At 39.6% G+C, this 72,089-nt stretch overlaps 3 protein-coding genes, 1 long non-coding RNA gene and 1 other non-coding gene across 7 annotated transcripts; 3 read left to right on the top strand and 2 right to left on the bottom strand.

The window, feature by feature from the left end:
• Positions 1 to 1,820: 1,820 nt before the first annotated feature.
• LOC110775943 (pentatricopeptide repeat-containing protein At3g49240, mitochondrial) lies at positions 1,821 to 10,779 on the bottom strand. 3 transcript variants are annotated; one of them, XM_056828178.1, is made up of 3 exons: positions 8,682 to 10,779; positions 4,664 to 6,854; positions 1,821 to 4,556 (listed from the first exon to the last, which is right to left on the bottom strand). In XM_056828178.1, exon 1 carries the CDS (start codon positions 10,658 to 10,660, stop codon positions 8,783 to 8,785), a length of 1,878 nt encoding a protein of 625 aa, XP_056684156.1. In that variant the 5' UTR covers positions 10,661 to 10,779; the 3' UTR covers positions 1,821 to 4,556; positions 4,664 to 6,854; positions 8,682 to 8,782. The 3 variants fall into 3 exon arrangements, with proteins under 3 accessions (XP_056684156.1, XP_056684157.1, XP_056684155.1); XM_056828179.1 differs by having other exon boundaries at positions 1,821 to 2,809; positions 3,871 to 6,854; XM_056828177.1 differs by having other exon boundaries at positions 1,821 to 6,854.
• Positions 10,780 to 25,800: 15,021 nt separating this feature from the next.
• LOC130462353 (small nucleolar RNA R71) lies at positions 25,801 to 25,907 on the bottom strand. Its single transcript, XR_008922448.1, has one exon. It is a non-coding gene; the product is annotated as a small nucleolar RNA R71 (small nucleolar RNA).
• A 19,981-nt stretch (positions 25,908 to 45,888) lies between these two features.
• Positions 45,889 to 48,018, top strand: LOC110798457 (uncharacterized). Its single transcript, XM_022003632.2, has one exon. It carries the CDS (start codon positions 45,889 to 45,891, stop codon positions 48,016 to 48,018), a length of 2,130 nt encoding a protein of 709 aa, XP_021859324.2.
• A 9,456-nt stretch (positions 48,019 to 57,474) lies between these two features.
• Positions 57,475 to 60,825, top strand: LOC110798459 (pentatricopeptide repeat-containing protein At1g15510, chloroplastic). The gene is made up of 2 exons (XM_022003634.2): positions 57,475 to 60,507; positions 60,603 to 60,825. The coding sequence occupies exon 1, from the start codon at positions 57,547 to 57,549 to the stop codon at positions 60,196 to 60,198; it is 2,652 nt and encodes an 883-aa protein (XP_021859326.2). The 5' UTR covers positions 57,475 to 57,546; the 3' UTR covers positions 60,199 to 60,507; positions 60,603 to 60,825.
• A 2,724-nt stretch (positions 60,826 to 63,549) lies between these two features.
• LOC130460601 (uncharacterized) lies at positions 63,550 to 69,717 on the top strand. The gene is made up of 3 exons (XR_008920457.1): positions 63,550 to 63,789; positions 63,914 to 64,085; positions 69,471 to 69,717. It is a non-coding gene; the product is annotated as an uncharacterized lncRNA (long non-coding RNA).
• Positions 69,718 to 72,089: the final 2,372 nt, after the last annotated feature.

Here is a 72,089-nt window from a genome sequence, read left to right on the forward strand (position 1 = left end):
GTTTTCTCCTAATTTCTTCTATTGTCAATCACTAAATCAGAAAGCCACCAAACTTCATCAAAAAGAGTTTACAAGCTTATTAAATTCTTCAACATTTATAATATAGAACAACAAATCCGGAAGAGATTTATGAGTATCGGGTCAATTTGGCTGAAAATTATCTGTTTACGTAATATAATACCATGATGATTTTATTCAGCTAATTTCAATAATGTTGACCAGAAATCAGTAAATACCCATCAAATTTACCCAAAAAATAGAGAGAGAAAGAGAGTATTTACTAGAGAGGGACTGGGGAAGAAGATTGTAGAGCAGCAGCAATACTAAAACGAAGAAGTGACCCATCTTCATCATCCCTTCGATTATGAACATATAGAAAACCAAAATAGAATGTTACAAAACTGTGTCTTTCATTGGAAATACAAGAACCGATATAGAATGTTACAAAATTGTGTCTTTCATTGGAAATACAGAACGAAGCTATACTCACTGAAACATAATTCGTTCGAGATAGACTATCAACAAGTTGTTGAGCAATGTACCCAGAGTAGATGATAAAATAAAGAACGAATTTTTCATTAAAAGCCTCTGAGGTTTGTCTTAATGCATCAAATACCCCTAAACTTTCCAGAATGCACCAAATATCCTTGAGGTTTGGAAAAATACACCAAAATACCCTTTTTGACTAGCTGCATTAACTTTTTGGTGTAATTTTCCCAAAATAATTTTCTTTAACTTCCCCTTAACTTTTTTCCCCACATAATTTTCTTTTTCCCCTTTTTCTTTCTCTTTTATTTTCTCTCTCCCCCTTTCCATCCAGCCAACCATGGGGCAAAAGCAAGGCATGCAGGGGCAGAGGTGAGCACGACGAGGAAGGAAGAAGGGGGTCGCGGCTCAGGCTTGAGCGGCGCGGTGTCACTCCGGCAAGGCAAAAGGGGTACGTCGGTTGGGTGGTGTTGCGTGGCTGCGGCCAACGCGGAGGAGGAGGCAGGGAGGGGGAGAGAAGGTGAGCATGACGAGGAAGGAAAATAGGGGTCGCGGCGGCTGGGGTGGTGCTGCGTGGCTGCAGCCAGCGCGGAGGGGGAGGTAGGGAGGGTGAGAGAAGGTGAGCACGACCAGGAAGGAAGAAGGGGGCCGCGGCTCAGGCTGGGGTGGTGTTGCGTGGCTGCGGCCAACACGAAGGAGAAGGAGGCACGGAGCGCGAGAGAAAGAAAGGAAGACGAGGTTGTGGTATTGCGGGTCGTCTGCAACATCAGGATGACCGGAGAATAAGGCGGTGGTGGCGCAGGTGGTTAGTGGCGGTGAAGGTTTGAAACAAGAACAATGGAGGTCAATTGTTTTTTTTGGGGTTATTTGATTTTTTGGAGGTTAATTTATGTTTTTGAGGTTTTTTGATTTTTTTGGGGGTTAATTGATTTTTTTTGGGGGTTTAATTACTTTCATTAAGGGTTAAGGTTAGGATTAATAGGTAAAATGGTTGATTAAGGGCAAAAGTGTAAACATACGCTAATGGAGGCTTAACGTCCGTTAACCTTGTGGATATTTTGTGTTATTTTCTAAAACCTCACAGGTATTTAGTGCTAGTGCATTCTGGAAAATTTAAGGGTATTTGGTGCATTAAGACAAATCTCAAGACAAATCTTAGGGGCATTTTATGAAAAATCCGAATAACAAAAGTAACTCTAAATCAATGTGATTATTCTGTTTCAAATGGATTGAATTTTCAGAAAATGTTAATCTATTTAAACTAGTGCTACTAAGACACATCTAAAAGTTCTTCAAACTCCTAACTCAAAGAATTCGTGATACCCGCACAGAAATGAACCAGATCTATTAATTAACTCAAAAATTCTCAAAATTCCACCAAGATACACCCAAGTTCTTAAATACTATGAATAATTTATAAATTCAGGAACGAAAAAGATAACAAGCAGAAGAAACAGTACCACACGAATAGGAGCGCGTGAAGACGACGCGCCTCCACCTATACACAACGTCTCCATTTACACAAAGCCACCCCCCTAGACATCTTAACTCAGTTGATTCTTCATCGGAGGATGAATTCGACTTTCTCCAAGTAGGAATCGACGGATGGGATGAAGATGAAGATGAAGAAAACAACCGCACTATCCACCGCGAAGATGACGATAAAAAGGAGCACGACGATGATGACGATGTGAGGAGTGTTGAGATCGTGATTCTTGACTTCTTCGGATCAATACGGTGAGAGTGAAAGAACTTGAAAATGGAGTTGATCAATGAAACTTGATAATGGGAAAGAAAAAGAGAGTAATAGAGCCTAATTAATTTTCTCTCTCCTAACTACTTATGAAAAAGAAAAAGAAAAATTAATTTTTGAATTTCGAATTCAAAACTGGTTCAAAATTTCAAACCGAAATTTGAAAATTTGAGAAGGGACCCACAATTACTTCGCCCAATCACTGCTTGTCACGTTACTGTGGATGTGGGGCTACACATAAATAAACGAAGTTTATGTGTAGCCTTTTTCGCCAAAAAATTGTTAGATCATAATCATCATATCATGAAAAGAAAGCAGTAAAAAATAATAGCAAGTTACATAACATTAATGGAAAAAGGAGAAAGGGGACAAATGGGCATAAATAGTCTTTCTAAAAATAAAAAATAACCTGTTATTTATATAACCTTTGCTTCCTTGAGCATCTCTTATCTTTCATGGTCCTGACTCATGAGAGATACAACATACACCTCCACAAGCAGCTATATACTGGTCATCAAAACTCGCATTTTCCCTTCTCTGGTTCTGCCTATGCTTCTCCTTCTGCCCTGCCTATATACAACATTCAGCTTGTCTCTGCAATAGCTGACTTCTGTGTTCTAAGCACTCAAGGTTTTAAGACTTTTAATAATACAACATAAAACGCATGTCCAAGTTGATACAAAAGACACAGTGATGCTAACCAGGTTTGTAGCCCAAAATTGATGTTAAAATCTTGTTTTAGATCTTAATCTTGTACCCAAAAGGGCAAAAGTTATGTCCCGAGAAACATGATACTGAAAACAATAAAGACCTAAAACATCGCAATGCAATCAAATTAATTTAGAAACAAATTTAGGTTTTTCTTGTTTTGCAGTCAAGATAATTTGAAAATAGACATCCTCTAAACATTTAAGTGATATTTCATATATCTTGACAGAAAAGCTTTAAATAAAAGAGAAAATCAAACAGCAGGTACTCAAACAGTATTAAAAGCCACACAAAATGAACAAGACCTAACAACCAATAGACAAAAACCTGAGGCAGAGAGAGGAGTAAGGGTGGTGAGTATATAAGTAACCTGAAATAACTACTACTTCGTGTCAACTAATAAGAAACAGAGGATATATAAATTTAACAAAAAATCACGTAAGATGAAAACTGCTACACGGCAAAGAACTTTTTATTGCCCGAGAACAGCAAGCAATTTTTTCAATTAAGTAGAGAAACACTGCAATTCAGCAAGACAAAGTGCTTGTATGGAAATTTCCATATAAAGCAAGCAAATCATTCCAACCAAGCAACTAGAATCATCAGGATATACATACCATGGCAGACGATTATTAAAGAAATAACATAAATTGGATGTCTGGTATAGTGGTATCTGATATCTCATAAGGTTAGAGCTCAGCTCAAAATAACCCCTAGAAATATCAATTTTTACTTTTCTTTACAGAAACAGGAACACCAATCAAATTTCCTATACCATAAATCCACATGGCATTAGCTCATTAAAAAAACCTTAAATTTCAACCCACCAGAGTGACATACTAATGATACAATACAGTATACAATTTAACTGTACCGACTAATTAAAGGAGCAATTATCTGCAAATTTCCAACACCAAACATACCTGATTTACAGGATAAAATAGTTAGATCTTTCCCTTCATCCAACCTTCACCTATTGCTCCTGAAGCCACCTCGTGCTATAAAGTAACTCGAAATTTTCCATCATTAATACCTCCGTGAAGATTTCCTACAAACAAAAATCTCCACTTCTGAAAGCCCTCAAAGCCTCAACGGTTTCTCGCAAGTCAGCAAGAAACTCCAGCTGCCTCTCCTCCTCAGCAGTCAGCTCCCTCCCAAACAGAAGCACCCCACTCCCCTGCATTACTTCCTTTCTTTCTTTTGTTTTATTGCAACATCAAAATAAGGACAACTGATTTTACAAATATTCGGATATTGCTCATGAACTGTCACATTACATACTTCTGTTGTTTGATATACTTGCAACATAGCCCGTTGACACAGGATTTAAGGAAGAGATTAGAGAAGGTATACAAATAATTTTTATTAAGTTGTCTGTTTAACTTAACTAATCTTTTCCTTAAACAACGTGTCAATGGGAAATGTTGGAAGGTTTTGAAACGGAAGTGCTAAACAACGAATATGAATTTATAACTTACTTGTTTCTACCACATTCCAGACAACGGTTTAACTTCTTCATCGAATCCCCAATCAACAATTCCGACTCGATGATATTGATTCATCAGCATAAAAATTACTAAGGTACTCCACGGTTACCTTTTGTAACCTTCTTCAGTGAAACACATGTACAGCAAACCATAGCTTCAGTAATGAAAAATAGAATCCCCTATTTCAGAACACATCTACTCTACTGATGACTGAACACAGTAAACCTACCCCATCAAGAGAAAAACATCTTCTCCCTTTCTCCCTGTTAGGTACTAGGGTAAAGGGTAAAACAATACTCAAAATGCTCCTGAAAAATGCCAGTTCTTTAGTCACCAGCTACCATCTTCTTCTAAAGACTGCAGCATAATATGTCTACAAGACTACAAGAAAATTTCATTCTGAGCAAACAATAAAAAGCAACAATATCTGTAAGGTGCATGAATCAGGCCATCAACAAATCAAAATTTCATATGTTAAGGCATCATTTACAAGTAACAATTACAAAACAACACAATATGCAGCAATTACTTATTCCAGTCTCAAGTCACAAATAAGAACATTTTCTCAAGGCTCATTTTCTTTTATAAACTACCTATTTTCGGACATTAGAACTTACAAGGCACCCAAATGGCCATAATATAGACCCAGGGAAGATGAAAACAAATAACATGTTAAGGTCAGGATTGCACCATAAGGTGTTGTAAGAACAGGACTGACTAGTGAGTGCGTAACACAAGCTACTGGATGCAGTAAACTGTTTTCCCTTGAAGACATACCTAGATCCTGAACCGTATCCCATAAATATTCAATGTCGATCACGTATGTTACTCAAATTTGATTACTATTTTCAGACATGAGTATGCATCCAAGGGTCAGAACCAAGCAGTTCACAAAGATTTTGCATATAATTAATTCACGAGTAAAGTGGCAATCCACCAAAACGATGTCCAAGTGTCAAGTATACGGTATACCACGCAAGTAATTGAGGTGAATTGAAGAGCCAGAATAGCATATCAAACCAACATGTATATACAACAACAACAACGACAACAACAAAGCCTTAGTCCCAAAATGATTTGGGGTCGGCTAACAAAAAATTTGTCAGTTTCCATTTGTTACAAGACCGTGAAGCACCGAATAACCAATAACCATAGCTTTACCTGACAGAATCATTTAGCTAATGGAAGCCAGGTAATAGTTGCTCACAACCAAATCAACCACACTACTGATGTACCCAGAATATGCTACGAATCTCTGAAGGCCTCAAGCAGAACACCGGAGTCCTCAGCGAGTCAGCGTTGATGTAATTGATAGCAACATAGGTTCTTTAAAAAAAATAACTCTAGCAAGGTTATTTTGCCCCATTGATTGAATCAGAGATAAGAATCAGAGAGACCAAAATTAACTGAAACTAAGTTACATGACTGTAGAATGGAAAGTTGCACATATGTGAAAGGCAAATAACACAAACATTGTGGATGTTTAGTAAGCACAAAAAACCAACTATCTTTTCCCATCCCTCCTCTAAACAGAGGAAAGGTGGGGACTTGCATGCTTTCCCACTGATAAAACATAGTTGGTTATAGAGCCCAGAGTTATACCTAAAACAATGATATGTTTGGATGTGGATATGAACACTAATTTTCTAGGCTTCAAATGAACTTGCCACCAGATTAGCTTAGTTGGTTTTAGACTTGGGGCCTTGGGGTGGCAGAGAGGGAGGGCGGGTGTCGGTACCAAAGACCTGGGACTGAATCCTGTTTACATCACTGTCTTACCAAATAACATGCTCTTACCAACAATACTAATTCTAAACCCAGGAGAAACCTGATAGCCAAACCTCAAAAAAATCAACTAATCAAACATCTAGATGTTCAAACTTCTATTCCCAAACTGTTACCTGTGTATGTATAAAAAGGAGCAAAAAAGGATTTAATTATCTCTACTTAGTCAGCAAAGATTGTCAGACAGATAAAACTCCCTTTTTTGGGACTTTCCAATGTAGTATCCACTTACTAAAAGTAGTTTATAGAACCTACCTTATTTTTTTCTAAATAAAGTGATTGAGTTAGAAAAGGATTTAACAGAAACCATATATTTCAAAATACAGCGGGGCACTTTTAGTATTACATACAAAATAATCAAGCCAGATTATTTTTTCTCTATGTTCGTGAAAAGTTCAAGTGGATATTATTACTAGGACAGGGAGCAAAAATCATATGAGATCCTGTGATGAACAACATTACTGGTGCAATTAGTCCGAGGTTATTTGACAGAAACTGAGGTTGCAACTTGCAAGCAACAAGTCAGCTTTATATTCACTCAATGAGAAATAGAGAATCAGCCTAATGCCAAGCTCGAGAAGCACCAATTTTCCAAACCATGAGAAAATGTTGTTTAAGCTTGTTCGATGGATGCTCTGCACATAATACAGGCAGAAAGTTGATTAGTGAAAAGCTAAAATCTATATCAATTTGGTTATGTACACATTCATGTCCAGAATCACTTAAGTAGGGATTAAGGATTTGAACAGCAGAATGTAAAGAGAATTTAGTTATGTTTCCTCTAGGCAGTTGGAAGTTAGTTTTGCTGCTAACGTAAATTGGTACGATCTGTATTTAAGGAAAGTTCATGCTTGGATTGGTACATTAAGCTACATTATTGTACGGAGCACCTTCAAAATAAAAAAATCTGCCTTCTCAACTCTCTATTTTCTATACACCCAAAAATTTATAAACCACTTCACAAATTGTATAATTTCCTAAGGAGGGAAATCTAGCAACTAGCAACTATTCGGAACGGAGGGAGTATGTCTGTATCCCTTAACCAAGAGCTACTTAGCAGGTTGTACTATACATTATGGTCAAACAAGCTTTGTTATAGTACCTTGTACACACAAAGGTATATCGTGAAATAGTCGATAATGAATGGTTGGAGGATCAAAACAGGTAGTTGAGATAAAAGAGGGGTTGGGAGAATAGAAGAACATAGATATGAAATGAAACTACTACTTTTAAACCTAATATATTATATACTCCACTTCATATACTCTATAAGTTAGGCCAGAGTGGCAATTACAAAGAACACAGGTGATACTCAATTAGCCATTTTTCTCTCCATCCTTCAGCCAAGCACAGAAAGCGCTGAAATTCATTAATCATTTGAGAAGGCAATACACAATTAAACCCAACTCTTTAGCCGCGGATGGCAAATACATGGGACATGGCATGAAACAAAAATATATTATGGAGTAAATACTAATCAGTGACACCTTAGTACCTTACCCCGTGCTTTTAAAGTACGAAATCAAAATTCAGCATACGTGAAACTCAGCAATTATCAGCTCCATGTAACACAAAGCAGAAGAAATGTCCTTATAACGCAATTTTGTGTGCTTTTGATAACCTCATTTAATTCACAGCTTCAACAGCTATTTCAATACGATATAATCATATAAGCTATGGCTATCAAAAAGTCGTCCTAAGGAACTGTGGTTTATTTATCCAACAAGTATGTTAGGCTTCTTAGTTCCCAGCAAAAATATAGTTCTTTATTGCAACCTGAATAAAACACCTGCAAGGATCTTAATACTGATGCTTTAGTGCTTATTCATCTAGCTTCCAGCGGACTACTGCTTTATCTGAAGTCTAAATCCCCAGAAACTTGTCTCTTCTCTAAAGGCTCAAGGATGGGAAAGAGTTGAATCAATTAAACAATCTTAATACTGATGCTTTAGTGCTTATTCATCTAGCTTCCAGCGGACTACTGCTTTATCTGAAGTCTAAATCCCCAAAAACTTGTCTCTTCTCTAAAGGCTCAAGGATGGGAAAGAGTTGAATCAATTATACGAAGAATTCTTGCGGATTTGTACACATGAAAAATATTCATCTTAATTCCAAAATCTAATATTAATTATTTTGTTTCCAAAGTAATTAAACATGACATAGGAAAGAAAGAAAAGAAGAAAAAGGAATCGAGGGTAGATAGCAACTGAAACAGGATGTACGAGCAAAAGTAACATTAAATAAGACATCAACAGTGCCCACATTACAGCTGTCTGAGTAACACTATCAGGAACACATAGTCAGTCAGTTAGCTAATGTTATATACTAGCCAAATGACATGAAAAAACTATCAAATCAGAATTTAATGAAATTAGCTAATAGTATAGATTATAGAGTTCTGGCAGATTACAAGAGAAAACTATAACTATATGGCAGTGACGGAGAAGGGAGCCAAGAAAGACCTGTTTGCAGTTGAGGAGTACATGAAGATCAAGCTGTAACCTGTTCAGAGTGAACTCTTAAATTCAGATTCATTTGCTGCATTGCCTTCCGTTACTGCTTCTCAACTGGCTTGTACTTCTCCACTGGCTTGTACTTCATTGCTAGACACTGTATCAGAATTTCCAGATAAAGCTGCATTTTCATTGCTGCCTTCTTTGTTTCCAAACAACTTAGATGGAAGTAAATTAGCAACTGCAGCTTTTGCACTGGCCTTGGCTCTTTCTGCTTCTTCAATCTCCCTTCTCTTAGCTTCTTCCTTCTCGTTCTCCTTCTGCTCAATTAACCTATCCAGTTCCTCCTCCTCCCGTGCTTCCCTTCTCAATCCATCCTTGACTATCTTCTGCATGTCATCATTAAGGTCAATACTTCCCTCATCCAAAATATCACCTACAATCTTCAGCACATCATCCACCCTTCCAACATCACACAAAGCCTTGAACATAAATTCGTAACTAGCAAAATTGAACTTGAGCTTTGTAACCATTAAGTCAAAGAACGACTTTGCTTCATCAATCTTTCCCACTTGAACCAACCCTTCAACCAACTTATTGTAAACAGGCAAATTAGGCCTCAAGTTTTCATCAATCATTTTCTTAAAATACACAGCTGCATCATCAGGCCTATTACCCTTGAAGCACGCATCCATCAACAAACCATATGTAACTTCATCCGGACTAACCCCTTTCTCACTCATTCTTCCACATAATTCTTCTGCTTCAGGAAGCAAATCGTTGTTGCACAACAGCTCGATCAAATTGTTAAATGATAAGATATCAGGATTACAATTCTTCTCACCCATACTCATAAAAACTTCAACTGCTTCCTTAAACCTCCCTTCCAAGAAATATCCATCTACCATCACATTATAGCTTCCTAGATTCACAGTCAGCTTCCATGGCGGATTGTGCAAGTTCTTCATCTTCTCAAACAACTGTAACGCCTCCTCAAACTTACCAAACCTACAAAAAGCATCCAATACCAAATTATATGCCACGTCGTCCATCTTAACCTTCAGATTCTCAGCTACTGCCTCCTCAAACTTCTCCATCGCCTCTTTCTCCATTTCCTTCAAAAAATACGCTTTCATCAATGGCCCATACACAATCCCATTTGTTACCTCCCCGCCTAATTTCTCCCTCAACTCCTCAAAAAGCTCCAAAACTTTATCCCCATCCTTATTCTTAGCACAACCATTCATCAAATAGCCATACACAACCTCGTCAGCATCGAACCCCCTCGACAACATCTCATCCTTAATCTCAATCCCCTTCTCAACCCTATTATTATCCACCAAACCCTTAACCAAAATCCGATAAGTCGCCCTCGAAGGTTCAAAGGGTGCATCCTCAATTAACCTCTTATAATGCTCAAGGGCAGTATCAGGTTTCCGACACTCGCAATACAAAGTAATCAACATATTATAAGTGATCACATTCGAAGCAATTCCAGCCTGAGTAATAAAACGGTGAAGAGATAGAAAATCAGAATACCTCGACGCTCGCAGAAGCGCCGCCATAACAGCGTTGCAAGTGAAAATGGTTGGCCTGCAATTCGAGTAAACAGAATGACGCGTATACAACGCCGCTTCATCGAGGTCGTTCTCCCGAATAATCTTGAGGATTTTGTTGTGAAGATTGAGGCGATTTCCAGTGAGAACGAAGACATGTTCGGGAATCTTGGGGGCGTTAGGGTTAGAGTTTGTGGTGGGAGAGCGCTGTTGCTGCGGTTGCTGTTGGTGGCGAGCAGGAGAGATAGGGGGTTGCATACGGAGTTGGCGCTTGCGTTTACGGCGTTCGGCGGCGATGTCTTCAGGAGTGGCGAAGGAGAGGAGGCGGATGGAGATGGAACATGGTGGTGGGGCACGGTGGAGGACGCGGTGGTGGTAGGGGAGAGGTAGTGTTTTGAGGCGGTGGAGGAAGGAGGGTTTGGAGAACGCCATTGATGTCGGAGAAGAGAAAAATGGGAGGGTTTTTGAAGGGTTTAGGAAAATGCGACTATCTGAGTGAAGTGAGCCAGTGATAAGCTTAAGATGTGGGAATGAATCAACGCACTCAGCAAGCCATGTTTTTGGGTTAGTTTGATAGCCGAGACATGTAAAAACTAAAGTGGCTTTTGTCTATTTTGAACACACGTGCGGGTGATCAGCGCCATTTATGTCGCTCTTAGCTTAGGATTTCTTGCCACTTTTATTATATTTTGTGTAGCTTATTGGTCATTTATATGCTTTATCCATTTTGATCTTTTATAGGTAAAATGTTGAGTAAACGTAGAATTCCAAGGTAGAAAGTGCAGGAAACAGGCTTGTGCGCGCGCACAAGTCAGCTGTGCGCGCGCACGGTGAAGAAAAAGGGTCATAGAAGGATTTTCCAGACTGTGCGTCCGCGCAGGATATCTGTGCGCCCGCACAGATTTGAAGTCCCAAAATCAAGACATTCTGCCAAAATCGTGCGCCCACACGAGTTTTAACGGTGTGCCCGCACAGACTACCATGTGCGCCCACACACTATGTCATGCGCCCACACAAGAGCTGGAACAAGCCCAAGCCTGATTTTCAACTGTGCTCCCACACAGAATTTCTATGCGCCCGCACAATGCGCTACTTCTCACTCTTCGCTCTGTGTGGACGCACGAAAATTCTGTGCGCCCGCACATACCCCTGTGCGCCCGCACAGCGACACGGGCTGACTCTTTTTCGTAATTTAAACTTCTATTTTGGGGAAGCATATAAATAGGATTTCATTTCTTATTTTCAGAAGTTAGTTTTCATTTTAGTTTCGAATTAGTTTTTCAGCTTTGGCTCTAAACACTTTGTAATTTCCCAAATTTCTAGAGAGAGAAACTCAATTAAATTCAAGTTTGTTCTTCAATTCTCAAGTTTTGTTCAAGAATTCTGAAGCTTCAAAGTAATTCTTTCTTCCGTAATTTCTTTTGCTCTTTCGTTGCTTCTCTTAATTGCTTAAGTTCTTGATTTCTACACTTTCTATTGGTTGTGGTTTGCATTGAATTTTAGGATTTCATGTTCAAATTGCTTGTTTGATTCTCAATTTTGCCTTCAATTCTATCATTATGTTCAATTGCATAATTTTAATCCTTAGCTTAATTTCTCTTTCAATGTGTAGTGAGTAGTTTCCATGCTAGGGTTACGGGTGATGCTTGAGAAGTATTTGAGGATGTAGAATTGAATTATTGTTGGTTATGTGATTAAATTGTGATATGCTAGATAGGATTTCCATGCTTAACATGATTGGTAGTTGCAAATGCCATTATTGTTATTGAAATTTGAGTGTTCAGCATATGCTTGTCAAGAGATTGAGAGTGTTTGATTGCATATGAGTAGCTAGTTGATTTCATGAACCATTTTAGGACTTAGGTGATGCGAGAGCGTGCCATAGGAACTAGAATTAGTAAGGCGTTCTAACCGAGAGGGGTGAATCGCTAAAATAGTTGGTTGCTCACTAGAAAGCATGTCTTTGCATCATCATGTATGTTATTCGATCTGTTTTCCCCAATGAAACTCAAGTGGATCCCCAATCCCCCTAACTTTTCCATTATTGATTGTTTGCCATATAATTTTAGATTCGTTAGTTTCAAATCAATTCAACCATTCTTCTAAGCTAGCTTGTTTGTCTTAAACTCAAGTCGCTTCGTTCTCTTGGGATGATCCCTAGCTAGCCACTATAAACCAATATAGTCGGTTCGTTTAGGAGTTTTATAAATTTTGTTTGGTAGGCGGAGTTTGTTTGAACGACCGAAAAACGCCCTATCAAAATGGCGTCGTTGCCGGGGAGCGGTAGTCGTATTTGAGTTTAGCTTAACATCGAGTCTAGTTTAATTAGTTTACTTCTTGCTTTTAGTGTAATAGTCATTGCTCACGTTTTCTTTGAGTTGTATGCAAGATCGAGGGCGAAGCCGTCATCGACCCCTCTATTCTCTCGACTTGGAGTTAGAGTGGACATTACGGAATCTTAGGAGAAATTGAACCCGATCTTCAACCTACAACAAATTTGCTACCTTAAGCGAGATTCCGGACCAAGAGCCTATAAGTCCTACGATTGAGGATATGGCTTTGCCGGTGAAGAATTTGGGAATTCCGGGCGCTTTTGAGGCCCACTTGTGGAATTCAAGCACCAACCACAAATGCCAATAATTTCGAGATTAGGCCCGCTTTGATCACACTAGTCCAAAGCCATCCATTTTGTGGGAAGGCTAGTGAGTCTCCGCATGAGCATTTGAAGTAATTCGAGCATTATTGCGACACGATCAAGCATAATGGGGTCACTTCCGAGTATGTGAGACTCAAGTTGTTTCGGTTTTCGCTTCTAGGGAGATCTAGTTATTGGCTTCACAAGGAGGTCAAGCCAAACTCACTAAGAATTTGGAACGAGGTCACTTGTGCTTTCCTAAGAAAATTCTACTCACATGGGAAAACTGCCGAATACCGGCACAAGATACAATCATTTGAGCAGAAACGTGATGAGTCCTTATTCGAAGCTTGGGATAGATTCAAGGAGTATCAAAGGAAATGTTGTTAGGTTATGAACAATACAATAATATAATTCATGCGGAAAAACTATAAAGCCAGAATCCAAATTAATTGCCACATAGTCAATTAGAATAATTTAGGTTACATACAATGTGATGCATGCCTTCCCTAGCTGCTCCCGAACCGAACAAGAACTAGTCTTTAGAGCCCCAAACGTTGCCCCTCCGTAGAAAGTCTACAACACGTTCAGATCCGCCTTAGGTTTAAGCAACTAGGATTTTACTTAAGGTTTTATGTATTCGGGTTAGGCTATATTATGTTCTCCCTTGAACACAATGAGAATAAAGAATATGATTTTCAATGTAATTGATGTGTATAATTATGAGGGCCTAGCCTCATATTTATAAGGTAGGAAATAAGGAATTTGAGTCTTACTAGGAATAGAATTACCAACCCTACTAGGATTGAAATTCTTATCCAATTAGAATTGCAACATTAATTAAACTCTTAATTAAATCAATTCCAGTAGGACTAGGAATACTTAATCCAAGGTTACTTGAGAATTAAGAAATCAGACTTTTCTTGGAGCCCAAGACAAAACAACCCAACGCAGCCACAATGGGCCACGTTGGTGCGCATGCCTGCCTAGGCCCAGCTACAGCCGCAGCTGGCCGAAGGCCCAGCGCGCTGTGGCCTTGCCTTGGCGGGCCTACACTGCTTTGCTCGCTGGCTTGGCGCGGCCCACGGAGTTGTTCCCTTGCTCGCTTGCTTGGCACGGCCCATGGAGCTGCTACCTTGCTCGCTGGCTTGGCACGGCCCATGGCGATGCTTCCTTACTTGCTGGGCGCGGCCCATGGTGCTGCCTTGCTTGCTTGCTTGTCGAGCGATGGGCCGGCTCGCTTGCCGGCTTGTCGCTCGTCAAGCTTCCGATTCCGGAATCCATTTCCGTTTTGAACAAATATTTACGTTTCCGTTAATATTTCCAATTCCGGAAATAATTTACTTTTCCGATAATATTTCGGATTCCGGTAATATTTCCGTTTCCGGCAATATTTCCGATTCCGGCAATATTTCTATTTTCGATAATATTTTCCGATACGAACCATGTTTCCGTTTCCGGCAACATCTACGACTTGGATAATATTTATATTTCCGTCATGAACCATATTTTTGTTTCCGGCAATATCATCATATCCGGAGTATTCTTTATTTCGCCTTTTGACGATTTCAGCTCCCACTGGAACCGAGATCCGTCTTTTCCGAATGATCATAAATGGAGTACTTAATGAATAATATATTCACTTAAATACTTGATCCGTTCACGTACTATTTGTGTGACCCTACGGGTTCAGTCAAGAGTAAGTTGTGGATTAATATTATTAATTCCACTTGAACTGAAGCGGCCTCTAGTTAGGCATTCAGTTCACTTGATCTCACTGAATTATTAACTTGTTAATTAATACTGAACCGCATTTATTAGACTTAGCATTAAATTCATACTTAGACCAAGGACATTATTTCCTCTAGTCTCCCACTTGTCCTTAGGGACAAGTGTGCATTTCCTAATTCCTTTGTCGATTGATGCCTGCTCATGAACATAAGGTAAGAGTAGTCATCTTTATTATGTCTAGGGTATTTCTTGGTTTCAGAGTTATACTGATCAAATAAATAGATAACCATAGCCTATGATTCATCTGAGCACGGCCATGCATTTTTCAGTTTCTAGCTCTCCGAGTGGCCTTGTACAGCTTTCAGCATCTCATCCCGATTTATGGGAGGACAATCCCAATCTTGTGATCTTGAGGTTAGACTTCGTTTGATAGGTGATTACCTGAGCGTTACCGTTATAGTCTTCTTTTACGGTGTGACGCTTGACAATGTCAAAGTAACCAGTTCTCAAATAAGTAATCTTAAATCACTCAGGTATTGAGGATTAGTGTCTACTAATGTAACGAAATTTACTTAGGACATATTTTCATCTCTTACAGTAAAGTTTCATAGGTATGTCCGATACTAATCTACTCAAGTTAGTATCTATGCAAATGATTGCGACATTTCCATGTCCACATAGTTCAAGAAACATAACTACTAGTCATCTTGCACTCTAGTCGTCTAGCATTTTCTATGCGTCCACCTTTATAGAAAACTTCCGACCAGGGACCATTTTCAACTTTTGACATTCAAGTTCACTTGATAGACATTTCTTAGTCACAGGACTGGTCCTGACAGTCTATCTTGAATATATTGTCAAATTGAAAGGAGCTAGTCATCATTTAATAAACCATAAAATTAATGGAAAAATGAATTCTATTCATTTATATGAATGGTTAACCGAAAAGTTTTACAAAGTATTAAACTCTAAAACTTTAAAACATTTATTAAGGACATCAAAGCCATTATCCAATATGCTTGATTCTCATAGCTGCAGTGTGCGAGTTGTGCTTCACTTGCGACAGAGGTTTAGTCAATGGATCTGAGTCAGTTCCAATCTTGCTTATCTCGACTTCTTTTCTTTCCACGAACTCTCGTAAAAGGTGAAATCTACGAAGTACATACTTGACTCTCTGATGGTGTCTAGGCTCCTTTGCCTGTGCAATAGCTCCGTTATTGTCACAATATAGAGCTATTGGTCCTTTAATGGAGGGGACTACACCAAGTTCACCTATGAACTTCCTTAGCCAAATAGCTTCCTTTGCTGCTTCATGTGCAACAATGTACTCCGCTTCAGTTGTAGAATCCGCGATGGTGCTCTGCTTAGCACTTTTCCAGCTTACTTCACCTTCGTTGAGGTAGAAGACAAACCCAGACTATGATCTGAAATCATCTTTGTCGGTTTGGAAACTTACGTCCGTATAGCCTTTAACAATTAATTCATCATCTCCACCATAGACCAAGAAATCATCTTTGTGCCTTTTGGGGTACTTCAAAATATTCTTGGCAGTAGTCCAATGTGCCTCTCCTGGGTCTGACTGGTATCTGCTCGTAGCACTGAGTGCGTACGCAACATCCGGTCGTGTACATATCATAGCATACATTATTGAACCAATCAATGATGCATATGGAATCCCACTCATTCGTCTACGCTCATCCAGTGTTTTTGGGCATTGAGTCTTGCTTAGATTCATTCCATGAGACATGGGTGTAGCCTCGCTTGGAGTCAGCCATATTGAACCTTTCAAGCACCTTACTGATATAAGTTCTTTGACTAAGTCCAATCATCCTTTTAGATATATCTCTGTAGATCTTGATGCCCAGTATGTAATGTGCTTCTCCTAGATCTTTCATCAAAAAACATTACCCAAACCAAATCTTGACAGAGTTCAACATAGGAATGTCATTTTCGATAAGTAATATGTCGTCGAATTTTCCAGCGCACGAAATGCAAGGGTTAGAAAATTCCTGCGCAGGCAGATCTGCGGATTTCCAGAAAACTCAATCTTTAACAGCTCATAACTTCTTCATACAAACTCGGATTCTTGCAAATAATATCTTGTTGGAAAGCTACGGAATCCAGATTTCCTATTCCACTGATTTCACATCAATGGGATTCGTGAATCTCGAGTTATGGCCCAAAGAGTGGAGGTCGGTCCATTTCAGTGAAGCCCAAGTAAAAGCCTTATAACTTATTCGTTTTAAATCGGATTTGGGCTTATGCTAAGTCAATGGAAAGATTTTTCCAAGGCCTATACAATTATGTGATGTTCATGATCCAAATCATAATTTATAAGACTGACTTTGAATTCCTAAGGACGTATCATTTGCTAAACGGGCTAACGAGCGTATTCTAGGCACTCGTGAGCATTTTAAGTAACTTGTGTTAACATTTACATGTATTGTGCCCAATAAGTATGAGTTTGAGAAGTGTTATTGTTTGAGCTATGTTATTCTAGAGCCTGAAGGCAAGCAGTAGAACATTGTGGCGCATACAGGTGTGTTGTAATGCGGACAATCATATTCTATCTTTCTATCGATGCAACCACATATTAAGCCGTAACGGAATGCAAATGCGACTAAATATGTGTCCAGTCTATTTTAGGAAGCTTTATATTTATGGAAGTTTACTATATTTTAACAAGTTCTGCTCCGGGTGGTCTCTTCAGTCAGTCGAGGTTCGTTCTTTAGCTAATCAGAGTGCATTATTGGCGAGCGGGTTATAGTTTCATCATTGAACACACTGTGTCGGGCCTAGGGACAAATGTAGGCGTCTACAGCCACAAAAGTCCTGGTTATCTATATAAGCCAAAAGATGAAATACTACTAAGCCATTTGGGAGAATTAATTGTTGATGATTTCTCCATCTTCCATTTCAACAATTAATGGTAATCTGATTATCCACTGTTGAACCGCTAACAACAAAAGGAGTAAAGTCCTTTGCCTTCAAAGAAGAGCCTTTTGCCACATTCGAGTCCTTTGAAACGTGAATGACCTCCTAACTACCTTACCAAAAACTATCTGAGATGCATTTGAAGTAGTTGTTACTTTGTTGATCACTGCAGCTCTTGCCTCTGCTTCCTTTTTAATTTTTAATTTTGTTAAATGGCTACATTATTCTCGAAGAAACATTTAAGCCTAACTAAAATATGATCATTAATATCATAGCCAACTATACATTAGTAAATCTGCCTTAGTTTATGATGAAGGGATTATAATAACGTGTGGTTGATATGATTAAAAAAAATAACATACTCCATCCACATATAATACATGGTGTACTTGACCGACACAATGTTTAAAGAGGGTGAATTAATTTTATTAAAATAAAAATGCAAGTGGGTAAGTGAGGGTATTAAGGTATACAAATAATGTTAAAGGTAATGAGAAATAAAATGAAGGTATTCAAGTCCCTTTCGTCGAATCGCCATTTCAGAGATAAAGCTCGAACATTCAATTCTTTGTTGGCATTCACGTCTATGAGCGGTAGAAATAGTTGACAACGATATTAATGACGGTAGAGACCCCTATGTCTTCCGCATAAGTGGTAATAATCATCATAAAATTGGGTCTTTAATCCCAGAGCCAAATAACTTGCTAAAGTTGGCGTAATTGTACATTTATGACATTGATAATGAAGTACAAAATCATATGCATGTGATATATGGTTATGAATCATCTATGATAAGCCTCATAATCCTATATAGAAGGACTACAAAAATGCTTAGCAGTGTAAATCCATATGCTGCGATGTTTCGGAATGCTCGAACCACGTTGCGTGACCAATGAGAATATCGAGATTTGCGGATTAGGATTATTCGGGCTAGAGAAGGTAGACAATATGTTCACAGTTTTTTAGACTCTCATGAAAATATCTATAACTTAATTTTGGATACTTTTTTAGTTTCTTACTTCTGGTTTTATGTTTTGCATATGGGAAATACAATGTTTAGAAACATTTTGATGTTGTCAAATAATAAACATTGTAATTAAGGATGTGTTCGACACTATTTCCAAATTTTAGTTATTATTTTTTTTAAAACTAAAAACTTGTTTAGACTTGGTTTCCTTATTTTACCAAAACTGATAGTGGGAAAAAAAAAAACGAAACCGCAAATTGTTTTTTTATAAAGTAAAGATATGCTACGTGTATTTTGCTGGAAGCTTGTGCCCCTCGTCAACACCTTTTATTCCTTTGAGTACACATGTCAATTATGTTATCATTATGATAATTGTTCAAAGATTTTTTTGGGTCTCCATTAATCCAAAAGCTCACAATATAATTCATCAAGATAATTATTTTTATTGCTCGATCAATTCAACTTGTGATATCTAGTTTCAATGAGAAAGGAATATTATACTCCGTATCTTCAATCTCTCTCCTCTATCTCTGCAAAAATATATCCAAAATACCCCCAATTAATTTAATCTGCATCTTGAAAAGGCATCAACAATGGCGGATGAAGACATCTTGTTAATCCCATTTCGTAATCAACCACCCATCAAAGTTTTAGAGATTTCCCTTTCTTCTCGCTTCTTCAGGCTGCGATTTTTGGGCCGGATTCTGTTATCGAAATCAATTCAACAACAATTGAAAACAAATTCCATAAATTTAACACAAAATCACCCAATTCAATCAGTAAGTATTGGATGAGTTAGGCAACCCAATTTATCAACCATTTTTTCGGTTCATTATGCAAGTTAGATGAAATTACAGAAGAAAGGGGTGGTATCAAGATGAATAGAAAAGAAGAAGGTGAAGAAACCTCCATACATGTACGATGGCAGTGAGTGAGTCGGAGATGGAGAGAGGTCCTTGAATGGAGATGGTGGTGAGTGAGTCGGCGATTGAGAGTGTAATCCCCCGTAAATTTAGAAACATTATTTATATATTTTAACGTATAGTTAATTATATTTAAATAAGAATTTACGGATTTTAGAAATAAATATATAATTAACGCATATTTATTTTATTACATTTTGAATGTTTTTAGCGATTTATGAAATCAAAAGTAATTTTAGAATTTTACGTTGAAAAGAATTCGAATTACGAAAACCGATTGAATTTAGAAAACGACCCTAATCGATTTTGGATTAAAATCCTAAAACTAGATCCTAAGTCTAGCCTAATTGGGTGAAGCCCAATATTATAAACCCATAACCCCATACTTCTACTCCACGTAAACACAAAACACCAAACCCCTTCTCTTTCTACTTCACGTGAAAAATCAAGAAACCCCAAAACCCTTCTCTCTCCTCACTGCCGTCATTGCTGCTGCCGCCCAGCCTCCACCACCGCCGGCGCTCCCTCCGTCGTCCCTCCCGCCGGTAACTCCCTCTTCGTTCTTCCTCCTTCTTTTCTTGCGTTCCCTTTTCTTTTCGTTTGTTCTCACCATTAATCCCCTCCCTTTGTTCGATTTCGCACAGCAGCTCCGCGAACTCCGCTGCCGCCGAGCACCCTTCCGCCGCCAGCGCAACCCCGCCGACACCGCACGGTAGCACTCTTCTTCTTCTTCTTCTTCTTCTTCTTCTTCTTCTTCTTCTTCTTCTTCTTCTTCTTCTTCTTCTTCTTCTTCTTCTTCTTCTTCTTCTTCTTTCTTTCCCCTTCGTTTTTCCTTTCTCTTTTACTTTTCGTGGTTGATCTTCGCTCATTCGCGCAGCCACCACCAATGCACCACCTTGTGCCGCCGTCCTTGCTCCTGCCGCCGGCAACATCCTTCTTTATTTGGTTATTTCTTAAACCCTACGTAAACTAAATATTTTGATTATATTTTGTTTATTTAATTTATGCTTTGATTTAATAAATTTATGATTTTTATGATTTTATTAGAGTTTCAGATTTATATATTATGTTTAAATAATATATTTAATTTTCAGATTATCTAAATACATTGAAATATTGATTTTTGATGATTTAAAGTATGAATTTCAAGGTTTTAATGGTTGTAAATCATGGTAGGACGATTGTGGATTATTAAATTTATTGTCTCGATGTACTAGGAACGTAAATTGGCCTTGGTGAAGTTTTTAAATAAGTTATATTGCTGAAAATTTAAAGTACGATGTTTGCAAAGAGTTTTCAACGAATTTCAATCACTAATTCAATAATTATGATGCTAGGAAATCAAACATTCAAGTTTTGATATTGGGGAAGGTTCTAAATATGTTTAGGATGTATTTAGAATGCTTTATTATGGTTGCGAATGATTATAAATTGATTGGGAATATTTGTTTGTTGTTTTACGCGGAGAATTCTCTTTAGGCGACTTTTGAAAGTGTTAAAGTGGCCTATCAGTTTTTTTACACAAGGTACATACATACCTGTGTGCTTGGAGATGTGTGTTATTATTGAAACCATGTTGAATTGTCGATGAACTTGGTTATGTTGAAATTTACATGTTTAATATTGTTGGATGAACATGCTAAACATATATTTCGTTACGAGAATTATAACATGTTAGTATGGATGATTGATGCAAACATGTTGGTTGGGAACACTAGATTATTTTATATATATTGGTTTAGATCGATTGATCGTTGTTCCCTTTTAGCTTTTCACTACTTTATGAGGGCCGAGGACCTTGTTTAGTAAGTTGAAACCTTATACCCATATACAGGGGTTGATCATTGTTAAAGGAAAGGTTGAATTAATTGGAATGAGTCTTGATTGATACCTTTGTGATCACTTACTTAATTCCAAGATAAAAACAGTAGTGAATAATTTTTGATTGTATGACTTATGTGATTGTTGAGTCATAACAGAGTTTTAATCTGTAAATCATGTAAAGTGAAACTGAGTAGCAATAGCTTTAGACTGTGCACGTATGAAGTGACGGACAAACAAGAGTTGGGGTTCATGGTGGTAGCCCATGGCCTTTTCTAGGACCGGATTGATCACCGTGTTCTATTTTTATTTAAAAGTTCCTCGATATCTGTGAGGGGGTCGAAAAAGCACGAGGCTAATGCGTGACCTTGTCCCTCGTGGGTGTGACGTTTCTTTTTGTCAAATCAAGTGTAATTGGATTTCCTGTGAGTTTTCACCCAATTGACTGGTAATATAGGAGTCGTCATTCAGTTTTTAACGACAATGAGAAAAACTGACAAAACCCGGTTATTGTGACATAAAGGGAGTGCAATTATGTTTGACCACGACGGCCGTAGGTTCCCTTGTGATCCCTGGTGTGGGAATCTCTCAACATACACCCGCAAGGTAGAGATTGAGGGTTCGGGGGACTGTAACTACCGAGAGGAGTACTCGCTCTTCGATAACTCCAGAGGAAGGATATCCTTACTAGCTCAGCATAAATAATTGAAGGGACATGCGTTAACTATTAAACTAATCTGAGTTGATTTTAACAATATGCAACATATAGTACTAGATCGAACGCGATAATCTGATTTAGATTGTTTTAAGGGACCTAGCATGATAATCCAATTTTCCAACATATTATCTTTATTAGGCGTGATAGAACAATCAGATTTAACTAGTTTAACAGTTCATAAAAGGGCGAGGAAAGCAATTAAACCATGGAAGAGGGACACATTACGACACACCCTTGAGAGGTGCGTCACGGTTCTCAGAAAACTAACCACTTTGACTTTGCTATTTCTCCTTTTATTTAACGAATCTCAAATTATAGGACATGATACGTTATGTTCGATTTTTGGATCGATTGCGACAGAACGCGTGATCAGTTTTGCAGCGTGAGGCTTAGGATTAGGGGTTTAGAGTCAATACTTAGAATAATAATTGTGTGTTGTGTCCTTTTCACGTCGAACTTATGGCCCTATTTATAGAAAAGAGTTCGTGGAAAGATAGAATTGTAGGACTCTAATCCACGAGGAATTAGGAAAGAACACGTCCCAGGTAATTTCAGCGCTCAGGGCTGGGCGCCGAAGATTTCGGCGCCCAGAGCCAGGCGTTGAAAATAGGGTCTGGGCCGTTTCTTTGTCAGATTAGGATTCTTAGAATCCGGAGTGTATGAGACTTTAATCGAGTCTTTTAGTGCGTATTAATTTTATAATGGAATGCATCTGGACCCGTTACGAACTCTAGGCTCGTTAGGATTTTAATTAATACGTAACTCTTATTTTTGAATCGTATTAGGAATAGGATTCTCTCGCAATTTCTATCTCATTTAGGATTTATGTTGGAGTGCAACACCTAATTCTGACAGGTTTATATCTTAAATGACTTGCCACTTTTAACAACTACCCATTACGGCAGTTACAATTTTTAGCAGGTTTCCATAAATAGCAGGTTTTTATAAATAGCAGGTTTCGGGTGAAATGAAAAGAGGAATTGAGATTCGTTATTTTATAGGAGATGCGTTGCCAAGTGGAGATTTATGTTCTCATCATCGAACCTTCCCTTTCGGGAATGGGGACAAAAGTAGGTGTCTACAGTTAGCCCCCACTTTGACTGAGTCTTGGAGTAAGACGATGGTCAAAGTACTAGACGGAGTGCATCACACAAGTCATGGTGACCTGTTTTGCGAGGGTCTCACGAGCCCCCGAGTGATAACATTTGACTTAAGGGTCATCACTTGAAGTGTCGACATATCCCTCACGTGTCATTGGGATTTGTCAACGGATAGTATAGAAACTCCCTCACTTTGTCATTGGAAGTATCTAAAGAGGCGTAGAAACTCCCTCACTTTGTCATTGGGAGTAGCTACAGATGTTTTCGAAATTAAAGCTATAAAGTGTAATTGGGTCTGGCCAAGCCCAACCACGAGGTAAAAATGTTTTTAAAGATTCTCATTTTCAGGGCTAGCTAAACGAGAAAACCCCCTTGTTTTTATGGGACGTAAAACGAAGGAAAATCCAGCACATCGTTCTTTTTTGGAAAAATGGAAAACCAATCCTTTAATTTTTGGAAAAAGGGAAAACCTAAAAAAGTTATCGCTGCAGCGACTAAGGACCTGCGCGGTTAGTGACGCAGACCCCGCCGGCTAAAGATGGCGAGCTTGTCCGCTAAGGGTGGACACCCCGTCCGATAGAAGTGGACGAATCTGTTTTTTGAAATTTGAAAATAAGGACCTACGCGGTTTGTGACGTAGACCCCGCCGGCTGAAGATGGCGAACTGATATGCATGTTTTATATAGTATTTTTACCCCCGTCCCTTAGTACTTTTATGTGTCAAACATGCTCTTATGAGCCGTTTCTAGTACTAATGTGTGTTATTGAGTGTGCCTTAAGTTTCAGGTTTGATTATGAGAAATTGGTCTTTTTAGACCCGTTTCATGTTGATCTAGGCCACTATATGAGCCCGAGGAAGTTCGGGACCTCCATCGTCGACTTTCGGGAGCCTTGGATGCTTATGGTTGAGCCCCGAGAGTTAGACTCAGTGATATGGGCGAGCTACCTTGAAGATTGCAAATCGCCCTGGAAGCTGAGGGCAAAATGCAACCATCGGGCGGAATTGAAGCAATTTGAATTCATCAACGCGCGCCCGATCCGGATCGGGCGGTCATCCTGGAGCCTATGTGGAGAGTTCACAAACCGCCCGATCGGGCGGATTTTAGCCCGATCGGGCCGACTATCGAGTGGATCGCCTGATCGGGCGAAGCGTCGCCCGATCGGGCGACGCCAAGTTTTTTCGCGCATTTACTTTCCGTTTTTAGGCTTTATTTTGGCAAACTATATAAACAAGCTTTAATTGTTTTTAGAGGACACTTTATTTTCTAGTATTGAACCTTAGTATTATTTTCCTGAGCCTAGTTTTCTCTCTAGTTTATGCAAAAACACTTAGTTTAATTCTCAATAAAAATTCAAGCTTTCACTTCCCTTTGTTCTTCAATTAGGTATTATTTCTTATTTCAATTCATTGTCTTGCTTTAATAATGCTTTCAATTATGATTATTACTTTGTTTATTGTCAACATGCTTGAGTAGTTTAATTTCTAGGGTTGGGGATCCATGAATAATATGAAGGGATGATTGAATGATTATGATTGTTGGCATTGTAATTGATTCCTATTGATTGGTTTATTTCACTATACAATTAGATTTGCGCAGGTTTAATTGTGGTAGTTATGCAATATCAAATTAAGATTCGAGAGATGCAATTTGATGTTTAGGCTTGTGTCAATAGGTGGAATTAGAGTTAATACGTAGCGAGAGCCCGTTAATTCTAAGTCTATGATTAGTATCGACTTGAGAGAGCATGCTAGTCTAATTAATTACTTTGTTGATTATCGTGATTGTTCAATGTCCTGGATTATTATTTGTTGGCGAACCTATACCCTAGATTCCTTAATATATTGATTCATTCTTGTTTAATTATCGTTCGTAGTCTTAGCATACAAACCATCAACCAACTTTTGTTCACAGTAGTCTAGATTAATTAATTGATAGTAGAAAGAACGCCTGTTTCCCTGTGGATTCAATCCTGACTTCCCTTGCTACCTAGCTAGTGGACTTAGGTTATTTTTGATTAGTTGATACGACTTTAGCCTATCAAAATTTGGCGCCGTTGCCGGGGATACGGTTTTATTTTCTGTTGTTGATTGCTTATCCTAGATTATTGTTTGTTACTACTCAAGGAATTCACGTTCCTTGAGACCGGATCTCACATTGTTTTGTAGTCTTTGTCTATGCCCAGGACCGTAGGTACTAGTAATCTTACTCCATTCGATCCTGAGCCCGAAAGAACCTTTTGTAGACGAAGAACTTTCATTGCACAGTGTGGGAATTACTCTGATTCTGATCATAATATTGGCGGTCTTTTTCCTTGAGATACAGATTCAGTTTCAGAGATAGAGATGGGTGACGAAAATCTGATACCGCCACCTACCCCACGGCTTACAGACTATTCTAAGCCAAGTCTGTCCGTGCTACCAAAGGCGATCATGCCTTCTATTGCAGCTGAGACCTTCAAGATTGAGCCTGCATTGATTAACATGATCGAGAGACGCCAGTACGGTGGGGAACCAGGTGAAGATCCGAATCTTTACATTCAGTCCTTTATCCAATATTGTTCCACCATTAAGCAAAAGGGATTGACTCCGGAGCAGACTATGGAGATACTTTTCCCGTTCTCTTTGAGTGGGAAAGCTAAACTGTGGATTAATGGGTTGAATCGGGCGGCTTTGAAAATCACTAATTGGGAGTCCTTGGATCTTGCTTTTTATGTTAAATATTTTCCACCTGAGAAAACGGCTCGTCTGAGGGGTCAGATATTAGGTATCTCACAACAAGCGGATGAGAGTTTGTTCGAGGTCTGGGAGAGATTCAAGGATTTGCAAAGAGAATGCCCGCACCATGGTTTGGAAGATTGGTTCTTGATTCAGCAATTTTATAATGGTCTGGGCAATGAGTCTAGATGTCTGTTAGATTCGGCTGCCAGTGGAAGGTTCATGCAACTTGAGGTGCCTAGAGCTATGGAGGTGATTGAGGAGATAGCCATTCACAATGCCCAGTATGGAAATCCTAGAGGTCTATCTAATAGGGGTGGTAAGCATGATTTAAATTCTATTGAACAATTAACTGCCCAATTGACTGCTTTACACTATAAGTTTGATAATATGCAAGCAGCCAATACTCAACCTACCCAACCTGCTAGTGTAGCTGCTATGAGTGTCCAACCTGCTACTGTTTGTGAAAGTTGTGGAATGTCTGGTCATTATGCACCGGAATGTAGGAGCTCTGTTGAACAATGTCACGCATTTCAATCCTACAAACAAAATAACCCATTCTCCAACTCTTACAATGAGGGCTACAAAAACAACCCTCTACTATCCTACAGGAGCAACAATATCTAGAACCCTCACCAAGTCCAACATCCACCACAACAACCATACCAACCCTACCAACCACGGAACAACTACAACCAACAGTCTAGTGAACCACCTGGGTTCCCTAGACAACACACATCACTTTCATCACCACCACCTCAAACCACACAGCCTGACCCTCTGCTAGTAGAGATGAGAAACATGATGCTACAAATGCAAAAATGTCTAAGTGAAAAGGATGAAAAGATCGATGCTCTTACTGCTCACAACAAGATCGTTGATACACAGTTGGCACATATGGCTACTACTATTGCAGGGAGGCCACCAGGCCAATTTCCTTCACAGCCCGAAAATAGGGAGACTGCTAATGCAATTACATTGAGGAGTGGTAGGGATTATGATGGTCCTTCTATGCCGGTTGAGGTTGATTCCGGGGTGTCTGCTAGTGATCTGGTCAGTGAGGAAATCCCGAAGATAGTTATGGATGAAAAGGAAGCTGAAAAGGTAGTCAATGAGAATGAGGCTACCACTGAGGTTAAGAAGGGGGCGGATATTCAAGTACCACCTATTGCACTCCCCTTCCCAAACCGACAACTCAAGAATAAGCTAGACAAGCAGTTTGGAAGATTCTTGGAAGTGGTCAAAAATTTGCAGGTAACGGTTCCTTTTACTGAATTAATTTTACAGGTTCCTGCTTATGCTAAATTCATGAAAGATATTTTGACCAGGAAACGTGCTTTTTGTGAGGTAGAGACTGTAGCTTTCACTGAGGAATGTAGTGCCTATTTGCAAAACAAGTCTCCACCTAAACTTAAAGACCCCGGGAGTTTTTCCATCCCATGTAACATTGGCACCGTATTTATTGATAAAGCTTTATGTGATCTAGGTGCTAGTGTGTATGTCATGCCTTTGTCTGTCTGTACTAAACTGAATATGGGTGAGCTTAAGGTTACCAATATCACTCTACAAATGGCCGACCGTTCTGTCAAATACCCCTTAGGTGTTTTAGAGGACGTCCCTGTTAGAGTAGGTAAATTCTATATACCTGTAGACTTTGTAGTATTAGACATGCAGGAGGATTCTCAAATTCCCATAATCTTAGGTAGACCCTTCCTTCACACGGCGGGGGCGGTAATTGATGTTAAAAGTGGGAAATTGACATTGTCTGTTGGGGATGATAAGGTGACTTTTAATTTGAATAGTGCCTTAAAAAGTCCCATGCTAGAGGAGGAACAATGCTATCGCATAGATGTAGTTGATTTTATTACTCGTGATAACGTCTCCCAAGTTCTCGAAAGAGACCCTTTGGAGGCAGTGCTTTGTTGTGAGTCTTCTGCAGGTGATAGCAGTTCTTGGAGTGCTGAAGTGGATGCTCTGGAGTTGGCTCTTAATGGTGGAGAATCTGAGCCGGAGAGCACCAAATTGAAGAGGTTAGTTCGGCCAGTTTGTTCTGTTAAAGAGGTAAAGAAACCCGAACTTAAGCCTCTTCCGGCTAACCTTAAATATGCGTTTTTAGATGATGAACAACTTTGCCCTGTGATCGTCAGTACTGCACTTGATGCAGACCAGTTATCCCAACTTCTTATTGTGTTGAAAAGGCACAAAAAGGCCATTGGGTACAGTATTGATGATTTAAAGGGTATTAGCCCTGACTTTTGTATGCATAGGATACATCTAGATGAAAATCATAAACCATGCATCCAACCCCAGCGTCGTTTGAACCCTGTCATGCAAGATGTTGTAAAAGCTGAAGTTATGAAATTGCTTGATGCGGGTATTGTGTATGCCGTGTCTGATTCTAAGTGGGTGAGTCCTGTTCAGGTAGTGCCTAAGAAAGGGGGGACAACTGTGGTGAGAAATGAAAAAAATGAGTTGATACCAACTAGGGTAGTCACAGGTTGGCGCATGTGCATTGATTATAGGCGTCTTAATGTTGCTACTAAAAAGGACCATTTTCCCCTTCCCTTCATTGATCAAATGTTAGAAAGGCTAGCCTGTCACAAGTTTTTCTGTTATCTGGATGGTTATTCTGGTTTCTTTCAAATTCCCATATATCCAGACGACCAGGAAAAGACCACCTTCACCTGTCCCTATGGTACCTTTGCATATCGTAGGATGCCTTTTGGTCTGTGTGATGCACCTGCTACTTTCCAATGTTGCATGATGAGTATCTTTTCTGATTTTATTGAGTCTATCATGGAAGTGTTTATGGATGATTTTAGCGTCTATGGTACTTTTGATTCTTGCTTGCTAAATCTGACTAAAGTCTTGAAAAGATGTGAAGAGTGTAATTTAGTCTTGAACTGGGAAAAGTGTCATTTCATGGTTACTGAAGGGGTGGTTTTGGGACATTTGATATCTGATAAGGGCATTCAGGTGGATCGAGCTAAGGTCCAAGTGATTGAACAATTACCTCCTCCAGTTAATGTGAAGGGTGTTAGAAGTTTTCTTGGTCATGCGGGGTTTTATTGCCGCTTTATCAAGGATTTTTCTAAAATTGTTAAACCACTTACCCATCTCCTCCTCAAGGATGCCCCGTTTGTGTTTACTGATGCTTGTCTTGAGGCCTTTGACAGGATTAAACAGGCACTGATTTCGGCTCCCATCATTCGTTCTCCCGAATGGGATCTTCCGTTTGAGATAATGTGTGATGCAAGTGATTATGCAGTTGGGGCAGTTTTGGGTCAGAGAAAGGAGAAGGTTTTACATGCCATCTATTATGCAAGTAAGACCTTAGATGAAGCTCAAGTTAATTATGCTACTACTAAGAAGGAGCTTCTAGCTATAGTCTATACCTTGGATAAATTCCGCACCTATTTGATTGGATCCAAGGTGATAGTCTATACTGACCATGCGGCCCTTAAGTATCTTCTCTCTAAAAAGGAAGCCAAGCCTAGGCTTATTCGATGGATACTACTGCTACAGGAGTTTGATCTAGAGATCCGCGACAAGAAAGGGGCTGAGAATGTAGTTGCAGATCACTTGTCTAGATTGAGGTATGACGATGGTAAGGGATCTACACCGATTGATGATTCATTTCCGGATAATCATTTACTTGCACTTGCCAGTCAGTCACCATGGTTCGCAGATTTTGCTAACTACATTGTGGGGAGAATTCTTCCGGCCGATCTTACATATCAACAGAAGAAGAAATTCCTACATGATGTCCGGTTTTACTTTTGGGACGACCCTTATTTGTTTCGTGAGACTGCTGAAGGGTTGTACAAGCGTTGTATTCCAGAATGGGAAGTTCAAGGTGTTATCAGTAGGTGTCATTCTTCACCTTATGGTGGTCACCATGGACCGTCTAAAACAAACGTTAAGTTGTCACAATGTGGTTTTTACTAGCCTACTATGTTCAAGGATGCACAGGCTTTTATTATGGCTTGTGATGCGTGCCAGAGGGCCGACACTATTTCGAGGAGGTATGAGATGCCACAGAACGGGATCCTTGAGGTTGAGATTTTCGATGTGTGGGGAATTGATTACATGGGACCATTCCCATCGTCCAAGGGTAACTTGCATATCCTTGTTGCTGTAGATTATGTGTCAAAGTGGGTGGAAGCCGATGCCTCACCTACTAACGATGCTAAGACAGTCATCTCCCTGTTCAAGAAGATCATTTTTCTTAGATTTGGGGTTCCGCGCGCTTTGATCAGTGATGGAGGGTCACACTTCCATGAGAGGCATCTGGATGCGCTCCTGCGCAAGTATGGGGTTTATCACCGCACTGGGCTAGCCTACCACCCTCAGACGAGTGGTCAAGTTGAGGTCTCCAACCGAGAGATCAAATCTATCCTTGAGAAAGTGGTGGCAAAGTCTAGGAAGGATTGGAGCGATAAGCTAGATGATACTCTATGGGCATACAGGACCGCCTTTCAGACACCTATTGGTACCTCCCCGTATCGGTTAGTGTATGGCAAGGCATGTCACTTACCAGTAGAAATGGAGTACAAGGCTTATTGGGCAATCAAACAGCTCAACATGGATGCAAAGCTAGCTGGTGAGAAGCGGTTACTTCAATTGGGTGAGCTCGATGAATTCCGACTACAAGCCTATGATAGTGCCCGGATTTATAAGGAAAAGACCAAGAAGTGGCACGACAATCACATTTTGCAAAGAGAGTTCGCGGTGGGCGACAAGGTTCTACTTTTTAACTCTAGGCTTAAGTTATTTCCTGGAAAACTTAAGTCTAGATGGTCTGGGCCGTTCACCGTGACTATGGTAAGCAAGTTTGGGTCTGTTGAAGTAGAGAATGAGAATGGTGAACGATTCAAGGTCAACGGGTAACGTCTGAAGTTGTACCATGATGGGGCTACTGTAGGAGTGGTTGAGGTCCATCACCTCAACCCCTCCGCCTCATAGACAGCATATCTGAGGTAACAAGGTCGAGCGGGACCTAGAAATAAACCAGCGCTTTGCGGGAGGCAACCCGTATTTTATCGCTTTAGTAGTATAAGTTTGACTTTTGATTCTATTTCTGTGTGTTTAGTTAGTATTTCCCATACCTAAGTGTGTTTAAGTATTGTTTTTGGTGTTAGTGAGGCGAGAAGAGGGCATTACGCTGTTTGGGTGTTTAATAATGTGCAGGCCTAAAGCCCCAAGTTCGAGAAAGTGAAATTACATACAAGGCCGAGCATGCTGCAAGCCGCCCGATCCGAATCGGGCGAGGTGCGCCCGATCGGGCGCGCACGGAGGAAATTAATGCAGCTTATCTTTGCCCGATCGGGCGCAGCATGCCCGATCGGGCGGTCTGGCGAGTGGAATGCCCGAGTCGGGCGATTGTCTGCCCGATCGGGCGCAGAAAGCGAGTGGTATGCCCGATCGGGCGAAATTATTTTGCCCGATCGGGCGGTTGATGAAAAGTTCGTGGAAAAGTCAAGGAAGAATTTTAAGCAGAAAAAGTCAAGAAAAATGGCATTCGCAAATCGCCCGATCCGGTTCGGGCGAGGTGCGCCCGATCGGGCGCGCACGTATGAGAAGAAAAGGATCGCAAACCGCCCGATCGGGCGGAAAGTCGCCCGATCGGGCGAGACGCGATTTCAGCGACAAATACACGGATTCCCCTTTCTTTCTTCACTTCCTCTTCATCTTCAACCTAATTTTCTCTCACTTCCTCCATTAAACCCCAACCTCCAAAAACTTCCAACCACCATATCTCCCTCAAATCTCCACTAAATTCAACAATTTTTTCATCAAAATCATCCTCTCATCATCCTCTACAACCTATACCAAACCAATTTCAGTTTTCTCCCATCCCCACAAAATCCCCAAATTCACCCAAAAAGCTCAAAAACCTCAAAAAAAAATCAGATTTTCATCAATGGCATACCGACCACAAAGGAAATGCACAAGGGTACCAAGAAATCAGCATGAAGCTTCGACGAGCCGAGCTCGGGAACCGACACCACCACCTCCGCCGCCGCAATTCGAGCCCGACACGGATTTTCCGGATGTCATCTTTGTTACGGAGGAGCAACGAGCATGATTCATCCACCTCAAATTGAGGGAGGTAATCCCTACTCGCTTTATATGCCAAAATTTTTTACATGAAATGGGTATTGAGCGTGATGTCAAGCGTGTCTTTGTTGGTGTTGGTATGAGTAACATGTATAGTATGCTCCGTCTCACATTTAGACGGTTAACTCTGGAATTTTTGAGTACTTTCAATGTGCGTAGAGATGGTTATCGAACCGTGTCGTCGGTTCAATTTCGTGTGATGAACCGAACTTACACTATGAGTTTAGCTGATTTTGGTAGGATTTTTGGATTATCTACCCCCTATAGTAGGAAACCAAGGAAACCCATAATAACTGCACCATGTGGGGAAAGCTTACGGGTAATGATAATCCCGGGAGTATGCAACATTTGCATGCTTCCAAGATACAACACCCGGTACCCATTGTCTTTTACAGGTTTCTAGGATTTACGATCTTTGGTAGGGATGAGACCCAAAATATTAGGAGTACGGAGCTAGAGATTCTAGGTGGCTACGTTTTAGAAGGGGAGGATGGCTACAAAATGAACCTTGCACATCATATGGCCTCTCAATTCTATTCCATAGCCACTTCCACACATACTACCAAAATTACCATTGGTGGGTTGATCACCCACATAGCCATGGCCACGGCCAACTTCACTGAGGCTAACCAGACTCCAGTTCTGGGTAGCAACGTACTTGACTTGGCTTACTTTGCTGGACTCCGTCGGCTACAGGGGGAGCATGGGTTGTTTAGGCCGGGAGCCATGTATTGGATGTTCGAGGGAAACAGGCTTTTCACCTTGCCTGACCCTCAGGGCCGCACTAGTTTCAGACCCGGTCAGGCTCATTACTTATTTGTTGGATTTGGGCAAGAGCCTCAGCCTGACCCCCAGCCTCAGCCTGACCCACAGCCAGAGCCCCACCAGTACCAGCCAGAGCCTCGCACCTACTTTAGAAGGGGGCGTCGAGACGCGGGGAGGTCCCAGGGTGGCCCAGTAGTAGATGAGGAGTAGGGGTCCATTCATGAGCGGTTGAGCAGACTTGAGCTCGGTTTCCAGGAGTTCGCAGCTGATCACCAGAGGACCATGTTCCCATTCTATGATCAGTATGCCAGGCAGGGCTACATTGCCCCAGATTATGAGCACCCTACCTGGTATACCTATCCCGCGGAGGGATATGGAGCTCCGGGTACTATGGGCACCTTCACACCTACCCAGTACGGAGGGTGGGGAGCGGGTCCTAGCGGGCATGGTGGTAGAGATGATGGTGATGATGATGATGATGATGGCGGCCATGGCCGTCAATGATGGAGATGAGATCGAGTTGGTTCGATACCCTTGAGCCAATGAGGACATTGTCTGATTTGGTTTGGGGGGGTTCACATTACTTGTACATTGTAGGTATATTTTTCTTTTCTTTTCGCATTTCTTTATTTTGGTGTGTTTCTTTGGTGTGTTTAATGCTTTCTAGATTAGTTTATTGCTTTAAAAAAAAAAACGTTCCGATGAATACAATATCATGCTTCCCTGTGCCCCTTGAGCGGAAATTATTTTGATTCTTGGTATTTGATGATGGGCAATGTAGATGTGTTAGCCATGATTTGATATTCGATTGCTTTGATGCCTAAACATGAGTCAACTCCGACTAACTACGTGTGGACTTGGTGCTTGACTAGTTGACTTGGTTAGGATGTGTGATAGCTTCCTGGTGTGTCATTGATTTTGAGTATTGGTTTGCAACTATTAGTAGTGTTTTATGACTCATATACATGCACATTGTGGAGGACGAAGGCATTTTTCTATTTAGGTAGCCTTCAGATGAAATTAGATACATTTGTTCCCTCTTTTTCTACCCATGTTGTGCTTGTGCCCTTTATTCGGTGAGTAACCACATTACAAGCCCGTAAATTCCCCATTGGTTACTAGTCCCAAGCCTAGCTTGGGGGAGCTAATAGTAGTGAGGTGAGGGAGTTGTAGTGTGGTACATTTTGAGCTTATTGAGTATTGAAAAGGGAAGTTCTTCTTATCATGATTGTTGTTGAAAAAATGAGCTGAAAAATGAATGAGATGAGGAGAATAAAAAAAATGTGAAGGTTCCAAAAGAAAAAAAAAAAAAAGAGATTGAGCAAGAAAAAAAAAAAGAGGAAAAAATCGTTATTCTCAAAATAGTTCAAGCTTTTGTCACTCCGGTATTACTATTTCTTATCTTATTGAGTGATTGGTTATAATTGTGAAATCAAGGCAAGAAAGTATAGTGTGGTTTGTTTGTTGTTTTATTCATGTGTTGAGTGGGAGAGTAGTGGTCATTATTTGTGATTGATCATGGATTTGCTAGGATTTATGCTCCCCAAAGCCAAGGCTTTAAGCTCACATTTTACCCAAATTTACCACACTCTTACCTAAGCCTATCATTACAAGCTTGAAAGACCTTCCGACCTTTGTGCATAGAGTTGTATTAATGTGAAAGTAGTTGTTTATCAATGCAAGTTATGACATGACACATTCCGAGTCGACTACTAGGTTGAGTGCATGTTTTTCTAGACACACGAGTGTTGTGAGTTTGGGAGGGCATTGTACACATATATGTTGGGAGGGGAGCGAACGGGTACATTTTTTATCCGCCACATAAATGAGTGACGAGTGTGTGAGAACTAGTCTTGAATTCCATTGTACACTTGTGGTTCGTTTTGCATGACGATTGTTAAGGTGGATTGGCGATTGAATGAATTTGATTGGTTGACATTGATGCATGCTTGTTGGATTTTGCCTCGAATTATGTCTTTCATTTTGAATTATGTTGGGGGTGAAGTTGGTTTTGTGTTCATCGATGATTTCCTTGCTTAGGGACAACCAAGGATCTAGCTTGGGGAGGTTTGATATGCATGTTTTATAAAGTATTTTTACCCCCGTCCCTTAGTACTTTTATGTATCAAACATGCTCTTAGGAGCCATTTCTAGTAATAATGTGTGTTATTGAGTGTGCCTTGAGTTTCAGGTTTGATTATGAGAAATTGGTCTTTTTAGACCCGTTTCATGTTGATCTAGGCCACTATATGAGCCCGAGGAAGTTCGGGACCTCCATCGTCGACTTTCGGGAGCCTTGGATGCTTATGGTTGAGCCCCGAGAGTTAGACTCAGTGATATGGGTGAACTACCTTGAAGATTGCAAATCGCCCTGGAAGCTGAGGGCGAAATGCAACCATCGGGCGGAATTGAAGCAATTTGAATTCATCAACGCGCGCCCGATCGGGCGCAGCCCGCCCGATCCGGATCGGGCGGTCATCCTGGAGCCTATGTGGAGAGTTTACAAACCGCCCGATCGGGCGGATTTTAGCCCGATCGGGCCGACTATCGAGTGGATCGCCCGATCGGGCGAAGCGTCGCCCGATCGGGCGACGCCAACCTCCAGCAGTTTTTTCGCGCATTTACTTTCCGTTTTTTAGGCTTTATTTTGGCAAACTATATAAACAAGCTTTAATTGTTTTTAGTGGACACTTTATTTTCTAGTATTGAACCTTAGTATTATTTTCCTGAGCCTAGTTTTCTCTCTAGTTTATGCAAAAACACTTAGTTTAATTCTCAATAAAAATTCAAGCTTTCACTTCCCTTTGTTCTTCAATTAGGTATTATTTCTTATTTCAATTCATTGTCTTGCTTTAATAATGCTTTCAATTATGATTATTACTTTGTTTATTGTCAACATGCTTAAGTAGTTTAATTTCTAGGGTTGGGGATCCATGAATAATATGAAGGGATGATTGAATGATTATGATTGTTGGCATTGTAATTGATTCCTATTGATTGGTTTATTTCACTATACAATTAGATTTGCGCAGGTTTAATTGTGGTAGTTATGCAATATCAAATTAAGATTCGAGAGATGCAATTTGATGTTTAGTCTTGTGTCAATAGGTGGAATTAGAGTTAATACATAGCGAGAGCCCGTTAATTCTAAGTCTATGATTAGTATCGAATTGAGAGAGCATGCTAGTCTAATTAATTACTTTGTTGATTATCGTGATTGTTCAATGTCCTGGATTATTATTTGTTGGCGAACCTATACCCTAGATTCCTTAATATATTGATTCATTCTTGTTTAATTATCGTTCGTAGTCTTAGCATACAAACCATCAACCAACTTTTGTTCACAATAGTCTAGATTAATTAATTGATAGTAGAAAGAACGCCTGTTTCCCTGTGGATTCGATCCTGACTTCCCTTGCTACCTAGCTAGTGGACTTAGGTTATTTTTGGTTAGGTGATACGACTTTAGCCTGTCACGAACCTGTCCGCTAAGGGTGGACACCCCGTCCGATAGAAGTGGACGAATCTATTTTGAAATTTGTTTGTGCTTTTTGAAAATAAGGACCTACGCGGTTTGTGACGTAGACCCCGCCTGTTGAAGGTGGGCGAGCCCATTTTGAATTTCTTACTTTCTTTTCATTTTGCCTATGTAGAAGTGCTTTTGCGATTACAACCTGTTGGTGGGTCGCAATATTTCCTGATTAGGCGTGTCCTATAAGTGGGCCCACACTGTGTATATTTCTTTTAATGATATTTTTTTAAAATACCGTTTTTTTTTTTTTGAGATTATCCAAACACGGGACTGTGTATAGCGTAGTCTGGGAACATGATTTTAACCTTGCACACTCTTTGTTGGAGTATATATTTTTTCGCGAGCCCCCAAGCAATTGGGCTCGTCGGTCATTTTTTTTGCCAAGAGAGGTACGTAGCTTATAACGTCTTTTAATCACGTCTAGGGTCATGCTCGTATGTGCGAGTGACCTTTATAGTGGTATGCTATTTTGACAAAGCCGTGAGGTGCGACGTTCAGAAATCGGTAATTTTCGAGTCAAACAGATATGGCAGGGCCCTATAGAAGTCAGGGGCATTTCTGGGTCTGGGATCGTTTTCGGCGCCCATGCCTGGGCGTTAAAGATTTCGGCGCCCAGCGCTGGGCGCTGAAAATAATTTCTGGCGAGGTTTCTTGATGACACAGTTGGCCTCTTGTTCGTTCGTTCGTCTACTTCACTTGGAAATTCTACGTATTCTCTTCTTTTTTGTTTTTTCTTTATTTTTTGGAACGTAGAATGAGTTGAGTGATCGTGATGATTTCTCGAAAAGCCGTAGCCGATTGTTGGACTACGGTGTTTGTCTCTTTGGGGCGATTTATTTAAAGGAACTGTCGCTCTTTAAGGTGTACAGTTATTGCAATAGCTGGGCGAGTCTATATGGCCCGAGGAACATACCTTGAGGCGTAGATTTTGATCGCTCGTATATATTTTTCTTTTGAACGCGTTCGTGAATGTTCGATGTATGTGCGAACGGGCATTCATAGAATGGTCGTTGTGTGCGGTCCATTAATCAGTTTGCTTGAGTCATTTTTTGAGCAATGACTGATTTTGAATAATTTGCTTAGAGGCTTGATAGGGTTCAGGCCCATTCATGAAGTGGGCTCAAGTATCGTGCCCTTTCGATTGTTCAAACATTTGTTTCGAGATTTTTTTTATTTTTCTATGGTTGTTTCGTAGCTTGGAGCCCCCAAGTATGCATGTTGGGATGCTTCCTTTTGGCGTACGATTTTTGTAGGTTTTTTTCGAGAAAGATGCCTTGGGGTTCCGCTCGTGTAGGTGCGAGCTATCCCTTTCGTGGTAGTTAATATTTTGCTACCTTTAATCCTTAATGTAGAAGTCGTGTGGCTTGCATTTTGAATTTGGGCGATAAGTAGTCTTTGCCTCTTTTACACATGCTCTTTGGTCGTGCCCGTATTAGTGCAATATGCCTTACTCTCTTTTTTAGACTTGTACCGAGGGATGGTTGAACTTATGGTGCGACGTAGGCTTGTGTGGCCTAACAACATGTATTAGAACATTTCTCCAGGTGTTGGGATATCTTTATTATTTTTTGCATTGGAGTACTTCATCACGCCTCGTTCAGGTGCCCGAACAAGTGTAGCATCTTCTGCGTGGGCGTGCACGGTTTATTACTTCGTTCGATGCGAGGATTCATAGATGTTTCTTTCTTTTTATTTTCTTATATATCCTTGATTTTTCTTTCGCTTTTGCTTTGGAACGACTTAGACTGTGTAACGGGTGCTTAAGCGTTATGTGCAGTAGTTTTATCGGAGTTTTTGGTGACTCGCGATTTTCAGTTACCCTTGTTAGTGGGGTGACTTTATATAATCTAAGTAGTGCTTAGAATTTGGGAGGGGTTGTAGCCATTCTAAGGTTCGTTTTACACGATCAAACCTTAGGATTGTGCCCCTATGACGTGTGTATAGCATTAGCGTCGAGAATTTGCGATAAAATCGTCATTTCGAGTATTTTTAGAGTGTTTTTCTCAAGCCCCCAATTATAGCTACGGGATTTGCTTGGTGCTATAACGCTTGGCATACGTTTTTATGTATTCATGGTGACATGGATCATGAATAGTTTGAACCAGACTCGTTTAGTGCGAGGTACGTTCGCGTAGTGATTTGCTACTTCTCTTGTAAATGTCGTATTGTGCGACATTGCCATGGTCAAGGTAGTCACATGTTGAAGTGTGCCTTGACCAAAAGCTAGGTGCCTTTCTTTACCCATAATCATATTTATAGATCTTTTTGACTCTCTTGCAACATCGAGATAAACGCATACTTAGCTTAAACCAACGACACTTTATTATGTTCGAAGAAGTCTTTGAAAATTATTTGAAATCCGAGTCCTACTGTGTACAATCCGAGGTGTCCTAAGTAGGTTGACTTATAGAAGGGTTCGTACAGGATTACATGAGTGAATCAAAATACTGTTACGATTTTTGGAATGCTGTATAAGGATTTGCTGGAAGCCAGGGTGCACGCGTCAAGATATTACTTGTGCCCGTGTGGCACATGCTTTGGGCTTTTAGGGCCATCTTTCCAGAATTGCGGAAATATAAACCATTTTCAAATTGACTTAGATTTACTTGGTGTATGTCTGCACAAAAGGTCAAGGTATACTTAGTTCTTTCCCTAACTCTTTCATTTCAACTTTTAGCCCCCAGTTGCTGTTATGTCTTCCCATTATATTAATGATGCTTTCAGATTTCGATTTTAGATGCCCGTGTCATATGTCTGAGTAGGGTGAGCCTTGGTTAAATGCCAAGTTCTATTGACAATGTCTGATTTTTTTTTCAAAGGGGATTCGCAAGCATTTGAATTACCATGAACGGGTGCCCTGAGTTCGAAGGAACGGTGGGGCGACGCCGTAGAACAATCCTCTTTATTGCAAGCTTACTGCCTTTACTACTTGTTGGTGATTATGAATGTGTCTAGTGGTGAAAGAAGGTCTTTGAGTGAGTTAGTTCGCTTTAGGGAGGGTTAAGTCGAGTACTTTGGAGGTCATGGATGCTTGCGCTAGCCCCCATTCAATTGAGGCAAAACGATCTTTTGAGTCTTGGCTAAGTGCCTAGGAGTGTGAGTGCTCCTTCTGGCAAGGGTACGTGCCCTTATTATTTTTCGATGTGTGCTCATTAATTTTGGCATCTTGATGACTTGGATTCTTCCATTGACTTAAGTTTTTCTTCCGACTTGGATTGCAAGTAATTAAATTTCAATACGGGACTCTATTTTTTATTCTTGTTATTCTATAGGCTTTAATATTTTTGCAAATTGGTTGGACCGAATCATGGATTGCCTACGTATCCGCTTTAAATAGATTTAATTTGGAATCAGGTCTTGCGTAGTTCTTAGCCTAGAAAATGGTTTCTTAGAATGCCGATTTTAAACAAGTACGTTCTGAGGTGGAAACATATTATTTGAAACGGTGGAATCTGCTGCCTTGTCGTAAGCCAAAATTTTGTTTTATATTTTTTTGAGTACATGTATTTTTTGGTGGTACGTATATCTGAATACGTGCTGTACCCCTCCAAGTGTTCGTTATTTTTTCGTGCATGTGCGGATAAAATGACGAGCACTTCTGGACAAAATTTGGCGAGCAGAGAGATTCAGCGCCCAGGCTGGGGCGTTAATGATTTCGGCGCCCAGCAGTGGGCGCTGAAAAGGATTTCTGGGCGGATCTCTTTTTTTTTGGTGCGCTAAATGCTTCTTTTTCTTTTTAGACGAACTTTTAAAGGCGCTTTGCAAAGTTTTATTTTTTTATTTATTATTATTTCATTTTTTTACGTTAAGCGTAGAATGTACTTTTCGTTTGTTTTTTTATTCGTGACTCAAGACGGCTTGAAAGACGGGTCGAATGAGCTAGGATCATTTGTATAGGTATTGGTCAAGCATGAGGATTACATCTGCTAGGACTCACAATTTGCAGCCTCAAACTAGTGTCATGAGTTTACATCAACTTAGGCCAATGAGTAGTATGGGGACGGCTCAAGGATGTATCCAAATAAGTTATATGGTCATTATACTAATGGTGGTGTAAGAGCGGGTTTGGGCTTTGGAAATAATGGGTATGGCGCACGTGTCAATGGCCGTACGTGGTTTGCAGTTGATAACAAGTTCAAGAACAAGAGTCGAGGTAATTGTTTCTTGGGTTATGGCAATGAGAACATGGATGGGTTAAATGAGCTGAACAGGGGCCCCAGAGCGAAGGCGTCTAAGAACATAAGGATTGGAAAGGGTAGACATCGTAGAATTTTATGATTTGGATTGGTTGACTCAATTCTTTTCCTTCGTTTTACTTGGGTAAATTTCGCACTTTGGGAGGTACGGGCTAAGTATTTCATGGCTCGCTCTTTTTGCTCTCCCTTTTCTCTTTCTTTTTTTTCTTTTTGCTCGGGATTTCTCCCTAACATAAATCCTTCAATTTTTTTTATTTGGGCTAAAAGGTAGATGGTTGTGGTCTTTGAGTCACGAGGCGAGACTGAGTGAGCCTCGTTTGGTAGGCCTATAGTGGACCTTTTAATTTTAGTAGGCCTAGGGTGGACCTTTAAATTGTCTTACTTTGCAAGCGTATTTAGTCGTTTCTTAAAATGTGCAAATAGCGTAGATTCAAAATGTTGTTTTTACCTTATTGAAATTTAACGAAAGAATTACATCAAAAATAATTTTTTGCTTCTTTTCAGATTTCCGGGATTTAATTGGAAGTTGTGATTTAGACTCGAACTTTCATTAATTTTTCTGATTATAACCCGTGTAGGAATATAAGGAGGTGGCCTAGACTCAAAATAATGACGTGGCGTAAGCCTATAATACTTGACCAAGCAACTTTCAGACTTAGGCTAATTGGACCATAACTTTCGTTGGTTGACACTTTAGATTTTAACCCTTGGGTGTTCATTTGTCATGCGCCATTTTTCTTAATGTTGGCAAGGTAGTTAGTTGGGGAGATCGAATTTTCATTTTTACAAGACTAGAATCATTAGTGCGGCTTCTCTCTTAGTGTGTATTGCTTTACCCCAATGGTAGCCTCATGGCATGCCGATTTGGGTATTTTCATGGTTTGTCATGTTGCATTCATGGAAAATCTTTTAGTCCGTACTTAGTAGTATTTCAAGGAGCGAGTGACTCGAGAGGACTATGATAGTCGTGACCCAATGTGATCATAAGCCTTGAGGCCATTAATTTTTTCTTTGCCAATGGTATTGACACCTTAGGTTCACTTTGGGGGTTGTGCGACTATGAGGGAATGATATTCAGAATGTGACCGTTTCCCTTTTGCAAATACTATAATATATTCTTTTTATTGGTGAGAGAGAGTATTGAGGCCGTAGATTCGTAGCAAGGGATGACAATTACATATGGGTGTTTATCGATTTAAATGTTAGGAAGGGAGACTCAATATGGTTTAACCTTTTAACTTGCAGAACGACACCAAGCATTAGGACCGATTCTATGGATAAGACAACTAAGACTTAGGATTTAGATTGTACTTTGGCATAGCCTAGTCTAGACTCGGATTTATTTTTTATTCGAACATTATTTTTTCTTGAAGACTCTATTTGAACATTATTTTTTGAATACTTTGCCCATGTGACATTCATAGTTATTAGCATGTTCGGTTTTGATGCCGAGCATTGTCGTCGTAGGAGGCCTAACAACGACACAAAGAGTTATTTATTTTTTATAAGTCGCTTTTAGAATCGAGTGCTTTTTCATCCGCCCTCGTAGCAATTTTTTTCACGAAAAGTTTTTTTTGCTACGTATTTTCTTCATGCGCGGGCACCGAGGCTGCTGCGCCTGACCAAAAGGCCAGGCATCAACTTCAGCGCCCAGCGTAGGGCGTTAGAAATATTGGCGCCCAGCCAGGGGCGCGGAAAATGCGTCCCTGACTGGTACTCGTTTTCTGTTCGCGTATATTCTTTTGTTTATGCGACTTAATTTTGCGTGCTTGCCTAATAACGTCCTTTACGCGTTGTGCAGCGTTTGGGATTCGTTACGGGCCCTCCTGAGCGTCGCTTATTTTTGTGGCGATCGTTCGGGGTTGCGAAACACGTATTTCGGTATAACTCTTTGGCCAATTGGTTTATGAATGTTTGGGCAATTTTTAAGGTCGTTGGTTTTCTAACATTGTTTGTCACATACAATCATACATTTCGCTACACATAACTAACATTACATCATGAGGCAATAATAATATGTCATGTAGTTTATGATAGGCTTCAATGGGTAGTATTTGTGCCTGGCTTGGTACCGCTTCTATCGCAGATTCAACACATGCCCCAGTCGAGGTAGTGCCTTCAACAGACGAATTTCGCCCAAGAGGCCAATCACGATGTAAGCCAAGGGGGCATGCACCAATGAGAGGGACCTAATGGGCGAGCGATTGGGTTTGGGACGGGTGTACTACTAGCGAAAGTGCCGAGTGGACAACATTCGAAGCGTATGCACCCCCCGGTTGGCGATGGGTATCCTTAGTCCTAACTCCCCGAGGGAGCCAAGATTCGTTATGGGGTTCTGTCCGTTCACCTTAATATGCTGATTTTCAGGTAGTCCCAACTTGATGGGGAAATAAACGCGGGGTAGGATCGTTTCACCCTTCGGCTATTTGATTACCTACAAGCACGAGTATTTCCTTCACTATCCCCAGTGGAGTCGCCACTGTGAGGGGGTCGAAAAAGCACGAGGCTAATGCGTGACCTTGTCCCTCGTGGGTGTGACGTTTCTTTTTGTCAAATCAAGTGTAATTGGATTTCCTATGAGTTTACACCCAATTGACTAGTAATATAGGACTCGCCATTCAGTTTTTAACGACAATGAGAAAAACTGACAAAACCCGGTTATCGTGACATAAAGGGAGTGCAATTATGTTTGACCACGACGGCCGTAGGTTCCCTTGTGATCCCTGGTGTGGGGATCTCTCAACATACACCCGCAAGGTAGAGATTGAGGGTTCGGGGGACTGTAACTACCGAGAGGAGTACTCGCTCTTCAATAACTCCAGGGGCAGGATATCCTTACTAGCTCAGCATAAATAATTGAAGGGACATGCGTTAACTATTAAACTAATCTGAGTTGATTTTAACAATATGCAACATATAGTACTAGATCGAACGCGATTATCTGATTTAGATTGTTTTAAGGGACCTAGCATGATAATCCAATTTCCCAACATATTATCTTTATTAGGCGTGATAGAACAATCAGATTTAATTAGTTTAACAGTTCATAAAAGGGCGAGGAAAGCAATTAAACCATGGAAGAGGGACACATTACGACGCACCCTTGAGAGGTGCGTCACGGTTCTCAGAAAACTAACCACTTTGACTTTGCTATTTCTCCTTTTATTTAACGAATCTCAAATTATAGGACAGGATACGTTATGTTCGATTTTTGGATCGATTGCGACAGAACGCGTGATCAGTTTTGCAGCGTGAGGCTTAGGCTTAGGGGTTTAGAGTCAATACTCAGAATAATAATTGTGTGTTGTGTCCTTTTCACGTCGAACTTAGGGCCCTATTTATAGAAAAGAGTTCGTGGAAAGATAGAATTGTAGGACTCTAATCCACGAGGAATTAGGAAAGAACACGTCCCAGGTAATTTCAGCGCCCAGAGCCAGGCGTTGAAAATAGGGTCTGGGCCGTTTCTTTGTTAGATTAGGATTCTTAGAATCCGGAGTGTATGAGACTTTAATCGAGTCTTTTAGTGCGTATTAATTTTATGATGGAATGCATCTGGACCCGTTACGAACTCTAGGCTCGTTAGGATTTTAATTAATACGTAACTCTTATTTTCGAATCGTATTAGGAATAGGATTCTCTCGCAATTTCTATCTCATTTAGGATTTATGTTGGAGTGCAACACCTAATTCTGACAGGTTTCTATCTTTTATGACTTGCCACTTTTAACAACTACCCATTACGGCAGTTACTATTTTTAGCAGGTTTCCATAAATAGCAGGTTTCTATAAATAGCAGGTTTCTGGTGAAATGAAAAGGGGAATTGAGATTCGTTATTTTATAGGAGATGCGTTGCCAAGTGGAGATTTATGTTCTCATCATCGAACCTTCCCTTTCGGGAATGGGGACAAAAGTAGGTGTCTACAATATCGCAGGTCACTGAGGTTACAGAGTCGGGCCCGTACCTCGTCTTCCTTAGTGAAGCTTCTAGTTAGACAACTCGGTCCATTGACTATTTCAATTAAAACAATATTATTGTTATAAAATTTCTAGTCCAGTCTAGCCTAGTCTAGTCAAGTGTGGTCTTCAAATTAACATGTTTTGTTTGCCCTTATGTTTTATTAGTATCATGTTAGGATTGTTCGTTTAATAGAATCACGTTAGGTTTATTATTGATTTAATATGTAGTACTCAGCTTTACTGATTAAGTGCTTTGTTTGTGTGTGTTGATCATGGCTATGCCTTATTGATCCTGTGATGACCCATTTTGGTGAGCAGTCTCTAAAGATCAATAAGCGTTGCCCATCTACAGGTTTGAAGATGATGCATCATTGGGATCGGAATTAGAGAACTTGTATTTATTTTTGTTTTGCTAAGTGACTTGGGTTTATTAAATTGACTTTATACTTGTCGTACTATTTACATGTCCTTATTTTCGTTGATTGGTTTTTGGGATTAAATCTGTAATCGATTATTTATAAACCTGAAGTTAGTTTTATGTTTTCTGATGTGGCCTAAACTAAGAAGCGCCACCTGGCTGTACTTTGATGGCCCAGAAAGAAGGCCCAAAGGCCCATCAACAGGCATACTACGAATCATCACATAGCTCGCACACGCATTCAGGCCCAAGACCCATCAAGTAGGGCATGAGACCTATTTTCTTAGGAAGACCCTGATCCGTTAAAACCTTGAAAAGCCCAAACGCTCAAGAGGCCACCGGGTCCAAATCAGGTTCCACCAAATCGGACACGTGTCCTGATCTTACAAAGCATCCCATCATGCAGGGACCAATTCCCAAGAAACCCTAGCACTATAAATAGTGCAGATCCCTAGGAAGAAGGGCAATCAATTCATTCTCACCTACCTTAAACTATTTTTGCTCTGCCTTCTCTCTAGAATTACTTCTCTCTAGCCTATACTTACTTAGCCATCGGAGGGAATATTCCTACGGGAATATTCTTGTTTTGCAGGTTGCCAGAAGTTCGTGCCAGGTCATACTTGATACCTCCGAGGAACGCGTGACACGTCATCACCGTAAAAGATCCCACAACATTTGGCGCCGTCTGTGGGGAGGTATAGTATCATGGCCGAACCGCACTCTGACAGAGAGTATTCTGGTGAGGAAGAAGAGAGTCGGCCTCCCGAAAGGAGTCAACGTCATATAGAAGAGGCCAATCGAATCGCAAATGCAGGAAGCACACCACGTCGGGTGCACGAAGCTGAGGTGGTCGTAGAGGAGGAACCGATGGTGGAAGTGTCTCCACCGGGTGGCCACCTAAGCCCCAGCGTCCGAGATGCCGTGCTGGATGAGAATTTGGATTTGCCAGTCTCGGTGGGGTCGTTGCGCGAGATCTTAGCAGGATTCCAGTAGCAAATGAATCAAACCTTTCGACAGCAGATGAGCACCACATTGCAGAATGAATTCGGAAAAACATGATAATCTACGGCACTGAGAGGACGGCTCCACAGAGGCCCCTCGGTCTGGGCGTCAATCGGATAAACAGAATGCCACTTAGATCCAATGTATGGAGAGCTGGAGAAAGCTCCCGTCCACATGCTAGCCGTGGAATCAGCCATGTGCCTGAGCGCTCGGAGATTGACCGCGGCCTCCAAACTTCTCTGCCTCGAAGGGACCACGTCATACGACCACCATCTACAGGAAACCCACCGGCCATCTTACGGCCCGCCTCGAGGTGTCAAGAGTACCATGAAGCTGAATCTGAGCTATCAGACACTGGGTCCACCCCTGTGATGGAAGATCCGCCATTTTACCCCTCGACTAGAGGACAGACCCAGATGACACCCAACAGGGTAAGTCTGCGTCCCCGCCTGCTCTCCAGCCGCCGTGAACCAACTTACCACATTCAGCAAGGGTTTAATAATCTGACGCTAAGGCACATGAGTACTCCTTTCTCCGAGGATATCATGAACGCCCCGAAAGAGCCCAAGGTAAAAACTCCTACCATTGAAGCCTATGACGGCACCACCGATCCAGATATGCACCTAGTTGCATACCTTCATCATATGTATGTTCAAGGAACCAATGAAGCCACTTGGTGCAAATATTTCCCGGCCACTCTCAAAGGGGTAGCGTCTAAATGGTTTGAGCGACTGCCCCTAGGGTCAATTGCCTCTTTCAATGAGCTGCAAACCCTATTCTCCACCAGGTTCATGGCACACAAGGAAGAAAGGAAAACAAGTATGCACTTGGGCCGAATTCAACAGGGGAAAGATGAATCACTAAGAAGCTATGTGAAACGTTTCAACCCAGAGGCCGGACAGATCCCAGAATTACCCGACGACGTCTCCTTTGATAACTTTATTAGGGGATTGAAGAAAGGATCCTTCAAGTTTGACTTAGTCAAGAAAAGTGTGCGGACTATGGCCGAAGTTTTGGACGAGGCCGAAGCATTTATCCATGCAACAGAAATATGCAGTGCGTCGAAGGACGGAAGGACAGGAGAAGCAACAGATTCCTCAGGGAAGAAAGACAAAATAGACCGAAAAGCCCCACGAGTAAATGGTTCTTGGGCTCTCTCAAAAGAGCATGGTACCAACTCTCCTGGACACAAGAGGGAGCGTCCACAAGAAAGGGAATATTTCGAGTATAACACGGATCTCCTCACGATACTGAAAGACATCAGAACCAGGTTTGACCTTGAACGACCCTTTCCCATGAAGTCTCCTGCTGAGAGTCGATACCCTAAGTTGTATTGCCAGTTCCATGAAGACATAGGGCATGAAACCAAGAACTGTAGGAGCTTAAAGAGAGCTTTAGACGGCCTAGCCTCCAAAGTACACCTCAAGAACTACTTACAGAGAAATGCTCACGGCTCTGGAAAAAACCAGTACAAAAAGAACAAGTCACTTGTCTCACCTACAGAGGGAAACCACAACGAAGGGGGGTTTGTAGCCGTCATATCTGGGGGACCAGCCGCCAGGGGACCCACCATGAGGGGACAGAAAGACTATGCTCGCCGCCTAGGGCAGGTAATGCTGTCAGGGAAGTCACCTCTGGACCCATTCCCACGGATCGAGATATGTGAGTCGGATGGTGGACGAGTAGCCACTCCGCATGATGATCCTCTTGTGGTCGAGTTCAAAATCTCCAATATGAGAGTGAAGCGCATCCTGATAGACACTGGGAGCTCGTCTGACATAATGAGTGTGGAATGCCTCAACCGCCTAGAACATGACCCCAAAACCATAGAAAGCACACACTATCCCATCATTGGTTTTGGAGAAAGCATTATACACCCCGTAGGCGTCATCACTTTGCCGGTTCGAATTGGGGATAGGAAAGATGGACGGAAGATGGAAGTGAACTTCTTAATTGTCAAGGACTTGATAGCATACAATGTCATCTTGGGACGACCCACCCTGAACAAAATTAAAGTAGTAGTCGTCACCCATCTTATGCTTTTGAAGTTTGTATGCGATGATGGGGCGATAGGAACCATACATGGAGACCAACAACAAGTAAGAGACTGTTATCTCACAACCCTCAACCCGTCAGCATGGAAGAAAGATTCGGCCGAAGCTAGAAGCAAAAGAAAGCATGAGGAAGAACTGCCTGCCACCAATGAGAGTAAACCAGCCAAAACAGAACCAGTCAAGATAGAAAAAAGTGGCTAAAAATAGAATGTCGTTAGGATAACTTATGTAACTTGAGCCTACAAAACGACCTAATTATCGTATTAGAGCCCACAAAACGACCTGTAAATGCCCGCCTACGAAGCGGTGAATTTAGTTTTGCTACTTAGAAAAATAATGAATGTTTTCTTATCAGACGAATACATGGCTCAACAAAGCCCCTTAAAGACGCTAAGGGGAGGAGAACTCCACAATAAACGAGCCCTAATCGGTGGCGTCACTATTGACCAAATAAATGACGGCCCTAAAAGTGCCATGTACTAACAAAGACGAAAAAACGCAAAAGACTCAACACGAGCATACACACAAAATGACGCCTCCTCCTTGGAAGGCGTCTCAAAAAGACTAATCGGTTGACGGCCTGAGAAGTGGCCTAGATTAGCGCTCAAATTAGGCTGATCAGCTAAAACACTGGGGTAACCGTCCATCAATGGACCAAAAAAGCGTTCCTAAGAAATCAGTGAATAAACTGAAAATGGAATAAAAAACAAGTGCACAGAAGGCACAAAATATTCATACATGCGCACAAGGCGCAAACAAACCCAATAAATGCCAAAAGGCACCAAAGTTATTACAAGCGCCCACGGCGCCATCTAAACCAATTAAAACAAAGACCATTTATGGATGAGGGGCCGTGGAGCTCCCCTCCTGAACATCTTGGTCTTCGGGGGAATTCACTTCTTCCTCCTCCACGTCCTCTTCTTCCCCCTTGCTAAAAAACTCAGGGGGATCCAGACCCAGACGTCTAGCTGTTGAGACGGCCATCTGGTAAGAGATACGACGCTTAAACCAAGAGAAGTCTTTCCCATCTATAGACTGATCCCACGCCCGCCGAGCATTCTCCAAAAGGGATTCTTCGCCAAGCTTGAAAGAGTTAGCCGCCTCCCCGCGCACGGCCTCAATCTCAGCCTGGGTAGCCTTGAGCTTCTTCTCCAAGGCGTCCACTTTGGAGGAAAAAGTGGTTACTCGCTCCGAGACCGAGGAATACTCCTTTCTCAGCACGGCTAACCTCTCCTCATGCTCCAGCAACTTCTCCTCATAGTTCTGGGCGTCCTCCTCAGCCTTCCTCAGCTCGTCCGTCTCGGACTTAATCTTCTTGTCTGCGTCCACATTGATCAACCTGGCTTTCTTCTCAGCATACGTCACATGATTCTCAATCTGGTCCTTATGCTTGAGAATCTCTTTATGCATATCAAAGCAGTAGTGCCTACTCTCGGCACAACGGATAAAGAGCTGCCGTAACCAAAATAGATTTAGTAAAAAAATAAAATAAAATAATAAATAGATAAAGTTTCTTACATCAAGTACGAGGGACTGAATGGACCCAAAGTACCCCAGGTCAATCCCTGGAAGCGAGCTCACATATTCCTCGGGAATGGCAGCATAAACGTCCGAAAGGATTTTATCCTTTTCCTCTGAGCTGAAACCGCCAGATGGGGGGATACTCGCCACTTCAGCACACCGCATCCGTTTGAACATATCAACTGAATCAATATCAAAATATCAAAAACCATACCACATTACCAAGTTGTCATGACAACCTAAGGTTACAAAGACACTAACCAATCAATGGAGCTGGAGGACGCATGGGAGCATCGCCAGCAGAAGGCTTCTCGGCTTCCTTTCCCTTACCCTCCCTGGACGAAGAAGTAACACCAGCAGCATCAGCCTGGTCGGAAACCACCTCGTCAACGGCCGCTTTGGCCGCAGAATCTCCTTCGGTGCCCACCTGAGGAGAGGCATCTCTATGCTCAGGAGGAAGGGTGGACGCCTGAGAAGGGGGAACTTCTTCCCCAACCAGAGGAGCAGACGGTTTCACTAGCGACGGCTTCGCGGCAGCATCAGTAGTGCCCAACTTCTTGAAAAAAGGCCGTTTAGGCTTAGGAGCCCCCGTCGAAGACGCGGGATGCTACTTCGAAGCTGACGAAGCGGGCTCCTGAAAAATGTAACAAGTAAGCAACCAAGCCCAAACCTTAGAAGAATGCAGAAGCATATCAAAAGTAAACAAGAGCATACCTTAGCAACATCACCAGGGGCACCCGCGTTGGATTTTTTGTAGGAGTCCTTCTTCTTGGCCTCCACGGCCTTGAGAATATCATCAGTGTAAACCTGGGATAACCAAGTAGGCACATCCACAAAACCCTTGTCTTCGGGGGATAAACAATCCATGGACGAATCTACACAAAACCGAGAGTTAGAAAAAGAAAAGAAAAACAAGGCTTTGGTAAAAAGTCTATGACAAACTACCTCTACTCATATAGGGACAGAGACCGACGACCGCGAGGAAAACCATGTTGGTAAATTGACCCACATGGGGAAGCCAAGCATCAGGAACCCATGCATGACTCTTCGAAGACAACCGATACATTTCGGCCTGAAATAAGGGCTTTATGAGCCTCCAATCCCTTGAAAAAAGGCGAGGGTAGGCGTCACCCCTAGACAAATAGCGGGGACGGTGGTTCCACCGAGAAAGACGCCCTGAAAGGGAGAGGTCCTCCATTCGGATAACGGACCACTTCTTCCTCCACCAAACCCAGCTAGAAGTCTTACCCACTACTGTCTTATATCCCCGACGGCTATAGAGGGTAAACCACACCTGGGAGGAACGAGAGGAAGGGGCAATATCTACAAGCCTGACGAAAGCAGGAAAAGAAGGAGTGACGCCGCTCAAAGCATACTTGGCAATGAACCCAAAGACGTTTGCCCAAGAGTTAGGAGTCAGCTGAGCTAGGCCAATGTCATAACCCTCCAGGACGTCCATTACAAAAGGATCCAGGGGAAACCTAAGACCCAACCTAAAAGCAGCCGTGTAGACAGCAACCTCACCGAGAGAGAGCTGGTCTACAGAATTGCGGGGACGAGGACACCTAAAACTAAAGCCTCCAGGCAGGAGTAAGAAGTGCTCGAAGTCACGTCCCTGCTCCCTCAGATACCTCAGCCATTTCATGCTGGGAAAGATGTCAGAAGGAAGCAAATCGACATCTTCTTTCCCCCGAACCATAGGATGAAGGTTCTTGGCAAACTCCTCGTCTGAAGAACTAGAGGAGTCATCCTCAAATTCCTCGCGTGGAACGCGAGGACGGCAAGCCACGCTTTTTCTTCTCCTTGAAGAACGTGCCGCCCTTACAGCCCCGTCTTCCGAATGATGGGAGGAGCTGACTCCACCCCTATTTCCCTGGGACGGGCTCGAAAAAGGAACCATGTTGTCCCTCTCTCGCGGCGCTGCCCATGCACCCACATTGGCTGTTTGTCTAATTCGAGCCATGCCGTCCTGCATAAGGAACAGGACGTTTGACTTTAGCAAAAAGAAGGAAAAAAGAGCGTCGCAACTAACAGGACGCCTCCCCAAGAGGCTAAAACATCAAAAACAAAGGAAATTTCATAAACATGCAGTTGATGAAAATACTTACCAAAGAGTGATCAAACTGATGAAAAGATCAAACAAAATCGTCCAAGCTCCAAGAACACTGAACGAAGAATTCAAGAACACTGAATGAAGAAATCCAAGAACACCTAGTGCAATCACAACAAATCTTTGACAAAGAATTCACTTTCTCTCTCTACAAAAATCACTTTGAAATAAACAAAAGGAAAATGAGAGATTTCTGAAGGTTTTAAAGGAGAAACTAAGCTCTAAAAAGCAACCACACGTGGCACTCCACCATGTCAAGCAGCCTACCCCACATGGGCGAGGGGCACTCTCCTTGAGGGGCAAATGATGTGGCCTAAACTAAGAAGCGCCACCTGGCTGTACTTTGATGGCCCAGAAAGAAGGCCCAAAGGCCCATCAACAGGCATACTACGAATCATCACATAGCTCGCACACGCATTCAGGCCCAAGACCCATCAAGTAGGGCATGAGACCTATTTTCTTAGGAAGACCCTGATCCGTTAAAACCCTGAAAAGCCCAAACGCTCAAGAGGCCACCGGGTCCAAATCAGGTTTCCACCAAATCGAACACATGTCCTGATCTTACAAAGCATCCCATCACGCAGGGACCAATTCCCAAAAAACCCTAGCACTATAAATAGTGCAGATCCCTAGGAAGAAGGGCAATCAATTCATTCTCACCTACCTTAAACTATTTTTGCTCTGCCTTCTCTCTAGAATTACTACTCTCTCTAGCCTATACTTACTTAGGCGTCGGAGGGAATATTCCTACGGGAATATTCTTGTTTTGCAGGTTGCTAGAAGTTCGTTCCAGGTCATACTTGATACCTCCGAGGAACGCGTGACACGTCATCACCGTAAAAGATCCCACAACATTTTCCGCTGCAAAATTCTGAATAAGCCGTTACGTTTTCACACAGGCGATAATACTTGGACAATTTTCTATAGCTATATTTATAAAAAGGGTTATTTTAGAAAAGGAGAATTATCGGGGTGTTACAGAGAGAGGTTTTTGAATGGAGATGGTAGTGAGGGCGAGAATGAATGCAGCTGAGAAATTAAAACGAAACATAGGAAACCACTTTTTATGGGTTAAGGTTTCCCGTTGTGGTTTGGCCAAAAAGCCCAGTAATTTGTTTTATTAAACAATATATCCGCACAATTGTATTTACAGTTTTTTGATTAAAAAAAATCAAAAAAGGGAAAACGATAGCTATAGCGAACATAGCCTAATATTGTCGCTTAAGAGTTTTTTTTATACTCTGTACTTTTTATAGGTACCCGTGCAATAGCACGGGCACGTACTAGTTACTCCCTCCGCCTCTTTTTGTTTTTTACGTTTGGTATTTTTCACGCGTTTTAACGATTAATTAATTTGCATCGAGATTCCTCAATTTTTTTATTTAAACAAGATAATTTACGTTTATTTATAATGTTTTCACTTTATCAAAATTCTGATATTGGAAAATGAGAAAAATTTAATGTCCCAATGGAAAAGTGTGAGAGATTAAATGACCCAATGGACTTAATTGGTTAAAATAATAACAATAACTTTTCGGTAAGACGGCCTTACGGGCGCCTGTAGGAAAGACCAGATGAGATAAACACGCGCGCGTGGCCTCATGCGCGGTTTAAATAGAGTTTTTTCTCTCTCCTCTCATTTTCTGCAAAAGCGTCTCTAAACTCTCTGGCTTTCGGTCTCTCTCCTCCAAAGCTCTCTGCCTCTCTCTCTCCTCCAAAAATCGGACACGCCGTCGACTCGTCGGTCACCTCTTTGCCGCCGCCTTCTCCTTTCTTCTCGCCGCCGTTGCAAGATGTGTGAATCTCCTGTAGATCGAAGAGATGATGCGCCATGAAACACGGTGAGCTCCGACCACATTTTTGTAGGCGACAGGGAGGAGATTTTTCTCCTCCACCATGATCTCCTCCCTTTTCCTGAGTTGAGGCGTCATCTGCTTGTTGGACTTTTCCGCCCCCAGATCTCGCGAGATCCACTTGTTTGACGCCAGAAATCGGCGGTGTTAGGTTGTTCGTGTTGTTGTTGTGGCTTGTTGATTGGGATCTGTATTGTCCCTAACAACGTCACGTGCCTTTGAAAGCAACAGAAAGGGGAGAAATAGTGGGTTTGCAGCAAGATATGTTCGTTGAATGTAAATGCTCCAATTGAACCATAAACAGTAGCACTACTTTTTGGTTTGACAGCAATAATAATAGCACTTTTAGTCATTGTCATTAATTGGTATACTGCTAATCATGTACTCTGTCATTGATATTGAAACTTTAGTGCATTTTTCTCCATTTTATAGTTATAAACTTATAATTAAGTTTGTTTTGAGTTAATATTTACTTTATATTGAGTTAAGATTTACTTTGTTTTAAGTTAAGATTTAAATTGTTTTAGGTTTATCTTAACTAATTAGTCTCAGTGATTAACTAATACGAGGTAGGATTCAGTGCTTAACTATTTATTTCAGTGCTTAACTAAGTAGTTTAATTGTTTAACTAATTTAATTCTATGCTTAACTAATTTAATTTCTTAACTAATTCGTTCAATTTCTTAATTAATAAGTTCCAATGCTTAACTAATTGAATTAATTGTTTCAATTGCTTTAACTAATCCGTTCTATTGCTTTAATTAATTGGTTTCATTGTTTAACTAATTCGTTCAATTTCTTAACTAATTGGTTCCACTGCTTAACTAATTGAATTAATTAGTTCCATTGCGTTAACTAATTCGTTCTATTGCTTAATTAATTTGTTTCATTGCTTAACTAATTGAGTTTTAGGCTTGACTAATTGGTTCAGTTTCTTAACTAATTCGTTCTATTGCTTAACTAATTGAGTTTTAGGCTTAACTAATTGGTTCAGTTTCTTAACTAATTCGTTTCATTGCTTAACTAATTGGTTCAGTTTCTTAACTAATTCGTTCCATAGCTTAACTAATTGAGTTTTAGGCTTAAATAATTAGTTTCATTGCTTAACTAATTGAGTTTTAGGCTTAACTAATTGGTTCAATTTCTTAACTAATTCGTTCCAGTTTCTTAACTAATTCGTTCCATAACTTAACTAATTGGTTCGATTGCTTAACTAATTGAATTTCAGGTTTACCTAATTGGTTTCGTTGCTTAACTAAATCGTTCCGTTGTTTAACTAATTGGTTTCATTGTTTAACTAATACGTTACATTACTTGACTAATTAAATTTCATGTTTAACTAATTAGTTCCTTGCTTAACTAATTGGTTTCATTGCATAACTAATTAGTTCCATTGCATAACTAATTGGTTCAATTGTGTAACTAATTGGTTTCAATGATTAACTAATTGAATTTCAAACTTAACTAATTGGTTCAATTGCTTAACTAATTGAATTTCATGCTTAACTAATTGGTTCAATTGCTTAACTAATTGAATTTCATGCTTAACTAATTGGTTTCAATGCTTAACTAATAGGTTACATTACTTGACTAATTAAATTCTAGGTTTAACTAATTAGTTCCAGTGCTTAACTAATTAAATTTCTAACACTTTCTTTATATCTGCTTAACTAATTGGTTTAATTGCTTAACTAATTGGTTCCATTGCTTAACTAATTTGTTCTGTTGTTTTAACTAAACCGTACAATTGTTGAACTAAATGGTTTTATTGCTTAACTAATTGGTTTCATTGCTTAACTAATTGGTTTCATTGCTTAACTAATTGAATATCATAATTAACTAATTGGTTTCATTGCTTAACTAAATGGTTTTATTGCTTAACTAATTGGTTTCATTGCTTAACTAATTGAATATCAGAATTAACTAATTGGTTTCATTGCTTAACTAATTGAATATCAGAATTAACTAATTGGTTCCATTGCTTAACTAATTGGTTCCATTGCTTAACTAATTGGTTTCATTGCTTAACTAATTGAATTTCAGGCTTAACTAATTGGTTTCATTGCTTAACTAATTTGTTTCATTGTTTAACTAAATCGTTCCATTGGTTAACTAATTTGTTTCATTACTTGATTAATTGAATTTCAAATTTAACTAATTAGTTACAGTGCTTAACTAATTGGTTTCACCGCTTCACTAATTAGTTTTATTGCATAACTAATTGGTTCCGTTGCTTAACTAATTGAATTTCAAACTCAATTAATTGATTTCACTGTTTAATTAATTGATTTCATTGCTAAACTAATTGAATTTTTGGCTTAACAAATACTTTCTTTATATCTGTAAACTTATTAGTTTAATCGCTTAACTAATTGATCTCAATGCTTAAATAATTTGTTTCGATACTTGACTAATTTGTTCCATTGTTTAAATAATTGAATTTCAGATTCAATGAAATAAATTTACCGAAATCATGACAAAAACTCAGAAAATCCAGAAATTTAATACTCCGTATTAACAAAGAAGAATTTATTCTCAACTAAAACCAAATTATCTCGACTACAACTGAATTATTCTTAAGAAAATATTCTTAACTAAATATAACAAATGTGTACCTAGAATGAATTTATTCTTAACTAAAACCTATTTAATCATGACTAATATAAATGATACAAAATTGTTACAGAATTAAATATGAATTACATTTCTTTGCAATTTTGTCGCCCTGTCCTGTCTTACTCCTCTCCATGCCGCCTAGAAACACCTCAGCAAAGCACGACCAAAGCACCTCCTATGCGTGTGCTCACCACATCACCAACAGCAACACATAACCAACAGCAATTCACAATCGCGTCAACTCTAGCAGCCACCGGAATGACAACCAGCACAGCACGCCTAGTGGCGCAAGCCTAGTGTCACAAGCACACACAAACCTTGTGGGGCTTCTGTGTCGCAGCCACCAGAAAACCACCAGTCGGTCCAATTCTTCCATCAATTCAACATAACTAGATCCACCAGCAGTAGCATAGCCAGAGTTCAGAGTTCCTCTGAATTTGGCACCATAACACCTAAAAAAGACCGCAATAACATGTCCAATCAATTAATCACATGAAAAAAACAAAATCAATAAAATTAAAATCAGGAGGTTCATCCGACATTGCGAAAAACACCAGAGAAATCAAAAGCAGGAGCTTCATCCAACATGACGGGACACTAGAGAAATCAAAATCAAGAGGTTCACATTGTTTCCCTAACAAAATGGACACAATGTGTAGAAGTTCAACAACATCCAAGTGAGCAATGACCTACGGATTCAAAAATCACAAACACCTGAATCGATCACAGCACCACTAATTCACACGAAATTGCATAAAAGAAATTGCATAGAAATAATAATAAAAAAAAGTCAAAAATAAAAAAACGTAAAAGAACATCATCGATTCACTAAAATTGTAAAATCAATCAATTAATCAACAAATAAATTAAAAAACTGAAACTAAAACCAAAAATCATGAGATGAAGAGTTAACTGAGTACTTTGAGGCTTTTACTTCGGCGACAACTCGCCACCATCGACTACTCCACCGCTGCTCAAACGAATTGGCGACGCCGATATCCTTGGTTCGAACCACCGACCGAACACTGAACGTCGGCGACGACCGGTGTTCCTTGTTCTTCTTGTGGAGAGGTGAGGAGTTGATGGCGGCGGCAATTTGAAAAAGCTAGGAGGCTGTGGCCGGTGTTAGGTTTTGGCAAAGAGGCGGACGGAGGATAGAGAACAGCTCCGGTTAGGAGGAGAGAGAAAGGGGGAAGGAGAGAATTCAGGAGAGATACGAATTAGGTTTTGAAATGGATGAAATTTAGGTTTTTATGCGACCCAAAATTAAACTAGACCCGTATCCGTATGTATTGACCCGCGAAAATACCCAAGTATGAGGTGGTCTTTCCTGTAAGACCGCCTTATACAAAAGTTTGTAAAATAATAATTGGACACAAATTTTGATAGAATATTAAGTCATTCATGTGGTAATATAAAAAGAAATAAAAATAAAATTTTGAAATATCCAAAAAGTAAAACGTAAAGAACAAAAGGAGACGGAGGAAGTACTATTCTTATTAAACAATAATCGTTAATTAACTGTTTTTCCAAGGGACGTTAATTAACCCTTAAATGAATAAAGTTTTGGACAAATATACAATTGATACAACCTCATCCAAAACAACAAAGCTCTAAAACCCCATAACCATGGCGGTCACCTCTAAAACCCTCCCAATTCCTCCATCACCAGACTCCATTAAACCTCTTAAAATCCACCAACCTAACACCCTTTCTCTCTCTCTCCTCAACAAAACCCACAATCTCTCCCTTCGAAAACCCCCTCAATTCTCTGTACTCAACCCAAATTCTTCCACCGCAACCACCACCGCTACCAACTTCAGCTCTCGCATAACCAAACTTTGCTTCAATGGGAGCTTAGATGAAGCTCTTAATCTTCTCAACTCCGTCGTTAAAGACCTGAACGTATTTGTCGAAGACGAGGCCTTTATCGCCCTGCTTAAGCTCTGCGAGTGGAGGAGAAAGATTAAAGAGGGTTTACAAGTTTATAAGCGTATTCGTGAGTCGAGGAAGGTTCAGTGTTTCGATGTTCGACTTGGGAATGCGTTGTTGAGTATGTTTGTGAGAGTGGGTAATTTGGATGATGCTTGGTATGTGTTTGGGAAGATGGAGGAGAGGGATTTGTTTTCGTGGAATGTGTTGGTTGGTGGGTATGCAAAAGCCGGATTTTTCGATGAGGCATTGGTTTTGTACCATAAGATGTTGTGGGTTGGTGTTAAGCCTGATGAGTATACTTTCCCCTGTATTTTGAGAACTTGTGGGGGTATGCCTGATTTAGCAAGGGGTAGGGAGGTTCATGTTCATGTAATTCGATACGGGTTTGAGTCTAATGTTGATGTGATTAATGCTTTGATTACAATGTATGTCAAGTGTGGCGAAATTTTTAGTGCACGCTTGGTGTTTGATAGAATGCTTCATAGAGATAGGATTTCTTGGAATGCAATGATTTCGGGGTGTTTAGAGAACGGAGAGTGTTTGGAGGGGTTAAGATTGTTTCTAATGATGCGCAAAGTTGGTGTTGTTCCAGATTTGATGACCATGACTAGTGTAGTTTCGGCTTGTGAGGGTGTAGATGATGAGAGGCTAGGGAGGGTAGTTCATGGGTATATTATATCTAGTGGTCTTAGTGTTGAAGTTTCGGTTTGTAATTCATTAATTCAAATGTATTTGGGTACTAGAAATTTGGTTGAAGCAGAAAGAACTTTTGGTATTATGCCATACAAAGATGTGGTGACATGGACCTCAATGATATCTGGTTATGAAGATAATGGATTTCCTGAAAAGGCTGTGCAGACTTTTGAATTGATGGAAAATGAAGGTATCGTGCCAGATGAGATCACCATAGCTAGTGCCATATCAGCGTGTGCTTCATTGAATCTTCTGGATATGGGTATAAAACTTCATGATTTAGCTGTTAGAACAGGATACATTTCATATGTGATAGTTTCCAATACTTTAATTGATCTGTACTCCAAGTGTAAATGTATTGATAGGGCTTTGGATGTGTTCCATCAAATCAAAGAAAAGAACATAATATCTTGGACAGCAATCATCTCAGGGCTTCGCCAAAACACAAGGAGTTTCGAAGCGTTGTTTTACTTTCGACAGATGAAACTTTGTTTGAATCCTAACTCTATCACTTTAATATCAACCCTTTCTGCATGTGGTAGGATAGGAGCTCTAATGTGTGGAAAAGAGATCCATGCGTATGCTTTAAGGACAATGTTGGCATATGATGGATATGTACCAAATGCAATTTTAGATATGTATGTGAGGTGTGGAAGGATGGAACTTGCTTGGAATCAGTTCAATGGATGGGGCAAAGACATTGCTGCATGGAATATTATGCTCACTGGTTTTGCAGACCGAAAACTGGGAATACTTGCTGTGGAGTTCTTTAATAGAATGCTAGCTTCAAATGTAAACCCAGATGAAATTACATTTATATCACTACTTTGTGCTTGTAGTAGATCTGGCATGGTGGGTGAAGGCATGGAGTATTTTGACAAGATGGAAACAAAGTATCATGTTTCTCGAAATCTGAAGCATTATGCTTGCGTTGTGGATTTACTCGGACGTGCTGGTAATTTAGATGATGCATATTCATTTATTCATAAAATGCATCTAAAGCCAGATCCAGCTATTTGGGGAGCCTTATTAAATGCTTGTAGGATTCATCAGAATGCTGAGCTCGGGGAACTTGCAGCACAGAAGATATTTGAAATTGATAAACAGAGTATTGGGTATTATGTTCTTTCGTGTAATCTTTATGCTGGATGTGGAAAATGGAATGAACTTGCTAGAGTGAGGAAAACAATGAAGGAGAGAGGTCTAATTGTTGACCCTGGATGTACATGGATAGAAGTAAAGGGAAAAGTACATGCATTCCTCAGTGATGATGAGTCCCATCCTGATATAAAAGAGGTAAATGCTGTTCTGAAATCCTTTTATGAGAAAATGGAAGAAGCTGGACTGAGTAAGGTTGAGACTCTTTCTGAAAATGCTTCTAAAGCAGAAGTATTCTGTGGTCATAGTGAAAGACTTGCAATTGCATTTGGTCTTATCAATACTCCTCCAGGAACACCTATTTGGGTCACAAAAAATCTTTATATGTGTAAAAGCTGTCATAATATTGTAAAATTTATTTCAAAAGTTGTTCGAAGAGATATCTGTGTTAGGGACACTGAACATTTCCACCACTTCAGGAATGGTGTTTGCTCTTGCAGTGATGAGGATTACAAAGAAACATTGTATGCTAGTAATGCTTCGTGTATATTCTAGTTGTAACTATAATTTCTTCTCTCAATTATCCCAACATATATTTTCTACTGTAAATGGCTTTTCTTCATTTGTAAACGGCTGTATGACCATCAGACTGCTGGTTGCGGCTCTGCTGCTGCTACTACAGTGGTACAATGTCACTCTTACACTGTCCGCATCTCGCTCATAGATCTCGTACAAAAATTCTCTAAACAACCTTTTGAAACAATTTTGTCTCTACAAACTTACTATGTTGGTTGCCACAAACTGCACCACCATTAAATTCCAAAGTGATGACTGATGAAAGCTTTTAGATTCTGCGTAACAATGGTTAGTCCAAGATCCTTTCTTTTTATTTCTAAAAACATTTCATCAGTTTATGCTTTCTAAACTAACTTCATCTCTAATTTTCTGGGGTTGATTAGGTGGATTAAATGGAAGAGCAAATGCTGTAAGTTCCAGAAAACTGTGATGCACACTGCTGTAAATGCTACAGTCTATGCTCTTTAGAGAGCTAGAAATGATGCACTGTGGAATCAGAAGATGTTAAGATAGAAATAAAATAAGTAAGTTAGAATTATACTATAATACAAACTACTAATATCCTAATGTTGATAGAGTCACCGTATTAGTGAGTTAGCTTTACATATTTGAGTTAGGAATAGATACTTAATTTGTACTATATATTTAACTTTGAGATATGAGAATAACAGAGTTTTGAGCTATATTTGACATGGTATCATGAGCCTAGGTTTTAGGTTATTTTTCCGCAAACTTATTTGAAAAAAAAAAATTAATTAATTTTTTGCAATTACGTAAGTTTAAGATAGTCTCCCTTGAAGGCCGGGAGTTATGGCAGAGGGAGACCATGACGAGAACCCAATAACGGCAAAAGAATTTGCCCATGGTAGCATGACAAGCAGTAGCAGTTTGCAAAGCAGCAATTACTTTCGTCCGGTCAAATAAAGCAGTTGAGCAGACACAATCACGTACAGGGGGTATAGTCGACGGACTTGTAGGAGTATCAACGAGTCAAGTTCAACAAATTCTTGACTTGTTGCAACCAAAGACAAAGCCAATGTCGCAGGGTAAAGAAGACAATTTAATTTTGATTGTTGACACAGGAGCATCAAATCATGTCACATACGACCTTGCATTATTGAAGAATGTTCGAACAATTCAGAATTGTCTCGTTGGACTTCCAGATGGGCAATCCGCCAATGCAAATCAAATTGGCTCGGTGATTTTGGAAGGAGGATTGGAATTACATAATGTGTTGTTTGTGCCGCAATTAAACTGCAATTTGATTTCTATAACACAATTAAGTGATGAATTAAATTGTTGTGCACAATTTACTAACAAATTATGTATTATACAGGATCGATCGACGAGGAAGATGATTGGCTTGGGAGAGCGAGCAGATGGACTTTATTTTTACCGTGGGATTCCGTTGGTCAAAGTGCATACTGTTGGGACTGAATGTATGGTGGAATTGTGGCATCAACGAATGGGGCATCCCTCGGAGAAAATTTTGAGACTACTTCCTCTAGTAAGTGATAGTGTTAAAAAGAGTAATAAAGTATGTGATGTGTGTCCTCGTGCTAAACATACTAGGAGTAGTTTTCCTGTTAGTGAAAATAAAGCTAGTAGGATGTTTGAGTTAGTACATTTGGATTTGTGGGGACCCTATAAGACTCGTTCGTTATTTCTTAACTATTGTTGATGATTTTTCCAGAGGTGTATGGATTTATTTGCTTTGTGATAAAACCGAGGTTGAAGATATGTTTATGAATTTTGTCGCAATGAGTAAACGTCAATTTAATCAAGAAATTAAAGTAATACGAAGTGATAATGGGACGGAGTTTAACTGTCTACAAGGTTATTTTTTTAAGAATGGAATTTTGTTTGAATCATCATGTGTTGGTACTCCTCAGCAGAACGGTAGAGTAGAACGGAAACATCAACATCTTTTAAATGTAGCCCGAGCATTGCGTTTTCAGGCAAAATTACCTAAGAAATTTTGGGGTGAGTGTGTGTTGGCCGCTTGTTATTTAATTAATCGGACACCTACCCCTTTGCTTGAAAATAAAAGTCCGTATGAGATGTTGTTCGGTAAAGTGCCGTCATATGAGTTAATTCGGGTCTTTTGTTGTCTATGTTATGCACACAATCAAAGGAGTAAATGAGACAAATTTGATTCTCGAGGTAGACGATGTATATTAATTGGCTATCCATTTGGAAAAAAGGGATGGCAATTGTTTGATTTAGAGACTCGGGAATTTTTTGTGTCTCGTGACGTCAAATTTCATGAAAAGATGTTTCCATATAATGAGGTTATGAGAGATGATGTTGGAGTACATGAGAGTGAGGAGCACATTGTAATTTATGCAAGTGATGATGAAAATACAGTACCTAGGAGTAATTCGGAGGCAAAACAGCAGACTGCGAGTAAACAGCAGAGTACATGTAGGCAGCAGCTAGGTAGTGGTGCGAGTTTGAGTGAGGCGCAACCTCGTAGTACAGAGGCGCTACGGCGGCGCGATGAGGCGCTGCCTATTGAGGATAATGCGCTGCACAATGGAGATGTTGAGGCATGTGAACAAGGCGCTGCACATGAGCATGCTGATGCACTGCAGCGTGTGGCACAACAATTCAGCTCTACGAATGAGCAGCCTGCACCATTGCCCACTGGCAGACAGCACGGTACATCAGATTGCAGTTCAGATTTGATTGAACGGGGTACGAGTGTTGTGATACCCGGTAGTGAGGAAGAGTTAAGAAGAGGAAAAAGACAGAAATACCCTTCATTCAAGTTGAAGGATTGCATATTGCACACGATACGGGAAAATAAAGGTTCATTAGCAAGTTCACCCTCAACATCGTCTTCCTCAGGTAATCCCTATCCTATAACGTATTTTGTTAATTGTGAGCGTTTTTCTGCAAAACATAGAAATTTTATTGCAGCAATCACTGATGGAAAGGCACCAAAAACATTTAAAGAAGCAATGAAACATGCCTCGTGGAGAGAAGCTATGGGTGCCACTAGTAGAAAAAACCCCTGTTGCAGCCCCCTTGTTGCAGCGTACATGTATAAATACGCTTCAACAACCAGTCGGTCAACGCGGGTCAAACCCTTTAAAGGGTTATCGCAGCGTACATTTTAGTTGTTCGCAGCAAATGTGTTTGTTGCAGCGTACAAAATAAAAGCCCGCAGCAACAACCCTTTTTGTTGCAGCGTACAATTTAAAAGCCCCCTGCAATAACCGGATAAAAAAATTTCAAAACAATTTAAGCCGCATCTCAAAATTTTTTCTCGCTGTCCTTTCTTCTTCACGTGCCTTTCCCTACGTCGTCTCCTAAAGACAAACCCTAAGCCGGTCCTTTCTTCTTCGCGTGCCTTTCCCTGCGTCATCTCAAATTTCGAACACTCTTTCTCTTCGTTCCTCTGCATCGCCGGCCACCACCTCCTTCATGCCGACGCTGCTGGGTGGTTGCGATGGTTATTGCGTTGTTGTGGTTGATGGTGTTGTCCTGCCTCCGTGCTCGGCTTTCCTCTGCTTGTCGCCGCCAATAATGGTGGCCTACCAACACAACATCATTTGTAACTAATTGGTAAATTGATTTCAATTTTTCCCTCAATTGTTTTAATAAGTTCTTGATTTAAAATCCCAAAACCCTAACTAATCGATTCAATGTTCTTTTCCCCCTTGCTTGCGCCGCCCGTTCTGGTTGTTAGGTGACTACTAGCTAGCGCCGTCCAATTAGGGTGGGGGATTAGATCTTGCAAGAAAGGCTTCGTCGGAGATTCCAATTTTATGCCCGCCAGGGAACTCGGGGTCGCCTCTCTCTTCGTTTGAGCCGCCGCTACCGCCTTCTTTGCCGCCCTTAACGCCTCCGGCATCCACAGTGTGAGTTTGTTTATCTCGTTTCTTTCTTTTTGGAGTAAAATGTTGGATTTTTAGGTCAAATTTCATCAATTTGGGAATTCTGAAATTTGTTTTTAGTGAAAAATTGATAGTTTGCCAATTGGGTTTTTGATTTACATTGAGAATGATGATTTGGGTTGATTAATTGAAGGGTTTTAGTTTATTGTTTCAGCTATTTTTAATTTATTCTTATTAATTTTGTATTCAGGTTTAGTATGCTCGTTGATTGTTGTTTTTGGAAGAATTTGAATGCAAAGTTGTGAGATTTTTGTATTTAGTTTGTTGCATTGTCAACTTAGTTCTCATAGCTCAAGTGATCTTAGAAGAACATGGGTTGAATGTAGTCTAGGGGATGACAAGTGACAACCACAATTTAGTATTTGAATAATCAACTAGTCTCTATATCGTGATTTGGGACTCTTGAATCTGATTTTAGTCAACTCACAATTGAAGTACTATCCAACCTGAAAAATTGATGTACTGATAGAATGATAGATATACGTGTTCCTTATAGTTCTATGAATAACAAGAATTATATGGGTCAAGTTCAACGCAAAGTACATTTTTTTCTTCAATTTCTATACAGAAAATGCCTTATTTTTTTTAATGAAGGCTTGTCAATGTATAGCTTTGCTTCTAATTTGTGGTTTGCTTCAATGTATAACTGAACATAAAGGAAGGGGTTTAAATATAATCATACTACTATGGTGCTTTATGTTCAGTTGTATACTATCTGTAGTTCTGTACGGTTTACAGTTCTTTCATTGAGTTAATCTAGTAGCTCGATCATAATAATTGGCAGAGACTATAGTATAATGCTAGGGATATTTGTATTTTGGTATTGATGTTTTATACATTTGCAACATGAGAGGTGACATGAATTCAATAATGATTTTACATGCTGTAAGACATCTAACCCGGTTTTCCCCAAATGATTATTACATGATTCATATGATTATTTTTAACTTTTCAAGACTCAATCCGATCTATTATGCACATTTGAGACTTGTTTGGTCGTTATAGGTCATATTTAGGCTAAAATGAGACATTTTCGCTCCTAAGATTGAACTAAAGAATCTAATGACTCATTTGAAACCTTTTACATGATTAATATGCTTAGTTTTAAGTTTCTAAGACTTATTCTAATCTATTTATGCACATTTAATACTTGTTTTATCGTTGTAGGTCATATTTAGGATAAAATAAGGCATTTTCGCTCCCAACTTTAAAATAAAGAACCTAAGGACTTATTTTAAACTTATTACATGTTTAATATGCTTAGTTTTAAGTTTCTAAGACTTATTCTAACTACTTTTACACATTTAAGGCTTGTTTGGTCGTTATAGGACATATTTAGGCTAAAATAACATTTTCGCTCCAAACTATGAACTAAAGAACCTAAGGACTCATTTTAAACTTACTAAATGTTTTATATGCTTAGTTTTGACTTTCTAGAACTCATTCCAATCCATTTATGCATATTTAAGGCTCATTGTGTCGTTATAGGTCATATTTAGGCTAAAGTGCCATTTTCGCTCCCAACTTTGAACTTAAGAACCTAATGACTCATTTTAAACTTATTATATGATTAATATGTTTAGTTTTAAGTTTCTAAGACTTATTCTAATCTGTTTATGAACATTTAATGCTTGTTTGATAGTTATAGGTCATATTTAGGCTAAAATGAGGCATTTTCGCTCCTAACTTTAAAATAAAGAACCTAAGCACTCATTTTAAACTTAATACATGTTTAATATGCATAATTTTAACTTTATAAGACTCGTTCCAATCCATTTATGCATATTTAAGGCTCATTGTGTCGTTATAGGTCATATTTAGGCTAAAGTGCCATTTTCGCTCCCAACTTTGAACTTAAGAACCTAATGACTCATTTTAAACTTATTATATGATTAATATGCTTAGTTTTAAGTTTCTAAGACTTATTCTAATCTGTTTATGCACATTTAATGCTTGTTTGATAGTTATAGGTCATATTTAGGCTAAAATGAGGCATTTTCGCTCCTAACTTTAAAATAAAGAACCTAAGCACTCATTTTAAACTTAATACATGTTTAATATGCATAATTTTAACTTTATAAGACTCGTTCCAATCCATTTATGCATATTTAAGGCTCATTGTGTCGTTATAGGTCATATTTAGGCTAAAGTGCCATTTTCGCTCCCAACTTTGAACTTAAGAACCTAATGACTCATTTTAAACTTATTATATGATTAATATGTTTAGTTTTAAGTTTCTAAGACTTATTCTAATCTGTTTATGCACATTTAATGCTTGTTTGATAGTTATAGGTCATATTTAGGCTAAAATGAGGCATTTTCGCTCCTAACTTTAAAATAAAGAACCTAAGCACTCATTTTAAACTTAATACATGTTTAATATGCATAATTTTAACTTTATAAGACTCGTTCCAATCTATTTATGCACCTTTAAGGCTCATTAGGTCGTTGTAGGTCATATTTAGGCTAAAATGACATTTTCGCTCCCAACTTTGAACTTAAGAACCTAATGACTCATTTTAAACTTATTATATGATTAATATGCTTAGTTTTAAGTTTCTAAGACTTATTCTAATTTGTTTATGCACATTTAATGCTTGTTTGATAGTTATAGGTCATATTTAGGCTAAAATGAGGCATTTTCGCTCCTAACTTTGAACTAAAGAACCTAAGGACTCATTTTAAACTTATTACATGATTAATATGCTTAGTTTTAAGTTTCTAAGACTTATTCTAATCTATTTATGCACATTTAATGTTTGTTTTATCGTTATAGGTCATATTTAGGCTAAAATGAGGCATTTGCGCTCCTAACTTTGAACTAAAGAACCTAAGGACTCATTTTAAACTTATTACATGATTAATATGCTTAGTTTTAAGTTTCTAAGACTTATTCTAACTACTTATACACATTTAAGGCTTGTTTGGTCGTTATAGGACATATTTAGGCTAAAATAACATTTTCGCTCCAAACTTTGAACTAAAGAACCTAAGGACTCATTTTAAACTTACTAAATGTTTTATATTCTTAGTTTTGACTTTCTAGAACTCATTCCAATCCATTTATGCATATTTAAGGCTCATTGTGTAGTTATAGGTCATATTTAGGCTAAAGTGCCATTTTCGCTCCCAACTTTGAACTTAAGAACCTAATGACTCATTTTAAACTTATTATATGATTAATATGCTTAGTTTTAAGTTTCTAAGACTTATTCTAATCTGTTTATGCACATTTAATGCTTGTTTGATAGTTATAGGTCATATTTAGGCTAAAATGAGGCATTTTCGCTCCTAACTTTAAAATAAAGAACCTAAGCACTCATTTTAAACTTAATACATGTTTAATATGCATAATTATAACTTTATAAGACTCGTTCCAATCTATTTATGCACCTTTAAGGCTCATTAGGTCGTTGTAGGTCATATTTAGGCTAAAATGACATTTTCGCTCCCAACTATGAACCAAAGAACCTAAGGACTCATTTTAAACTTACTAAATGTTTTATATGCTTATTTTTAACTTTCTAGTACTCATTCCAATCCATTTATGCACATTTAAGGCTCATTGTGTCGTTATAGGTCATATTTAGGCTAAAATGACATTTTCGCTACAAATTTGAACTTAAGAACCTAATGACTCATTTTAAACTTATTATATGATAAATATGCTTAGTTTTAAGTTTCTAAGACTTATTCTAATCTGTTTATGCACATTTAATGCTTGTTTGATAGTTATAGGTCATATTTAGGCTAAAATGAGGCATTTTCGCTCCTAACTTTAAAATAAAGAACCTAAGCACTCATTTTAAACTTAATACATGTTTAATATGCATAATTATAACTTTATAAGACTCGTTCCAATCTATTTATGCACCTTTAAGGCTCATTAGGTCGTTGTAGGTCATATTTAGGCTAAAATGACATTTTCGCTCCCAACTATGAACCAAAGAACCTAAGGACTCATTTTAAACTTACTAAATGTTTTATATGCTTATTTTTAACTTTCTAGTACTCATTCCAATCCATTTATGCACATTTAAGGCTCATTGTGTCGTTATAGGTCATATTTAGGCTAAAATGACATTTTCGCTACAAATTTGAACTTAAGAACCTAATGACTCATTTTAAACTTATTATATGATAAATATGCTTAGTTTTAAGTTTCTAAGACTTATTCTAATCTGTTTATGCACATTTAATGCTTGTTTGATAGTTATAGGTCATATTTAGGCTAAAATGAGGCATTTTCGCTCATAACTTTAAAATAAAGAACATAAGCACTCATTTTTAACTTAATACATGTTTAATATGCATAATTATAACTTTATAAGACTCGTTCCAATCTATTTATGCACCTTTAAGGCTCATTAGGTCGTTGTAGGTCATATTTAGGCTAAAATGACATTTTCGCTCCCAACTATGAACCAAAGAACCTAAGGACTCATTTTAAACTTACTAAATGTTTTATATGCTTATTTTTAACTTTCTAGTACTCATTCCAATCCATTTATGCACATTTAAGGCTCATTGTGTCGTTATAGGTCATATTTAGGCTAAAATGACATTTTCGCTCCCAACTTTGAACTTAAGAACCTAATGACTCATTTTAAACTTATTATATGATAAATATGCTTAGTTTAAGTTTCTAAGACTTATTCTAATATGTTTATGCACATTTAATGCTTGTTTGATAGTTATAGGTCATATTTAGGCTAAAATGAGGCATTTTCGCTCCTAACTTTAAAATAAAGAACCTAAGCACGCATTTTAAACTTAATACATGTTTAATATGCATAATTTTAACTTTATAAGACTCGTTCCATTCCATTTATGCATATTTAAGGCTCATTGTGTCGTTTTAGGTCATATTTAGGCTAAAATGACATTTTCGCTCCCAACTTTGAACTTAAGAACCTAAGGACTCATTTTTAAATTATTATATGATTAATAAGCTTAGTTTTGAGTTTCTAGCACTTATTCTAATCTACTTATACCCATTTAATGCTTGTTTGATCGTTATAGGTCATATCTAGGCTAAAATAAGGCATTTTCGCTCCCAACTTTAAAATAAAGAACCTAAGGACTCATTTAAAACTTATTACATGTTTAATATGCATAATTTTAACGATCTAAGACTCGTTCCAATCTATTTATGCACCTATAGACTCATTGGGTCGTTATAGGTCATATTTAGGCTAAAATGACATTTTCGCTCCCAACTTTGAACTAAAGAACCTAAGGACTCATTTTAGACTATTAGGACATTGTCATTAGTTTCTTGAATGTTAAAATGTGATATTTAATTTGTATTTAATCTAATGTTTAATTTAAATTTCTGTTTTTGTAAAGGTCTACACTCCGAGGATTGCGCCTTATGCGAGGAATTTGATGTGGTTCGTGAGCAATGGGCTAAGTTTTTTACCAACAAGTATTTATTATTGGCTTTAGCGCGCTTGATCGAGTTGGTTTAGTTGTTATAGAATAAATTTTATATTAAAATGTATGTTTATGTTGAAATTGGAACATATATTTAAATGTAATATGTGCACTTTGGTTTTGGGATATATAGTATACAAAACTCCAGTTGTTGTTTTTATATTTGTTATACAGGTTGCGTTATTCTATTATTGTTTTGACAGGTTTCTATATTTAGTGCAAGGCACTCTAGGTATCCCTAAACAAAATTAGAATTTTCCCGCCAAAAGTGCTTTTTTGCAGCGTACATATATGTTGTACGCTGCAACAAGGGAAAAAAATTTCGCAAAAATTCAGACTTGTTGCAGCGTACAAATAAATGTACGCTGCAAAAAATTGAGTAATTCAGACTTGTTGCAGCGTACAAATAAATGTACGCTGCAAAAAGTTGGGTCTGTTGCAGCGGGCTTTTATATGTACGCTGCAACAAGTCCAAAATTTTGCCAATTTTTTGGCACTTGTTGCAGCGTACATCTAAAAGCCCGCTGCAACAAATCACTTTTTGCAGCGAACATGTACGCTGCAACAAGTTCAGACTTGTTGCAGGCCCCCCAGTTGCAGCATACGATGTACGCTGCAACAGGGGTCTAAAAGCCCGCTGCAATAAGGGTTTTTTCTACTAGTGTGCTGAAATTAGTGCCCTTAAAGAGCAGAAAACTTGGGTACTACAAAAATTACCTCCAGGAAAGAAAGCGCTCGGAAGTAAATGGGTGTATACGGAGAAACGAGATGAGGATGGAAATTTGATTCGGAATAAGGCACGATTGGTCTGCTTAGGTAATCATCAGGTAGAAGGTACAGATTATAATGAAACTTTCGCTCCAGTCGCCAAAATGTCGAGTACGTACTTTTTTGGCAGTTGCAGCAGTGAAAAATTGGGAGGTGCATCAGATGGATTTACATAATGCGTTTCTGCATGGTGATTTAGAGGAAGAAATCTATATGAAAATTCCACCTGGTTTTCATAAAGATAAAATTGATATGGTTTGCAGGATGAAAAAATCCCTATACGGTTTGAAACAGGCTCCCCGGTGTTGGTTTGAAAAATTGTCTAGCGCCCTGAAACAATATGGATTTAAGCAGTCATACTCAGATTATTCTTTATTCACTCTTTCAAAGGGAGATTTGCAGTTAATTGTCTTGGTATATGTGGATGATATGATAATTGCAGGGAATAATGTATTCGCGTTAAATAGTTTTAAAGCATATTTGAGTCAATGCTTTAAAATGAAAGATTTGGGTCATCTGAAATATTTTCTGCGATTGGAAGTTGCACGTAGCAAAAGCGGATTTTACGTCTGTCAAAGGAAGTATGCCCTAGATATTATTTCGGAAACAGGTTTATTAGGTGCGAAGCCCGCAGATTTTCCTATGGAGCAGAATCACAAACTAGCACTTGCAAGGGGGAAGGATCTTGAGGATGGAGAAAAGTATAGGCGCCTAATTGGTCGACTTATATATTTGGCTGTGACCAGGCCAGACCTAGCTTATTCGGTTCATATTTTGTCACAGTTTATGCAAACACCAAAAGAAGAGCATTGGGAAGCAGCGTTAAGAGTAGTACAATACTTGAAAAAGTGTCAGGGTCAGGGAGTTCTTCTGCGTTCTGATAGTGCATTACAGCTTCAAGGATGGTGTGACTCGGATTGGGCAAGTTGCCCGTTGACTCGTCGATCTTTGACAGGATGGTTTGTGCTCCTTGGTCTCTCACCGGTGGCTTGGAAGACTAAGAAGCAACATACAGTTTCCCGCTCGTCTGCAGAAGCAGAATATCGTTCGATGGAAGCATTGACATGTGAGTTAGTGGTTAAAACAACTACTTAGAGATTTGGGAGTGGAACAAAAGCATGGTATGAATGTGTTTTGTGATAGTAAGTCCGCACTTCATATTGCACAAAATCCGATGTTTCATGAGAGGACGAAACATATTGAGGCAGACTGTCATTTTATTCGAGATGCAATCAAGGAAGGCATTATTAATCCTTCATACGTGTCGACGAAGGTGCAATTAGCAGATATATTCACAAAAGCGTTAGGAAAGGCGCAATTCGAGTTTTTTCTTGGCAAGATGGGCATTCGCGATCTTCATGCTCCACCTTGAGGGGGGATGTTAAGATAGAAAAAAAATAAGTAAGTTAGAATTATACTATAATACAAACTACTAATATCCTAATGTTGATAGAGTCACCGTATTAGTGAGTTAGCTTTACATATTTGAGTTAGGAATAGATACTTAGTTTGTACTATATATTTAACTTTGAGATATGAGAATAACAGAGTTTTGAGCTATATTTGACAGAAGATCCCCACAATCTCAGCTACTGTCAGACTCATCCAGAGAAGTGTTATTGATAGATTGACATGTATAGGTGCTAAGCAAACTAGTATCAGTGCTCAGAACTGTTGTCATGTTGGGTTGTTCCATAGCCTGTCTGGTTGTGGTCTCAGTTTGTATATTGGGTCTCTTTTTTGAGCAATGAAAATCTTACACTA

The sequence above is a fragment of the Spinacia oleracea genome, chromosome 5 (assembly GCF_020520425.1).
Source record: "Spinacia oleracea cultivar Varoflay chromosome 5, BTI_SOV_V1, whole genome shotgun sequence".
In the NCBI taxonomy this organism is placed as follows: domain Eukaryota; kingdom Viridiplantae; phylum Streptophyta; class Magnoliopsida; order Caryophyllales; family Amaranthaceae; genus Spinacia; species Spinacia oleracea.

Excerpts from the sequence above, each read along its gene's own strand:
- LOC110775943 (XM_056828178.1), bottom strand. The coding sequence starts at position 10,660 with ATGGCGTTCTCCAAACCCTCCTTCCTCCACCGCCTCAAAACACTACCT.
- LOC110798457 (XM_022003632.2), top strand. The coding sequence starts at position 45,889 with ATGCCACTTAGATCCAATGTATGGAGAGCTGGAGAAAGCTCCCGTCCA.
- LOC110798459 (XM_022003634.2), top strand. The coding sequence starts at position 57,547 with ATGGCGGTCACCTCTAAAACCCTCCCAATTCCTCCATCACCAGACTCC.